This window comes from Pinus tabuliformis, chromosome 3_2 (genome assembly GCF_031772625.1).
Source record: "Pinus tabuliformis cultivar Carrire ecotype Pingquan chromosome 3_2, CPIR1, whole genome shotgun sequence".
NCBI classification, from domain to species: Eukaryota; Viridiplantae; Streptophyta; class Pinopsida; order Pinales; family Pinaceae; genus Pinus; species Pinus tabuliformis.
The window spans coordinates 180,315,566-180,387,654 of NC_142302.1; positions in this window are offsets into that span (position 1 = coordinate 180,315,566).

Below are 72,089 nucleotides of genomic sequence, written 5' to 3' on the forward strand. Positions count from 1 at the left end.
AGAGGTTTGCACGTAAGATGGTTGGCCTTGATTAGGTGGTCCTTAAAGATTCACAGGCGATGCTTGGCCTCCATGATAAGTGGTGGTGCCCCAAGCAACTGATAATGGAACCGAGACCTCAATGGTAGGCTGAGATGACAAGGATCCGGCAAGATAAAGGTGATGTCCTACGAGATCGTAGTAATAGAATGGACCTTGTGAGCCTGGATGCTGGACAGCTTGTAAATACTGATCGTATGCCCCCCCTGCTAGAATGGAACCAGAAGAAGGTGGGGCATTTAACATAGGAATAACAACTCCGGGTGCAGATGCTGATGGGCCACTATAAGCTAACCCTGAAGAAGGTCTAGTTGCAGCGGTCACAACTGAGGATGCAGTAATGGCACCGACAACGGGGGTTGAAGAAGCCACACAAACAGTTGGAATAGTCGGGACGGAAGTGATAGGCACATTGTGAATTTGAGGAATAAAGGACTCTGAGGTCGGAGTGATGGTGTGTGACCACATAGAACTCGTGGAGGGAGTCCTAGAAGACATAACATCCCTTAACGCCTTATAGTGTAAAGGCAACGTAACACCAAGAGGGGTGATACGAAAAGGTGGAGTTTCCGTTGAGGTGGGAATTTCACCGCTCGTCACAACGGACTCTTCACTTGTGACAGGGGATGTGTCTTCCATATCAGAAGAAGACATTGGGACCGAAACACCAGGAGGAGTAGGAGGGATATCTTCTTCATAAGGCTCCCAAACGGGGTTCCAGTGAATTTCGTAAGTCTCGTCGTCTGGAGCGCGAGAGTTAATCAATTGGATACTCAGAATAACAGGGAGAGTATCACTCACAACCGGTACCTCAGGAGCAATAGAGGAAGGAGACCCTTGGTCACTTGGAATGGGAGACGGGATCGGTGATTCCACCAGGATGACACCTTCAAAAGTTCCTAGGCAAACTAACGAGAAAGAACCCTACTCAAGCTAACGCAAACAATATCTAACCAGGTAAATGTGAATCGTGGCCGAATAAATTTTAAGACACAGGAACAAAACTTGACCTTTTCATCTTTAAAGAGTCGAGAAAAGGACAAAAGATGACTCTAGTCGCCTTCGAATGTTTAATGAGCCTGAAGTGACAAGTGCTTAGATGGACCTTTTCTTTTAGGGAGTCCGAAAAGGAACGAAAGTGACTACTCTGGAGAACTAGGCAAAAGGTTTACCAGACAAATCCGTAAAACTGCATATACACCTTAGCAGTCATATGAAAACCAAGGACTTTCCGTATGGTAGTCAATCTTCCCGAATGCTGTGTTCGGTGCGTTACGACTTGTAAGGCGGCAGACACGGTTTCCTATGGATAAAGGATGATAACCTAGTGGGGTCTTCCCATATACTCGACGGTACGTGGGAGCACAAATCCATACTAGACCACTATTGAGTCACAGAAGGAGGAATCACCCAACCTTGAGTGGAAACAAAAGTGACTAGGTTTAACGACGCTGGAGCATGTCTCTAGCCTAGACCTCTAAATGTGTGCGTTATGTTCCAATGCGTTGTTAGATTTATTCAGTTCATTTTAAATTTGATCTTGGATTATGTTTCAGTTTTCATGCCTTACCGTATGTATATATCAAAGCCTAGGATGTAGCTAAAATGAATGAAATATCTTTTTTCTTCGATGAATACCTACCTATGGGAGGGTAGAGAGATTTTTCCCAAACCAAGAAAACCAAGGCAACAAACAATCACTCAATGCAAGTAGACATCAATTCTTAAAATGCACCGATACTACTAACGAGAGATCTAATCATTCGATTTTCAATATGCAACTTGAAATGCAAATTTACTTTCACTTTCGCATGCCAAATGAAATGCAATCTTTTTTATTTTGATGCCTTTAATCTAAAGAAACCAATAAGCAACAAACAAATGTGGAAAAACAGTTGATCCAAACAATTGTAATCTATGTCCGGGTAGTGAAGAGAAATCAAAACAATGCCAGGATTGGTTCAACAACGATCACTAAATAATCAACCAAAATTAAGTAAAGGGGAAGGCTCAATCAAACCAACAGCAAGCAGCAAACGAAACCTTGCAGACAAGAAACCAAGAAAAAATGATCCAAACGACTTAAAACAATAAAACTAGGTCACAAAGCAAAAAGGCAAGATTCGCCCAACAAAGCTCACAAGAGAGTGCCTCAACCTTTAAACAGTGGAAAACAAATCATCAACCAAGTGAGAACAGCAAGGACTAGCAAGACTGACAGATTCAGGAGGCAGAATTGAAAAAATTCAATTCTACAGCAATCAGCACGGGCAATACACAGCAACAAAGTGCTGATAAAGAACAACACGCAGCAACAAAGCAATGTCAGTGCGGAAGTACACGCCTTTTCCGCGATGGTCCAATTTACAGAACCGTCGCGACTGTTAGGTGTAATAACGCGATGGACAGGAAATTACAAAAAGGGTGACGCGATGACAGTGCGACTGTTAAGTTAAAAAACGTGATGATGTTCAAAAACAGCAACAGGCGAACCAAAAACTCCCAAATCAAAACAATCAATCTTTAGGAAAATAAAGCATTTCCCAGACCAGGCCAGGAAACTCAAAAAAAAGACAACTAATCCCCAAAAACTTGAAAAGAGACCAAAACAAAAACTCAAGGCAAGAGTGAACAAGAAAAGAACAAAGGCCAGCTCCCCAGCGGAGTCGCCAATTTGTGATGTAGGAAAGTGTTCCCTCTACGGACAGAGGCAACCCCTCTAGCCCTAGAGTGGGTCTAGTCACAGACAAGGACAAATCAACAACAATTTTCCTTAAATAGTTCAAGTTGGAGGCCTACCTCAACCGGTGGTCGATGGAGTTCCGTTGCGCTGCTCCAGCTTCCTTCTCCCAATGAGTGATTAACCTGAAACAAAGCAAAGGAAATACAACAAAGCACGTAACCGGATACAACAATGATCTATTTACCCATAAAGTCAAGAAATCATGAGCTATCTAGTACATTGCATACAAGACATAGGAAAACATCATTGATTGCATTAAATATGAAATAGAGTAAGCTTACAACCCAGGTCTTGACGTCACAAGCCTTCTCAGGAGGGTCCAGCCAACATGTTCCTCAAGCATTCACTCTTAGAGATGGATCTCCCAAATTACAAGTCTCTCTCACACACAAGTTTCACACAAGATCAAAGGCACTTCACAACCTTCCTCAAGCTCTTAAACAATCCCACACTTGTCACACTCACACCAGCTATCTAACAAGCTCACAATACTATCAGCAACACTCCAAAGACTAAGAATTCCAAAACTAGCAGCTCATAGCAATGGTGAGAGCTTAAATAGGAGAAGGAGTCTCCATGAATGGTGGGAGGAGGAGCTTATCTCCAAGGAGGGTAGCACAAATGATGGAACAACCACACCAGAGAAAGGAGGGCAACATAAACAAGGCCAACAACCAGGTCTGGAGTCATCTGGAAGGCCGACTGTTGGAACAAACTCACCCAAACTGGATCATCGCGGGCACATAACTGGTCTGCTGCGCTGACATCGTTGTTGCATAACGGAGCTAGTCATGTCATTGCGGGAAAATACAAGCAACAGTCGCGCTGGCACATGAAATTCGACTATCGCGGGAATCACGTGTACTTCCGCGATGGCAACGCATCTGGACTGTTTTGGAGCGCCCTTCAGCATGTTTATTTGGCCAACAGACGCAATGAGGCAGAAACTTTGGCAAAGTGGGTCATTTGGCAACATCAGAGAGCATGAGCATGAATGATTTTGGACTCATGACATAGTAGGAAGACTGGGAGGAAGGGAGTGAAAAACTACTGTGTAACAACAGTCCTTGGTGTATTTGGGATATGTGATCAGTGGAGGATAATTAAAGATAGATCCTTCCAAGATACAGGCCATCATGAAATGGTCGGCGCCTACTAATGTTACTGAGGTTAGGAGTTTCAATTGAGTAGCACAGTACCTGAGGAAATTAATAGCCTCGTTTTCAGTGGTAGCAACATCACTCCATCCCATAACAGCAAGTGGAAAGAGTTTCCAGTGGGGAAAATGGCAACACACGACTTTCGATGAGTTAAAGAAGAAGATCAATGAAGCACTAGTTATGGATTACCAAACTTGAAACGACCCTTTGAAGTGGAGACAGATGCGAGTGGGTATGTTATGGGAGTTGTCTTGATGCAAGGAGGAAGGCCCATTTGCTCCTATTCTTGAAGTATTTCATGGGGCAATTCTTAACTACCCTACCTATGATAAGAAATTCTATGCCATGGTGCAAGTTGTGAAGAAATTTAAGCACTATCTGATGGGAAAGGAGACAATAATCCACACAGATGACCAACCGTTATAATACCTACAGGCCCAGAAAATCAAGGTTCTAAGGTATGCTCCCTTTGAGATACTAGAAAAGGTGGGTTATAATGCCTATTGACTCAATTTACCACTATATATGCACATTTACTCAGTTGTAAATGTAGAAATTTGAAACTCTGTGAGCCTTCCATGCTAGACCAGGAAGAGGAACATGTCCTACCTTCTAAGGAGGATTTGGCACTAGATGCTCAGGAAGATTTCACAGAAGATACAGTTTTGCAGAAGAGGTCTAGAACTACAAGACAAGGGCAACAAGACCTTTGGCATATTGGGTTCAAGGGGCAACTTCTAGTCAAAGCTAAATGGTACACCAGAGAGAATGTGGAGGAAAAATTACCTCACCTCATTCAGTAAAATATTTTGGGTACCAAAAGCCTCCAAAAATGGTGAGGTGTGATCCAAATTGGATCGTTATATTGTTTTTCATCCATATCGATGCATTTAGAGTGGAAAAAGTCGAGGAATCAGCTCACGGGACCGTTTTTACTGGGGGGGCCCAGTTTGGAAAAACGAGGTATGAAACTTTTCGAGAGCGTTTTGAGGCATCAAATGACCATTTTTGGGGGTAAAAATTTGCCAGTTAGACACAACATTTTTTTTCTATTCTACACACAACAATCTTTCCATCGATGCATGAATCACATTAAATGGGGTCCACATGCAAAATTTATGCCACTGAGAAGTTGACCTTCCTATTTTCACAACTATAGTTGGAGAGGATGCCACGTCAACCCCCATTATTCATGGAAAAGGGGCTAACCACATGTTTGTGATGTCTAAGAATCTAGAAGAGTCTATTTTGTAACTCTAGTTAAGAGTTGATGTAGTCAAACTTAACCCCTAGTATGCTATCAAGTTGTGTTATAACTGGGCCACTAGGCGGAAGAGGCATTCCATTCTTTCGAAAGCATTTTGTTTTATAGTTGAGCAAAGATAACCAGGAGAGATAGGAGGTAGAGAAAAAAGAGAGGATTTGTGCATTGTAACAGCCCACAGGCCACAAACATTACTTCTTCGTATCTGCAGCCAGATTTCCAGACAGAGAAAGAGAGCGAAGCGGCCTCATCTTCCAATTTGGTTTTCTCCTAAAAGGGTTTCCCAAAGAACATATCTTGTGTATTATGTGTGTGTTTTTGTCATTCTCTACTTTTCTTCTTGATTTACTTTTACATGCATGCACTAATTACAGTTAATTCTACATATCTAGAAATTAAATAAAACTATAATAGTGTAGAATGTCACATTTTTAATATAATATTATCATATCTGTTGTGACGAACTATCCAGTGGAATATCCATGGCAGTTTACGGATCATTTGGTATCAGAGCATTTTTCTTTGGGTATTTTGTGGATATTGTAGGGATCTAGATCGGTGAGGCCTAAAATCGTAAAACTCTAATCATGGGCGATGAATTAAACGAAACTCGTGATCCTGCAGAGGTGAGGTTTTCATGGCTCGAAGAACAAGTCACAAACATAAACCGCAATATAAACCTCCTCATGGCAGCCCTAAGCAATAAGCTGGGGATATTTGGAGAAGAAGGGGGTTTAAATGTAGAGGAAAAGTCAGAATGGGGATCGACAGATCGGGAAGACACAAACCAGTCGAAGAAAGAACCTGGAAAATATAAACCCATTTCAAGTGTCGTGAACCAATCCGTATTTAAAGTGGAAGCAAAAGTTGATATCAATAAATAACATGGTGAGAACAACACTCTGAAGCTGAACCACTCATTGCAGCAACTGGAATTTTATTTTAGTGTCCATCAGATCGAGGAAGGGTGAAATATCTCATTCACGCGGTTGAAATTGGAGGGCCATGCACTGACTTGGTGGGAGAGACACACAAAAACCCTAAGGTTGGAGGGAGAACCTCCAGTGACTAAGTGGGAAGATTTCAAAACCCTCATTAAGTCAGGTTTATCCATTTGGATACTTGAAGACCAATGGATCTGGTGGCATTACTTCAGGCAAAAGTCGTGCCAAAGCAAGTAGGAGTATAGCACAAAATTCAGAAAGATGGCTATAACGTTGTGTAGAAACTTTGAATAATTTAACACATATTCAACAGAGATTATCCTGATAATGTACTATTGCGGAATACATACACAATACATAAGCTCCTCTACGTTGATCAACAATATAGCAGCATCAATAACAATAAAACATCAAGAGCATTCACACATTAACATAGTATGTATCCCGGGGAAAGCATCTCGCTAAAAACCCCAACTATCTGTATATTTTTTTCTTCTTTGCTAAGACTAACCTACGCACCCACGGGGATTTGAACCAGTGACCTATCGCAAGGAGTGCCTTAACAGCGCACCCATTCACCGTCAATCCAAAACCCCGTGGGCCCCAACTATCTGTATATTAATGATTGAGTCATGTAACATTACACAGCATAATACTTCTCACAAGTATCTCCACCTCTGTTACACACAATACAGCTCAGATCTGATCTCCAAATCTCTTCCACTACTTGCCTACCTCCACTGCTCAATACCTGCTCAAGAACTGATGAGAATGGCTCACCAAACTCGTTTTTCACCTGCAAAATAGTCACTCACACTTTGTTGGACGTGAGCACAAGCTATAATGTGGGCAAATACGTGAGCAAACTCATTGGCATACTCAATCCCTTGATTGTGCAAGATCTGGTGCACAACTATAGTCACAACTGATAGCAATCTGATTCTCTACCACCTGTCCCTGTTGAACTGAACATGCACTGACATGCAACTGAGTTAACTGATGTATTCATTAGTTGTATTATGAGTTAATAACTTGTGAATTAATTAATAACTAATTCACCCAACTCATCTCTAGTCTATTTTCCAGTTAGACTAAATACAACCAGTTTAACAAAGCTAAACTGAACACAACTCCATCAACTCCACAATCAACTCCACCAAACTCAACTGATTGAGTTCTAACTGAAGTCATGCATGCAACAACTCAACTGACTCATAAGAAAAGCGTATTTCCTTCTAACAGCTATATGTGCCACCTCTGTAGCTCAAACTGAAGTGCTCCAAGAGAATAAGATTAAGTTTATAGTCCAAATGTTATTGTGAGATAATAATATTTGACTTTTCTATTTTTGACAGCCAGTCTAAAAATAGACTTTGATCACTCACACTGTGATCACTCACACTGTGATCACTCACACTTTCATCAAAAATAGAAGTCCATCTATTTTTTCCAACTTGATCAATCATCCATAAACAACAACCTGCAATCCATAGACATGATCCATATGTCTAAAAATAGACTTGCGCCAAAAATAGCCTGCGGGCCCACTTAATGAAGGCGACTCTTTTCACTAAGCTCCATCATCTTGTTGCAATCTCAACACTCCCTCTCGACAAGATATGGATTATCAGCAACCCCTATCCTGCCTCGGTGGTACTCGAATTTGCTCCTGGTCAGAGCCTTCGTCAGAATATCAGCATCCTGATCCTCCGTTGGAATGTACGAAAGTAGCATGATCCTCCGCTGCACACAATCTCTGATATGATGGTACCTGATGTCAATATGTTTAGATCTATCATGAAATACAGGATTAGCCGAGAGTTTAATGCAACTCTGGTTATCACAGTAAATCACAGTAGGATCCAAATGAGAACCGAACAAACCAACCAGGATCTTCCTCATCCATATAGCCTCGCATGCAGCCAAACTTGCTGCCATATACTCGGCCTCCGCTGAACTGAGTGCCACGGATCTCTGTTTCCTGCTGTACCAAGAAACTGATGTCGATCCAATACTGAAGACCCCTCCTGATGTGCTCTTTCTGTCTGTTGGGCTCCCTGCCCAATCTGCATCCGTGAAGCCACATAGCTTCACCTCATCCTCCTGTCTGTACCACAAACCATATCCAGATGTGCCTCTCAAGTAGCGCAATACATGCTTGCCCGCCTTCCAGAAGAGCTTGGTAGGCTTAACCATAGCTTGTGAAAGCTGGTTAACTGCATAGCATATATCAGGTCATGTATTGACCAAATACATCAGCGACCCCACCAACTGTCGATAAACAGTGGCATCCACTTCTTCTCCCGAAGTGGCATCCTCCTTCCTCCAACCTCCAGGAAGAGGAGTATCAACAGGCTTGCAGCCATGCATGTTGAACTTCTCCAGTATCTCCCGAGCATACTTGCCCTGAGAAACAAACATTCCACCACTGCGCTGCCATATTTCCAATCCCAGGAAATAGTGAAGGAGGCCCAAATCCTTCATCTCAAACTCTGTAGCAAGATCCTTCTTGCATGACAGTATCAACAGCTCATCACCCGTTAGAATCAAATCATCAACATACAGTACAATGATAAGCAACTTACCCTCCACCACAATCTGGTATAGGTTCGGATCCGCCTCGCTCTTGGAGAATCCAAGTCCTGTGAAATAGTTGTCTATCTGTGTGTACCAAGCACGTGGTGCTTGCTTCAACCCATACAGCGCTCTCTTGAGCCTGCACACATGCGAATCGCTGCTGAAGACTTCAAAGCCTTCGGGTTGCTCAATGTACACCTCCTCCTCAATGACTCCGTTGAGGAACACAGTCTTCACATCCATCTGATGAATGTGCCATCCCATCTGCGCTGAGAGAGCAAGAATCGTCCGTATGGAAGAATACCTTGCGACAGGTGCAAAGGTCTCCTCATAATCGATCCCCTCAATCTGTGAAAAGCCTCGGGCAACAAATCTTGCCTTGTACTTCTCCACACTCCCGTCAGCTGCCTGCTTAAATTTGTAGATCCATCTCGAACCCACCACTGATTTCCCTTCCGGTCTAGGAACAATCTCCCATGCACTGTTTCTGACAATAAAATCATACTCTTCCACCATGGCGTCTACCCATGCGGGATCCTCCACAGCTTCCTCGAAAGAGGATGGCTCAGTCACAACACACTTGCTCATAAGAGCCATGTATCCAGTGTACCGATCAGGTGACTGTCTCTGCCTGCGTTGGGCTGTAGGTGGTCCTACAACTTTCTCTGCATCTTGAGTCAGTCGCTCAGCTTCTGTCAAGCGCTTTCGCCCTCTAATGGTTGGCGCTGCATGAGTGGTCTCTTCCACTCCATGAACCTCGTCCTGTGGCTGATCCACGTCCTGAAGCTCATCCTTAGGAACTAATAGCTCCTCATCTGCATGCAAGTGTAGCTCCCTCTCAAGCGAACACTTCATGGCTTTCTCCTCCTGAAATTTTATATCTCGTCGCACAACAGTTTTACCACTATCTGGCAAATACACACGATAGTTTTGGGGCGTATCAGTGTACCCCACAAATATCCCAACCTCTACGGTCGGCTCCAACTTCTTCTTGGCATCCTTCGTCACATGCATGTAAACGTTAGCACCAAAAATCCTCAAATGAGAAAGATCAGGCTTCTTACCATAACAAGTCTCCTCAGGTGTACTCATGCCAAGTATCCTATGAGGACAACGGTTCTGCACATAAACTGTTGTATTGCATGCTTCCGCCCACAAGTGAAGGGGTAGGCCCTGATCATGCAACATTGCCCGTGCAGCACCCACAATCGTTCTGTTCTTCTGCTCAGCTACCCCGTTCTGCTGTGGGTTATGGGGAGCTATGAGCTCTCTACGAATCCCTTCTGACTTGCAGAAATCCTTGAACTCGTCTGAGATGTATTCACCACCAATATCGCTCCTAAGAGCCTTCACCTTCTTCCCTGACTCCTTCTCGACCAGTGCTTTGAATTCAAAGAACTTTGAATATGTCTCGCTCTTCTTCTGCATGAAGAAGATCCAGCACTTACGAGAGAAATCATCAACAAAAATCACATAATACCTGTGTTTTGCTGTCGAAGCAACTGAGAAAGGTCCACACAGGTCTGTGTGAATTCTCTCAAGGATCGTCGTGGCGCGACTATCCTTCTCGTGAAAGGTGGCTTTCACAAACTTCCCCAAAGTACACCCCTTACACTGATCTGACTGCGCAAGTGTGCCTTTAGGAATCCCTGTAGTGATCTGCTGCAGTATCTTCAAGGCTCCATGGTGAAGGTGACCCAATCTCCTGTGCCACAACTCGCCATCATCCCGGCTCACCAATCCTTCTGCCTTGCTTTCCATTGCTGCGCATCCATCTACATGCAACTGATAAAGGTTCCTCACTCGAACCCCTATCTTCTGGGTCTCACCAGTTGTCTTGCTGCGCAAGGAGGCCTTTCCCTCACTGAAAACAACATCATACCCCTTGTCTTCTAACATCGCCACTGAGATGAGATTCTTCTTCAATCCTGGAACATGCATGACTTCCTTCAATACAAAGGGTTTACCAGACTCCCTCTCAAAGGAAATGGTACCGATACCGGTCACACTGTATCTACCATCATCGCCCATCTCGATGTGCACTCCAAGATCTTTGTCCTCCAGATCAGAGAACAAATCTCTATCTCCCGTCATGTGAAAAGACGCACCACTGTCCAAGAACCACACTGATCCCATCACACTTGAAACCAAGCATGCGATCAATGAAAAATCAAGCTCAAACTGAGAGGCTAAGGCCTCTCCCCCTGCAGATCCAGCAGCTTGCTTGTTCTTCTTCTTCTGCGGACAATTTGTGGCATAGTTTCCGTGCTGGTGACAGTGAAAACACTTCACCTTGGACATATCATGCTTCTTGCCTTTCGCACCAAACTGAGAAGCTTTCTTGTTCTTCCCCTTCTTTGCTTTGGCAGCCAAAGCACAATTCTCTTCATCAGATACCTTTGATGAAGATCCATTCTCACCTTTATTGTTACTGAGTTTATCCTTGAGCGCCAGGTCACTCTTGCTTTGGAATAACATTTGCAATCCGTTGAAATACATTTCAACAACACTGCTGCAAATTCGATTGTCCACCAGCTCTAAACTCAACCGCCTCCGATCTAGAATTCGTGAGAACACAATTTTTCTCGTACAGAGATTGACTGTATGGGCATTCACCGGATATCTCACCTTCTAAAGGAAGGATGAATCCAGAGGCTACCTGGCCCGATTACAGACTCTGCCTGAAGAAATAGAATGTAAACACTTCCTGAATAGCAGATCTGATGATCAACAGCTCCGATACCATGTAGAAACTTTTTCTACAATTATCTAGCTCGCTCTGATACCATGTAGAAATTTTGAATAATTTAACACATATTCAACAGAGATTATCCTGATCATGTACTATTGCGGAATACATACACAATACATAAGCTCCTCTACGTTGATCAACAATATAGCAGCATCAATAACAATAAAACATCAAGAGCATTCACACATTAACACAATATGTATCCCGGGGAAAGCATCTCGCTAAAAACCCCAACTATCTGTATATTAATGATTGAGTCATGTAACATTACACAACATAATACTTCTCACAAGTATCTCCACCTCTGTTACACACAATACAGCTCAGATCTGATCTCCAAATCTCTTCCACTGCTTGCCTGCCTCCACTGCCTAATACCTGCTCAAGAACTGATGAGAATGGCTCACCAAACTCGTTTTTCACCTGCAAAATAGTCACTCACACTTTGTTGGACGTGAGCACAAGCTATAATGTGGGAAAATACGTGAGAAAACTCATTGGCATACTCAATCCCATGATTGTGCAAGATCTGGTGCACAACTATAGTCACAAATGATAGCAATCTGATTCTCTACCACCTGTCCCTGTTGAACTGAACATGCAATGACATGCAACTGAGTTAACTGATGTATTCATTAGTTGTATTATGAGTTAATAACTTGTGAATTAATTAATAACTAGTTCCCCCAACTCATCTCTAGGCTATTTGCCAGTTAGACTAAATACAACCAGTTTAACAAAGCTAAACTGAACACAACTCCATCAACTCCACAATCAACTCCACCAAACTCAACTGATTGAGTTCTAACTGAAGTCATGCATGCAACAACTCAACTGACTCATAAGAAAAGCGTATTTCCTTCTGACAGCTACATGTGCCACCTCTGTAGCTCAAACTGAAGTGCTCCAAGAGAATAAGATTAAGTTTATAGTCCAAATATTATTGTGAGATAATAATATTTGACTTTTCTATTTTTGACAGCCAGTCTAAAAATAGACTTTGATCACTCACACTGTGATCACTCACACTTTCATCAAAAATAGAAGTCCATCTATTTTTTCCAACTTGATCAATCATCCATAAACAGCAACTTGCAATCCATAGACATGATCCATATGTCTAAAAATAGACTTGCGCCAAAAATAGCCTGCGGGCCCACTTAGTGAAGGCGACTCTTTTCACTAAGCTCCATCATCTTGTTGCAATCTCAACACGTTGGGTATCTCTCTAAAGAACCCAGATGTACTCCTCAAGTATTTGGGGGGTCTTCACCACCATTTTCATGAGCAAGTGACGTTGTTCAAACCCAAAATGGTGGACGAGGCTAGTGTACAGACAAAGTACCTGGAGAACACAGTCCTAAAAAGAGGGCAATCAAGTGGATCGAAGCAAAAGGAACAACAAGACACTTATAAGGAGGGGAAGTAGAAGAAAAAAGGGGGGAAAGATAAAAAGATTGCAGCCATAACACACCAGTGCAAAGATCCTAGCAACCACTGAAACTACTACAACATTGATGGCCATACAGAGGAGAAGTGTTGGAAATTGCATCCAAAACTAAATCTGAAGAACAAGAAGAATGATAATAAAAGAACAATCTCATGGCCACTAATTGGAGCAACCAATTTGAAAGAAGCACGGACGTGGATGAGAAGATCATTCGTACATCAGTACAGAAGGAGGTGAATCCGAGCAGCCTTCAACAACAGGAAGAGAAAGAAATGACCAAACTCTTCCATGTAAAGATACAGGTCAAGAAGATGAAGATTGATGCTCTATTTGACTCAGGATCGCAGGAAAATCTTGTTGTAGTAGATATGGTCAAGAAGTTGGGGTTGGAAGTTCATGATCATCCAAACGCATATCCACTGGGATGGGTACATAAGGATGCAGAGATGAAGGTAACAAAACAATGTAAAATTAGATTTGCTATCAATGTTGATTTTATTGATGAAGTAGATATGGATGTGGTTCCCCTTGATGTATGTGGAGTTATGTTTGGGAGTCCATACATGTACATGTGTGATGCAATATTCATGAGGAGATCTAACTAGTACCGACTCATCAAGGATGGAAAAATGTTCATCATCAATGCGCACAAAGGCAAGTCGAAAATTTCATTGGTAAGTGCCAACCAAGCCAAGAAATTGATCAGTTCCAACAAGAAGTATGTTTTATTATTTTTAAGAGAAAATCAGTTTGTAGAGGAGTCAATAAGAGGTAAGGGATCCCCGGATGGGTGTACTAATAAACAAAAACATCAATTGGAGGAGTTGTTATAGGCATACAAGGATGTGTTCCGAGAGCCTAAAGGGTTACCCCCTAAGAGAGAAGTGGAGCACAAGATCCAGCTATTTCCAGACTCCCCATTGCCAAATATTGGGATGTACAAGCAGTCTATTATAGAAGCAAGTGAGGTGAAGAAATAGTTGCAGCAGCTGCTGGAACAGGGTGTCATTCAACCGAGTACATCACCATGTGGGTCACCCATCATCATTGTGCCAAAGAAGGATGGGACTTGGAAGATGTGTATAGATTACAAGGTGTTGAATAAAATCACGCTCAAGAACAGATACCCCTTGCCCAGGATAAACGATCTGCTAGATCAGTTGCAGCAAGAAAAATATTTCACCAAGCTGGACTTGAAGTCTGGATATCACCAGGTTTGAGTCAAAGAATAAGATACATGGAAGACTGCCTTCAAAACCAGGCAAGGTTTGTATGAGTGGTTAGTTATGCCATTTGGCCTATGTAATGCACCAACTACATTTATGAGATTAATGAATGATGTATTGCGCCCTTTTATAGATTCATTTGTTATTGTCTATTTGGATGATATACTGGTATATAGTGCTACCTGGGAGGAGCATATTTCACATTTGATGCAGGTGCTAGAAACATTGAAGAAGCACTAGCTGCTAGAAAATCTCAAGAAGTGCGAGTTTGCGCAACAGTCCTTGGTGTATTTGGGATATGTGATCAGTGGAGGAGAATTAAAGATAGATCCTTCCAAGATGTAGGCCATCATGAAATGGTCGGTGCCTACTAATGTTACTGAGGTTAGGAGTTTCATTGGAGTAGCACAGTACCTGAGGAAATTCATAGCCTCGTTTTCAGTGGTAGCAGCACCGCTCCACGCCATAACAGCAAGTGGAAAGAGTTTCTACTGGGGAAAATGGCAACAAAAGGCTTTTAATGAGTTAAAGAAGAAGATAAGTGAAGCACTAGTTCTGGCATCACCAAACTTGCAACGATCCTTTGAAGTAGATACAAATGCGAGTGGGTATTCTATGGGAGTTGTCTTGATGCAAGGAGTAACGCCTATTTGCTACTATTCTAAAGTATTTCATGGGACAATTTTTAACTACCCTACCTACTATAAGGAGTTCTATGCCATGGTGCAAGTTGTGAAGAAATGGAAGAACTATCTTATTGGAAAGGAGACAATAATCCACATGGATCACCAATTGTTACAGTACCTATAGGCCCAGAAATAGCTACAACAGACTAGGAATTACAAGTGGATGGGGTTTTTATAGCAGTTTCATTTGGTGATAAAGTATAAGAAGGGAAACACAAACAAGTTGGTCGATATGATTTCAAGGCCACCCACATCAAAGATTACAGCTTTGGGGACTCTTGTGCACATGGAGCCATTCACCCATGATGCATACAGAGAGGCATATTCAGAAGATGAGGACTTCAAGGAGGTGTATCTGCAGTTGTAGAGTCAGATTCATGTACACGATGGTGACAAAACCATTGACTACCATCTCCAACACGGGTTACTCTACAGGTTGGATAAGCTATGTGTTCCTAAAGGTGATCATTTGCAGCTAATTAGAGAGGCTCACACCTCCAAGGTTGCAGGACACTTTAGTGTAGGGAAGACCGTGGCTAACTTACAAAGGTATGTGTATTTGCCCAAGATGAAAGAACAAGTAGTTAGTTTCATAAGAGGATGCATGCTTTGTTGTACCAGCAAGCCTAGCAATAGGAAACAGGGTCTGTATCATCCCTTACATGTACCTACTCATCTTTGGGAAAGCATTTCCATGGACTTTGTAGGAGGTTTAGCTGCAACCAGGAAGGGACATGACTATCTATTCATGGTAGTTGACAGGTTCAACAAGATGTGTGTTCTGATGCCCTATAAAAAGACCATCAGAGGAAAAGAGGCAGCAAATTTGTTCTTTGGACAGGTCTGGGTACACTTTGGGATACCAAGGAGCATCATTTCAGACAAGGATACAAGATTTCTCAGTGCATTCTGGACTACATTGTGGGAGAATATGGACACGGATTTGAAGAGATATACATCAATCCATCCACATACAGATGGGTAGACAAAAGTAGTCAACAGGACTTTAGTGCAACTTTTGAGGGGTTATAACCAGAAGCATCTGAACACCTGGGATGAAAATCTGCTATATATTCAACATTCTTATAATAGAGTATTCCACATTTCTACAGGAAAGTCCCCATTTGAAACTTGTTTTCAATATTTTCCACCATCACCTTTGGATATTGCATATGGGAAACAAGGAGAAGTGAAGGAAGACCTTACAGGAGATGCTTTGAGGGATGAAAAATTTATAGAGAAGATCAAACAGATACATCTACAAGTACATGAAACACTGCAGAAGTCACAGGTGAGGTATAAGGCCAAGCATGATCAGCACGGAACAAAGAAATCATTCAAGGTGGGAGACAGAGTATGGCTACAGTTGAATAAGGAGAGGCTGCAGGGGTCTTTTAAGAAAATCAAGGCTCTAAGGTATGGTCCCTTTGAGATACTAGAAAAGGTGGGTGATAATGCCTATTGACTCAGTTTACTACCATATATGCACATTTACTCAGTTATAAATGTAGAGAATTTGAAACTATATGAACCTTCCATGCTAGATCAGGAAGAGGAACATGTCCTACCTTCTGTGGAGGATTTGGCGCCAGATGCTCAGGAAGATTTCACAGAAGATACATTTTTGTAGAAGAGGTCCAGAACTACAAGACAAGGGCAACAAGACCTTTGGAACATTGGGTTGAAGGTACAACTTCCAGGCAAAGCTAAATGGTACACCAGAGAAAAGGTGGAGGAAAAATTTCCTCACCTCATTCAGTAAAATCTTTTGAGGACCAAAAGCCTCCCAAAATGGGGAGGTGTGATTCGATTTGGATCATTATATTTTTTTTCATCCTTGTTAATGCATTTAGAGTGGAAAAAGTGGAGGAATCAACTCACGGGACTATTTTTATTGGCAGGACCCAATTTGGCAAAACGAGGTATGAAACCTTCCAGGTGAATTTTTAGGCATCAAACGACTATTTTTGGGGGTAAAAATTTGCCACCTAAAAACAACATTTTTTCCTATTCTACACACAAAAATCTTTCCAACGACGCAAGAATCATGTTAATCAGGGTCCGTATGCAAAAGTTATGCCACTCAGAAGTTGACCTTCCTATTTTCACAACTATAGTTCGAGAGGATGCCGCTTCAGCCCCCATTATTCATGGAAAAGGGGATAGCCACGTGTTTGTGATGTAAAGGACTCTATAAGAGTCTATTTTGTAACTCTGGTTAAGAGTTGATGTAGTCAAACTTAACCACTAGTATGATATCGGTTTGTGTTATAGCTGGGCCATTAGGAGGAAGAGGCACTCCATTCTTTCGAGAGTATTTTGTTCCATAGTTGAGAAAAGATAACCAGGAGAGATATGAGGTAGAGAACATAGAGAGGATTTGTGTACTGTAGTAGCCCATGAGCCACAAACATTACTTCTTTTTATCTGCAGCCAGATTTCCAGACAGAGAAAGAGAGCGAAGCAGCCTCATCTTCCAGCTGGGTTTTCTCCCAAAAGGGTTTCCCAGAGAGCATATCTTGTGTATTATGTGTGTGTGAGCTTATTTTTTCGTTCTCTACTTTTCTGCTTGATTTACTTTTACATGAATGCACTATTACAGTTAATTTTACAGATCTAGAAATTAAATGAAACTGTAAGAGTGTAGAATCTCATGTTTTTAATATAATATTATCATATCTATTGTGACGAACTATACAATGGAATATAAACTGCAGTTTACGGATCACTTTTATAAGGTTGCATGCAGGTACCCCGCCTTCCCATGTGTAGACATCATTCACTGGATTATCTCACATACCAATCCCGATATGATGACATTAAGCATTGCCAGTGGAACACATCTTGATACCTTCATGACTAAAAACTATCATCAGATGTATCACTTACCACACCCAGTCAACCACATGGATGCACTTTTCTATACCCCCAACAACAATGTGAACACTAGAGACATCATGATGCGTTGGGTGAAAGAGTCGTCAAAGTTCAGGTTGACACCCAATCATGTCTACGAGACTAAGTCACTTAGAAAGGCCTACCAAATCTTGATCATCTTTTCATGCTGCTTGTATGGTCAAGAGAGCATGAAGACCTTTCCACAGAATTGGGTCGTTGTGTTAGACGAGTTGGCGAGTGAAGGAAGGCCATTCAATTGGTCGAATATGTTATCTCTTCAGTTGAAAGTGCATGTGAATAATTCCCAAAATGCTTCTAAGGATGAGCAAACGAGATTCTATATGTCTATGTACCTACTTGATGTGATCTGCACCCAACATCAGTTTCTTGGCCTGGGTTGGACATGGACACCATCAGAGAATGTTGTGAACATTTATTGCAAGTTTTTTTATGAGTGCAGCTACCGAGGAGTCATGGCGAGGCTATGTGACCATTTCATCATCTCGTTTTACAAGTTGATCTTTGAGTAGGAACCACCTTGCATGTCCCAAGAAGCAATGCAGGAATTACTTGACATTGCAGACCGTTACACCTCACCCGGTGGCACCTTCATTAGGATGTTTGGCGGAGAGAAGCCTCCGCATGTGCTACCAAGGTTTGCCACGGATAAGTTTTTCATGCAAGAGGTTGCATATCACATCTCCACAGGGTTATCAACAGGCCTACATAGGAGAAAGAAGGCACCATGGCCTACTCTTCCTTTGTAGATTGGATTGTACAAGATTAAGAGCTTGAAGGATGCATATGTCAAGGCTAAGGACTTAGAAAAGTTTGAGTTCAGCACCAAGGACTACAATAGGTATGATCCCCACTACATATGCAAGAACCATTGTGTGAAGTTGTATTATCCATGGATCCACGAGACAGTTCATTGGGAAGAGGAAGATCCTTGAAGGTAATGTTACAACTCTTCTAGGCTCAATGAATCGGTCAGCATGACTATAGAATGGAAAGTTGCTCTGCAGGCAGCAGCACCGCAAGAAGCAACAACAACAATAGTAGTGAGCAGCAAACTAGTGCATGAAAAAGGCAAGAGGAAGATTGCCAAGAACCTAAAGGTTGAGCAAAGCTACAAGTTCAGAGAAGATTCTCTCATTGAAAAAGCAACTTTGGCAATGGAGGCAAAGAGGAAACAACGCATAAAGAGAGTAGAACGAAGGAAGAGAGAGAAGCAAAGGTTGGAGGATGCAAAAAGGAAGTTGCAAGAAACAAAGAAGAAGTTGAAAGAAGAGTAGGAGCTAAGAAGGAGAGAGATGGAAGAGAAGCAGAAACAAGAACATGAAGAATGGCAAGGCATGATGACAAACAAACTGGGCCTATACAGGTTGAGGAGTCAGAACAACCAGTAGATGAAGAAGAGGGTGAGCAGGTGTAGGTTTGGGAACTTGCTCAGCAGATTGAGAAAATGGTTGAAGAAACGTACATGGAGTTGGAATAGGAGCCACATGACCAAGATAACGACCTCATGCTGAGAACATCCGAGATCTCCCCTCAATCTCCACCACCTCTAGAATCAGAACTAGTACTGAGTGAGAAATGAGAGGTTGTTCTCCTTGATGACGATCCGGTAACAGATGTATACAATATGTCATTTGATGAGTCACAACAGAGGATTTTACAGGCAAGGAAAAAGCATCTCCCGGATGATCACGCATCACCTACACATATGGAGGATAGGGTGTGATCCAGGTGGCCACCTGCCAAGTCCACCTGGACCCCCACCATTGTTTCTCTCAGCATTTTCAGTTTCCTTAATTGTAGCACAACTTACTATTTTTAGCAGTTTTTCGGGTCCTGAACTTCCGGAGCCGTTTTGAGGCCCTAAACGACGTTTTTTGGGAAATCTACCGCCAGTGATTTTTCTGATAAAAATCGTCTTTTCCGTCGTAGTCCTCGGAGAGATCTTTCCAACGGGCTATCATGCGCATCAAACGGAGATAGTACGACCAATTCGCGACCCCGGGAAGTTGATGTACCAACTTACCCAAAAACGGGGCCCACAATTTGGCGTTTCATCTTCTAGGGTTAGGTTTTGGAATGTGAAGGGTTTTCCATTGTTTCTCAACAATAAATAGGCCCTCGAGCCTCATTGTAAGGAGTTTGAAACAGTTCAGAGGCATGTAGCCGACACATCTCTTCTCAGAGATAAGCTAACATCGCCCTAGCTGGGTTATTTCTATTTGTAAGCATATTTCAGTATTCTCCATTAATGAAATGAAGTATTATTTCCGCTGCATCTCTGTTTTTTATGGTTATCGCATCTCTATATTTATGGTTATCTCTGTAATCTATTGCGTTCCTGCTTAAATCCGGATCAGGGTGATTGTGTCAAATGTTAGAAAACATCCAGCTACCATGGTCAATTCCCCTAAGGCTTATGCAGAAGTGACGAGATCGAGTGTTGAGTTCTTGATTTCAGAGAATGATCAGATGGCAAAGGACTTGCAAGAGACTAGGCAGAGGGAAAAACAATCTGCAAGATTTGCTATGGTAGAGATGAGAAAAACGATACTTGTTGAAGTATCGACTCTAGAGACCACCATACAGAAAATTTATGGCAGATTTGTCACCATGCATAAGGCAGTTGTCCATCTATATGGTTTTTAGCAGTGGTGCATGAAGATTTCCCAAACTCTCAAAGACATACATGTTGCTATTGCACACATACAAGAATGGACAATGAAATACAAAGGAACCCTACTTTACTTGTACAAGATAAAGAAGTCATGGGCATAGCTAGACAAAGCACATATCCGGATGTTGATCTGAAACTATGAGCAACTCCCTCTGCTCATCAGTAGCATTGAGGCTTCTTATGCATGGTTGTTCAAGAGTCTGGATGTCACGGTGAGGACACATAGGATCCCTTCAATCAATTCCCTCATCGAAGCCATTGAGAATAACCAAGTCTAGCTAGAGGTCGACAGGTACATGGAGGATTTGATGCGAGAGGCCACTAGCGATGACTTGCAGCTAAGCGTAAAAGACATGCAAAGGTACATTGGTGGTCCAGCCTCACTAAAGCCAATGTTGCACATACTTCAAGATGAGTTGGACAAAGGTTCCAGAACCATATACCCAGAAGCCATGGAGGCAAGATTTAGTTTCCATAAAGACATCACCAAACAATACGGGGACACCATAGCGCAGTACCAAGCTTGGTATCAGTTCGTCACCGAAGACCATCAAGAGGATGTTGCCGAGTTGGTCTTTCCCCAAGCTTCCAAGTGATGGTGTTTGTCTTGTTAGGCTAACTCAAGCCTATTTTGTCCCACATGGGTATATGTGGAAATTGTATATTATTTGTAAATATATTGTAAGTGAAATTCCAAGTTTCATTAGTGGAATGTGAACAATCACTATGTAATGTAAAGAGTTATTTGTAAAGGAGTTGAAGAGTCATGAGGGTAGTCAAAGAGTCAAAGGGGAATGTCAAGGGTCACCCCACCCTTTGTTATATATAGAACCTCATAACTCATAGTACAAGCTTTTGGCTAGGGTTAGGCTTAAAGAAGGCTTGGGAGTATTGTGACGAGCATTGGCTTCTCCACAACATAGAGAGAGTACACTTCTTTGGAGGAGCAGGCGGTGTTGACTGTAATGTTCCATTATTGGGGCTAGTAGTTGTCAATGGTGTATGTATGGATGGAACTTTCACTTAATAATATAACTGGGCCAGCGCGTTTTCATGCATATGTTGTTATTGTAGTTTCATTATTCTGGTTACTTTAGCAATGTATGTTGTTTAACTTACACGTTTACTTATGAACTATTTTTTATGCAATTGTATGAATCTCATTGAAGACGTGTTGTTGGATTAACCCATCCCTTTGGTTTGTGGACTATTATGCTTCGAGCTTGTGATTTCATTTAGTTCATGTGTTCCTTTCAGGTTGCATACTATTACATGCTTCTAAGGGACACACTTGATTTTCCCCTCTATGTGTTAGAACCCCCAAGCATCTCACTTGACTTGCCGCAAGGTCACATCCTTAAACTACTGCAAAATAGGATACCTCTTCAGGACTTCCTCATCCTTAACATCCTTCCCTTTGTCACTGGAAATATGCACTCCAAATAATAAGCATCCTTTCCTATGGCTATGCTTTTCTTGCATAGCTATAACCATCCTCACTGATATAGGATTCTTATTTCCCTGCAAAATTCTTCTTTCTCCATCACCATTGTTGTTTCCCCGAAGATAGTTCTTGGCTGCAATGATTCAGTGTCTGGACATCTAAAGATTGATTAAAAGTTTTAAAATTTGTGGCTGGAGGGATAGGCCATGATGATTTGCAACAAAAAATCTATTTCTGAAATCTATCTTTAAAACTAAATTGACCAAGATAGATGAGGATTTTAGGGTTTATATTAGAAAACGAGACAAAACTTTATGGCTCAGGCAATTAATAATTTGGGCTTAGGCTATGTAGAATGAACAATGAGAAGGGAAATAATCATGGGTGAATTTCTAGCATGGTGGAGTGCCCTTTAAGGCTTATTTAAGTAAAATTTGAAGGTACTCTCTGTTGAGGACATAACATTAGTTATGAACCTACCCTTCTCGATAAATGCCTGAAGAGTAGTTGAGGTTGTTGCAAATCCAATTTCATAAACCATAACAACAAGCTTTTCCAACAAACCATTCAATCTTTTTATTTTACCATTTTTGTAATGAGCTTTGGAAAATATGAAAGTGAGAGAATTGGGTTTTGAATTCTTGGTTGCTCCCACAAGATGGATAGTGTTATATTTTCATCGTCCATGTTAGCCTCAATTATTTGATATGCATTCTAGGAACAATGGCAAGACATTTCAATTCCTATTATCATGACTATTTTGAATTGGGGCACCAGTCAGCAAGATCCTCCAGCTAATATGATACTTTGTTACTAAAGTTTGTGCAAGAGTACACTCATTATAATATGATAAAGGGAGATGCTTTGAAAAAATAACCAACATTCCAATCCTCTGTTGAGGATGACAATGTCATGAGTGCAACCATTATTTTTCTCATATTGGGTCGCAACTGAGGGCTCTTTTGAGTACATGCTCTTGCAAGTTGCGCCATCTTCTAAATAGAATGAGCGTATTCTCTCTCTCTATATATATGGCTTTGGTAATCCGATATCCCACATTATTTGGGGAAAAAATTCTATTTGGGGCTTATATACACGTAGGTACTCACAACAACTCACCATATTATGCACGATATGATCTTTCTCCCACTTGGCAGTGAGATTCCCTTCATGGTTCATTGTGTTGTGCTAACCTTGGTGGAATGTAGTTGTTATATTTTTGAACACCATATTGGTCCTCAAGAAACCCAACATTTTTAAACAAAGGAAATCCTAATATTTTTAACAAAAAATCCTTTTGGAAAGACGCCTAGAGATATTTTTTTATAAAAAACCAAATTTTCTCCACTTTCATTTTTTTTAAGTGAACAAAGAATCATAAAATATTATCATGTAAAACCATGAGCACTAATAGAAATATTATTATTCGTGGGAAGATTTAGCTTTCTTTTGGAATAGATTTTAGAACATTCAATTTATCTGTAAACATTAAAGATATCCCATTGCTAGACAAAATAAACCTGCATAGGCAAACATGGGAATTATATACAATGATCTTTTTGCTGAAGAAATTATAATTTGCAATTTTATAAATTTAAATTTGCAATTTTAATTCATGCTTCCCTTGTATAACTTATAGTTCTATGTTTTAATATATCTTCCAATGCATTAAATAGAATTACAGGCTTATCTTCACAAACAAAGGTTGTATCTTGTTGAAATAATATACCTAGTCTTGACTAAGAATGCTACCACATTACTCTCTTCGATGGAACACATCAACATGAAACTTTGCTACCACCTGCATATACTCGACAAGTTGTGTCCAGAGACATCCAAATCGACCTGATCGTTTTGCTTAAAAAAGTATCTTGCATGGTCTTTCAACACTCTTCGTAAGGCCCAAAATTTGTGTGTAGTTTCCTTCATATTTTTGTCTCTTTTTTCTCTTCTTGCATTACCCAAAAAAATTCTAATGAATTCACAAATTTTTAAATGGATAATAATACTTACATAAATGTGTATTTAGAGATATGCGATTTCCAAAATTGTTTTGCATTGATCAAATGTCATGGCAACCAGTTTCAAATTTTCATAGTAAACTAAGCCCTTTTCCCAATCTAGGCTTTGGTCTCGAAAATTAATACAGAGACTCTAACATTGCTTCCAAGACCAGTGAAGATAGTAGTTTATGATATAGGTGAGCCTTCGACAGTAAAAGCCGCCGCAGAAACATATTCTTGATGTCCTTGTTGAAGGAATTCTAATTTGCAATTCTAGATATTTTGATTTTCAATTCTAATTCATGATTCCCTTGTATAACTTATAGTTCTAAGTTTTAATATCTCTTCCACTACATTAAATAGAACTACTGGCTCATCTTCACAAAAAAAAATTGTATCATGCTAAAATAATGGATCTGGCCTTGACTAAGAATGTTGTTTCTATGTTGTTGAATTTCTCTATGGATATTAAACCATTACTCCAAATAATTGGCATAGACTTTGTTACCTCATTAAGAAATACATCCTCACGCTTCCGCATTACTCTCTCTAATTGAATGCATCAACACCAAACTCTATTACCACCTGCATATAATGGACAAGCTGTGTCTGAAGACATCCAAGTTGGCTCGATTTTTATGCTTAAAAAAGTAGCTTACACGGTCTTTCAACATTTTTCATAAGGCCCAAAATTTGTCTAAAATTTCCATCGTATTTCTGTCTCTTTTTTCTCTTCCTGCATTACCCAAAAAAAAATAATGAATTCAACATTAACTTCTTCTTCTTCCATTTTCACAAGGTCCATAAGAGTTCTTGAACTTGAGGTTGTGAGATGTAAAACAACACTGACTAAAGACCCATCAACACTACTACATGCAAAGGCAAGTACATCCCAAGCTGGCTCTTCATCATCACAATAAATTTTGCTCTCTACAATAACTCCAATGAATACGTGCACACCTACAATTATCTTGTTCAAGGTGCTCAACGCCTACTAGAGATATTGGTCGATACAGAGTAGAGCAACAACAAAGACAACTTTGAGGACTTACAACGAAACATGCAGCTCGAGAAAAGTCTTTGGCTTTGACCTTATTGATCGGGATAGAGATGAGATCCACCTTTATGCATTCGCTGAATTGGTTGAATCCTTTTATAATCTAATCCAAGTTGGGCAACTATACATTGTTTTGAATGGCACAGTGAAAGAAACAAACCCAAACTACAACCACCTAAAGAACAAATGGGAGATTTTTTTGTTTACTGCGTATACTATCAAGCCATGTTCACAAGATGATCCTTATCAATGCTTCCATTTCAAAACCATCAATGAAATCAAGTCTGCAAACTCGAATACCAATGTTGATGTTATTGGTATTGTTAGTTCCACCTCACCTACCTCAACAATTCGATGAAGGGATGGAACTGAAACACTTAGGAAAACCCTCACATTAAAGGACATGTCGGGATTTAGCATTGATGTAACATTATGGGGAGATCATTATGACTCTGAAGGAAGAAACTTGCTGAATTGTGCTCTTTTGACAACCCACTGTCCTTGCAATCAAAGGAGGTCATGTATCTGAATTCAACGGAATCACCATAGGGACTGTCTCCACCAGCAATCTCATCATAAATCCAAACATTAAAGAAACTCAAGAACTTCAAACATGGTTCTGTGAAACAAGCTTCAATTTTTCCTCTCCATCTTTGAGCAGAAACTACATCATTGTTACTAAGCGAGCCCAAGAATGGAAGATGATTCACGAAATTTCTTGCATGGAAATCTCCAAGAAAGCAATATGGGTTTTTGTTCGTGCAACTGTAACTATTCTTCACATGGATGATTTCTACTTTCTTGCATGCCCATTGAGTTTTGATGGCAAGAAATCCATGAAAAAAGTGATGCACCATTCTAACAATATGTGGCACTAAACAAAATGTAAAGACAACTTCCCAGAATGTAACGACCATTACAAACTCAGAATTGAATTACATGACCACACCGGGACTTAGACAATGTCGCAGCATTCAATGATGCCAGAAATGAGCTCATGGGTGTTACAAAAAAGGATTTGTTTCTTATTTCTATCAAACCATCTGATGTCCAATAAATTTGTGGAAGAATGTCTAGTCATCTTTTCCTCCTAACACTTTCCATCAAAACATACTTTTTCAATGGTATTTAGCATTTACAAACAATTCTTGTTAACTCAAAAGAACTTCATTACGACTCTACATCCAAAGAGATCCTCAAAGACATACAAGCAATGTCTAATGCACAATGATCTACTATTTCTCACCTTTGAGATATCTTCATGCCTCCAAGGACCACTGTCGTTTTGTACATGGAGTATCATATCTGTAGAAATCATTATTCCATAGTTCTGTAAAATATCTCCATTATGTTGTAATACATTGTTTTTATCCAATACTCTTGTTCAAAAAATCAAAAATATATATGTTTACACCTTTCAAATTTATAAAAAATACATAGAAGCATGTGTAACAACTCCAATTCATTTTATTTTGTACAATGTCTACATGTCTATACATTGAATATTTGTCTTTTTAACTATTCATGTTATCTCTGAAACATGTTCGAAAAAAAATGAAAAATGAAAAATAAAAATAAAAAATGAGTATCTCACTACATTAATTATGACATTCAAGGCTACAATAATGAATTTTATCACAAACCTATCATGTATATTTGTAGACTTTCAAGCATGTCATAAACACACTCTTTTCTTGGCAATGCTAAATTTTCTTCTTTATTATATAAACTATTTTTAAAATGTAAAGATTCATAATTCATTTTCTATGCATATAGAATTCATTTATACTTCTCTATAATTTGGTTATACCTCCATTCTAAGAACAAATTATTTGTACTTGCTTAGATATCCATCCAACAATGAAAATGCAGATAAAAATACATGAAGGCATCTCCTTTATGCACAGAACAAAGTCACATTAAATGCACAACGACGACTACTTTATAAAAAAACGCAAAAACTTTGCTGCCTCACCTACTTCCCCTCCCACATCACATGTTCCCTCAAACATGTAAACCAACTCATCTCACCATTTTCAAAACCAACACAATCTCCACCTCAATGATGATTATCGTCACTTCCAACAAAGGATAAATAAACTTTCTCCCATGCATGTTTGTACAATATGAAAAGAATCATACCCAGGCATGAAAACAAAGCTTCTACATGGTAATCTTTCTTGTTTTTGTTGTGCCTCATCTAGACGTCTGTATCGTTTCTCTCATTTGAACAACATGGACCCCAACACACAAACACTTTCTAATTTAACACAATTTGAAGAAATTTTCATCGCACGTGTCAACCCCATTCTACAATTTACTCATGCTCGTGGTGGTCAATACAATTACAATGGCCATACAATCATCTCCCTCCAAAACATCACTAATATTTCCAAGTATTTAAATCATATGGTTTCCGAATTAGACATCCTCATTGTCAAAAGACACAATACTTTTGAAAAGATTTATGAATTCTTTGTTTGTAAATCACAAGTAATGGCGGCACTTGAATACAAACTAATAAATGATCCCTACTACAAGGATGTCCAACTCAACCCGTCTACAATTAATGCTTTGGTAGATCAACCTACAAATATGTCTTTTCTTCTTTGTAGTATAACCACCTCTTCAACCGAACTTGATGAAACTGTAATTGATTCTAATTATGACCTTGATGTCATCTTCATTGCATTAGATATCAAACCTTCCTCTTTTGTTCAAACTCTCCCAAATTAATGTACTGATCTTGAACACATATGTGCTTATTTACACTCAACTCGTTCAAATTCACCAAACTCACTTGATTGGCTTGCAATATACCTATCCCTTGTAAATGAATACACCACCAAAGGCCTTTTCGCAATGTCATTCCCCACACTTTATCCTATAGGAATTTCCTTGATCACACAACCAAGAATTACAAAAGTTGAGATGTACGAACATGATTTTAATTTAATGCACAACCATGATAACCGATTTGGACAACATCCAAGATTCTGCTACTACTTATACAACATTTTGATGCGCCATTGTAGTCAAGCTACTGCTACCATATTTGTGAAAAATGACATTGAAAACAACATACAAACAACTATTTCATATCTTTGACAATGTCTTCGTGACTTTCCAGATTCCAAATTCCCAGAACAAGTTATGCACTTTGGTTCAAGCCTTCAAGGAACATGCTCTCATTGGAACAAGTGACGATGTGAACTAACTTATCTAATCCCACAAATAGGAAGCTTGACATTCTTCTTCACCCTCAGTGCAGTTGATACCCAGTGGCATGACTTGTACATGGTCATGTCTAACGATATTCCCTCAAATTTAAGCAATCTCTACCGATGGAGAATTCAAAACATAATAAAAAGCACACATATTGCAACCTAATATATGCATTACAGATTTATAGTTTTCCTCGAAGAAGTTCTACAAAAGGGCTTCCACACACTTGATTATTGGTGCAGGTTTTCATCTAACCATTCTTTTCTAGATTATTTTTACACTGTGAATATGCTTATTCTACAACTTGTCTTTTTTATATTTTCCAGATATGAATGGAAACATAGAGGATTTGCACACATACATGGCTTCATTTGGCTACAAGATGCACAAAATATGGACACTCTTGATTGGAACAATGAAACAGAAGTCGTTGATGCTAAGAATTATTTCGATCAGTACATAACCGCTTATAATCTACGTCATCTCCAACATAAAAATCCTATGCTTCATCAATCAACAATTCATGACCCATGTCTTCTTGACACAACATCGATCTTCGCATCAACTCTTTCTAAAGACTATGAAGAACTTGTTAATTGTGTTCAACAACACACAAAGTGTCATGAATCTTTCTGCATTTGTAAAAAGTACAACGTGCTTAGCTATCGATATTTAGTACCATGGGAATTACACTCCACATCTTCAATGTTCATCGATGATAAAGGTGTAACAACCCTATTTAAATTTCCATGTAAAAAAGTATAATACCAAGGTCATGGGATACGTATTCCAAGCTGAATGGTGGGAAAAGCATCTTAGTGGGTGTTCGTTCGGTTTATTATGGATAAAGGAAATTGGCAAAGGCAAAAATGCAAAAAAAAATTAACAGTAACGAGTACATTCCACTAGGCACAATTGGTAACTTCGAACAAACAACTGCCACTATTCCACCACTAGTAGAATTATTTCATAAATGCCACACGGGTCAACATGTCTTCGGAGACTTGAACCCATGCCACTTGGGACACAAATTGTGAACCATACCACTTGAGCTTAGTTCCTTTGACAAGGAAAAGAGGCATTAATTGACATTTTATTTATGAAATAAAGGAAAATGGGAGAAAAGAAAGGTGAAAGGTCACAAATTTGCATGAGAGAGAAATTGAATGAAAATGAAGAAAATAGAGGCCTCAATGATAAAAATGCTTTTGAGGATCAATTCACAAGATTTTGTCAGTTCAGTTTTGGAGCCCTCTTTTAATCTCTCTCTCTCATACTATTGCACACTTAGAGAAATCTTGGAGTACTCTAGTTTTCATTGGATTTGGAAAAGAAGGCAAAGGAAAGTGCGAAAGCACAAGGGAACAACGAGGTCAACAACTACATTGGGATTTCTTTGCAGGTATCGAGTTGCCTATATGGTTTCCTTGCTATTTTTGGCATGCATAGTACATGCATGTGGTTTCTTGGTTATGAGTTGTCATTGGCATGGAAGATTGCCTGGATTGACAGTGGTTTTTCCTAGCCTTGCCATTTCCTGGATAGCTATGGTGTTATGGGTTTTCACTTTTGTTTTCTGATTGGTACTCATGTTCCTTATGGTTGTGGGTTGAGTTACTAGTTCCTGGAGCCTTGGTTGGAAAAACGGTTTGGAAGCCCTGGAACAACTTGGCTTGAGTTACTAGTCTTGGAGCCTTGGTTGGGAAAATGCTCTAAAGCCCTTGGTGGGTTGAGTTACTAACCTTGGAGCCTTGGTTGGACAAATGCTTTGGAGTGTTTCAATAGCTGTGGGTTAAGTTACTAGTCCTAAAGCTCGGTTGGAACAAATGCTCTGGAGCCCTGGACAACTTGGTTAGAGACCGATCTGCTGATGGTTACTAATATCTAGCCGTGAGGTGGAATCATTGTTTGAGGGTTGAGGTGGTTTGGCCTCTAGAGACCCTAGTTTGGTTTTGGTTGGTTTATTCCATGATATCCCACATTCACTCTTAGAATATGGCACAAGGGTGATTGGATGAAAGAGAGATTTGGTTCATCCCAATCTATGGTCACGTGGTACGTGGAAGTCCTTGACTTGGTTGGCATTTCATATTTTAATAAGAGGTATTTTCTATTGTGATCTATAAGCATATGTATTGATTATGTTAGTTATATTATGACTGAGTTTCCATGGTTTATATGTTGGTTATTGGTTGGTTTCTCTTTTGGTTATATGTTGGTTATGTGATGTATAACGTCTATGGATCTTGACATGTTTGATGAATATATGAATGGTTGATGAATGCATGGACTAACAAGTGTTATTGCAACTATTATGAAAGGGTATTAGACATTATTGATGATTCTAAGATAAGTATCAGACCCCCATGTTCAGATATGCATTCATGACCTGTAGATTACATTTATGTCATATGTCTGATGAAATGTCTGTCATGGTTAGGCTTGGTTAGATCAATTCCTTGATCAATTTTTGTGTTAGAAGCTTTGTCTTTGTCTCATTTATTGTTTTTGAAAGTCTCATCAAGTTTTGGGCAGTGACATGGAGTCTAGCCTTGAAAAGGTGGCATAGATTTCACGGTTGCAGGCTTAGAACTAAGAAATTGGGACTGCAGTCGCATGGATGTAGTGTTATTCCTACGATCGGAGGCCTACAGTTGCATGGATGTAATGTTATTCCTGCAACTAGTAGTCTAGGTCAATGAAAAAACAACCTAGCTCAGGGTTGGGCACTGAGAGTGCTTTTTTAGCTCCTAGGGGTCCTGTAGCTCCTGAGGAAGGTCAGTGAGCTTCAAATTATTGGCCCCACTTTCTTAATTGTATCTAAAAGGTTAGGTCATATCATAGTAACTCTTCATCGCATGTTTACCCCAGTAGACCGGTGAAATTGGGTAAATGTGGGAGGAGGTGGTTACAAATGGCCATAAAATTCATGTCTCCACTTACAATGATGATATATTAAACATCCACAATGCCGATATGTTTTCCATTTGGAGAGAAAATTTTGATTTCCAACCTATTCTATCGTGTCCTTTTGTGTTAAACTACATTTCAAAGTATGCAGCAAAAGAAAAAACAATATCAGAAATATATCGTCAAATGTTATCATGCCTCTCACAAATTGTGCCTCCAAAAGCACCTATTGTTAATGTCATATGAAAACTCCTAACATAAACTATTGCAAACAAAGATATTTGGACATAAGAAATATGCCACATCTTATAGAAGCTACCACTTTCACTTTGCATTCGCACATTAGTTTCTTTGAATGTTAACCAAAATGTTTTTAGACGTGTTTCCCATGATTCTGAAAACCCCCTTTCAACACCAAATTTGATTCTCACATACATGAATAGACTTGTTTCATTGGAATCATTGACTCTCCTTGAAGTTGCATGTTCTTGGTCATTTTCTACTTGTCAAAAACAAAACCAATGGAAACACATATTCCCTCCATTTATTTTTCATGTCTTACCACGATACACTACCATTCCTTCCCCTAGTGATCCTTGTTATGTCTCTTTCTATTGGAGGGAACTACTACTATATTTTCCTTTCCACACACTCCCTATTGACTTTGGTTCTATTAATGAGGAAATAATTACACACTCGGAACAAAAAAGGGGACATATACACCATGGCATGTTCATCGAAAACCTGAAACCCCACAATCCCTGCATCTCGAAGATCCATTCACTCATGTGGTGCGACCTTTCACTTCCAACATATGTACCTATTTCCCCCATTACAAGAGGTTCATGTCAGCAACTGCCCCTTTGGATGGCATTAGATTTACCAATACATAAATCACAAGGCATGACATTAGACAAAGAGACTATAGACATTGGCACCAAAGAACAACATGGATTAACATTTACTGCCATATCAAGAGTAGGATCATTGTTGGACCTCCAAATCAAGCCATCATTTCTATTCTGATGCTTCTCATGTATGCAAGACAATCCATATCTCAAGCGTAGGCAAAAGGAAAAATCACTTCTCGCGTCAAAATCCCCACAAGAAAATATACTCTAATTGACCATATATGTTATCCTTTAAATTTACCCATGGTAAAAATTGCTTTCTACTTAACCAACTTTTACATACAATTATGTATCATTACATTTAACCGCATATTGTTCTATTACTTTTTAGGAAGAAAAAAAGATTTCATATTTGTTTATTTTGTTTTAAAAAAATCAATTCTCTTAACATACATTTCCACTAACAATTATTATTCTCTCTTTGTTTATGACCAACAGATATGGATACAATCTACCTATGTGCGCTATATGAATATCACTGAGAAATTCAACAACATGAGCTTACTTTACAAGATATAAAAGCCATGATCATGCCACCATAATCTCTGCCTCTTTATCGTCTACGACCAATTATTATTGCATGGTTAGTTCTACCATTGGTTTAGGGTTTGAATATTGTATTCTGTTTTGTTTTGAAACACTTGTGGTGATTTTGGAGTCATCATTCTTGTTCATGTGCTCAAAATTGTTAATGTGTTTTGTTGTTATACAAAATCAAATAAAGAAAATGGTTTTCAAAACAAAGATAATACCCATCACACAATTCAGTAATAGTATGCTTGTATATTATTATTCATGGCAGCCATTTCTATTCAAAGTTTTTTACTTCATCTATAATGTGTAGTGAGTTCTTTCAAAAAAATGGAAAAGCTTATAACGCCATGTAGTCCAAGAATAAGAGGTACATGTTTTGGAGAATACGAGTAACACTACTTTTGATGGTTATTGGTTGGGTTTTTGATCTATAAATTTACTTTTACAATTACGGTTGAAACATAGTTCCCATATGAATATTACATGGCCCAAATATATATAGTCTCTTGGACTGCAATCGTCACAAGTTATCATTTACATGGCCATTGTAAAGATGCCCTTGCCCTGTTTTCCAAAATCCAACAAACATGCATAGAGCCAAATCATATTACATTCACTTGTGTCCTATCTGCTTGTAGTCATGGAGTGCTCGTGAATGAAGTTCATTTTAGGGGAGGAGATTAACATTTGTGTAAGGTCCCACCTTACCAACCATCAATATTATACTAAGGCTGACTCAAAATGCGATTTAAGTTTAAGTTTTTAAGACGTAAAAGTTAATGCAAGGTTATATATCTATAATTTTATTTTTATTTTTATTGGTATTCTTTACACTACATACTCATTTCTACTAACTAACTAACCCATGGTAATATTAAACTTCTCATTAAGGCTATAGGGTCATGATTATGTTGGGTCCCTATAATACTAGTGATTACCCCATTACTATTGTAGTTATAACCCTTATTAATATTGTTGTGCCCCTATTACCCCCATATTGTTATTACTGTGCCCCATAGAATCCCTCTATTATTATTTTGTGGCTTTATATTATTGTTGTTAGGTCGGCTGGATTATATTGTGACTCCTTAGACTCCTATATATAGAAAGGAGGTTTTGTCATTTTAATCATCCAAGAATTGTTCATTTATGTAATGTAAAGGAGGTTGCCCCCTCGAAGAGGCTGAATTCTAAGGCGTTGATCTATCTTTTCTATCTTTTCTTGAGCTGGTTTCATAACATTTGGTATCAAAGCTTTGGATTCTAGGGTTTCGCTGCTCCAAACAGGTCATCGTCGCATTTTCGCTATAACTTTTTTTTCTGTGACGTTTCAGAAGTCGTAAAAAAAAGCCATTTGAGAAGAAATCGCGCTAAACCTTGGGTTCAAATTTCAGATTATTTCGCGCTATATTTGCGGAGATATGATCTGAGGAAGTTGGTCTTTTTGCAGACTCCTGAATTACATTCCAAACAGGTGACCTTGGGAAAATCATCATAACTTTCTCTCTGGGGGTCGGATTGAAATTTCGTAAGAAGGTACAGAAAGAGGACGGACTGTAGTTTCTTGTATGCGTTTTTCAAATCCAAAGGTCGAAACAGTGACTCGTGGCACGTCGTACAAGTTCGCTCTACTGAACTAGTCTATAATCAAGTCACTGTGGGAGATTTCGCATAAATCTTCCTTGGAGAATCCAATTTGGGTCAGACTTGTGGCATTGGAAAGAGGACACAGAGGGCTACTACAGATCACAAATTCAGAACTAGATGATTGGAAGGTAAAAAGATACATCAGAGGCAATATCGAGCTCCTACAAAGTGAAAAAAGGTGTGTAGATTTTCTTAAATTTTTGCTTAAGCTTGGTTTGAAAATTTATTTTGAAGGAATTCAAAGGGCATAGTAGAGCATTATTATCGGTAACTGATGCCCCGAGGAAAGAAAATGCAAACACCTAGTAAGGAACCTGAAAGCTCTAGCATAACTCATGAAGAAGAGGAAGAAATGCAACATGATATATCAAAATTACAAGACCAAGTGCAACAACTGTCCCTTACACAAAAAGGAACAGAATCTAAGATGGATGGTTTAAAGAAAGGTGTAGAAGCTAAGATGGATTGTTTAAAGAAAGGCGTAGAAGCTAAGATGATTGACGTGGAAGCTAAGATGGATGATTTGAAGATAGATTTGAAGACAGACATGGATGAATTGAAGGTAAATGTGAATAAGTTGCTACAAGAAATGGGCACTAAGGGTGAAAGGGTACTAAAGGAAACTCATGATGAGAATAAAAAAAATGTTAATCATGATTCCTTAGATGCTAATGTTGGATCAAAGAATCACCATATTTCAAAAATCGATATGAGGAAGTTTGATGGCAAGGATCCTGCCACATGGATATTACAGATGGAGCAATTCTTCGATCTCAATAATGTGCAAAACACACAAAAGGTACGTATGGCAACTTTATATTTGGAACCAAATCAGTTTGTATGGTATCAATGGCTTTGCTCTCGTAAACAATTTATCACTTGGGCAATTTTTACGAAAGAATTGGTAGCACATTATGAGAATACAAAAAGCAACACTTTTTTTAGCCAATTGATAAGTCTCAAACAAAAGGGTTCAATAATGGAGCACATTGAGGAGTTCCAAAATTGAACATAAGGGTAAAAGATATTCCAGAGGAGCATAGGATTGATGTGTTCATATGGTCTTTAAAGGATAATATCCAACATGATGTTCACCTTTGGGAACCTGATTCATTAGAGAAGGCATTCAGGTTAGCAAGAAAAATGGAAAGCAAAATTATGGCAACCAGGAAGCATACCACTCACAACTATAAAGACGGAAGTTTTGTTGCCCCTAGTCTTCCACAACCTATAAGGTTGACACCACAACAATTGGAAGAAAAAAGAGCAAAAGGGCTTTGTTACAGTTGTGATAGCAAATACACTAAAGGTCATAAGTGTGCTGAGAAGAAATTATTCTACATAGATTGTGAAGAGGAAGAAGAAAAGGAGCAAGAAAGGTCAAAAGAAGAGGATATACTCCAGGAACAAAGCCTAGATGAAGAACAAATAAATCCGACCATATCTTGTAATGCATTGGCGGGAATTACCACTCCTCAAACCATCAAGATAGAAGGACAAATCAAGAAGAAAAAGGTAATAGTTTTGATTGATTCAGGAAGCACCCACAATTTTATTCATTGTAAGGTAGCAAAAGAATTGAATTGCTTCCTATATCCAGCACCAGAGTGTCAAGTGATGATTGCAAATGGAGGAACAATAAATTGCTCTGGAAAGTGCCATAATATCAAGCTATCCATGGGAGAATATGTATTGACTAGCCCAATGCTTTCCATTCCAATGGGAGGTGTTGATGTTGTACTAGGAGTCCAATGGCTACAATCCTGGGTACAATAGCTTTTAATTTTCAAGAACTTTTCATGAAATTTTCTACGGAAGGAAAGGAAGTTGAATTAAGGGGTATTGCAGGGAAACCAGGAAAGATAATCAGCTCTAATGGTATGACAAAGCTTCTAAAAAAGGAGCAAAGAGGTGTAATTGCACAATTATGCTCGCTAGATGTTTCCACATCGGAATCATCTATTTCTCCAGATCTCCAAAAAGTCCTGGACAATCATTCCAAGGTATTTGAGACTCCCAAAGGTCTCCCACCTATGCGTGATCATGATCATGCTATTCATCTGATTCCAGGAAGTGTTCCTCCAAACATCAGGCCGTACAGATATCCCTATGTCCAAAAGAGTGAAATTGAACGTATGGTTGCAGAAATGCTAGAGGCTGGTATAATTCAACTGAGTCAAAGTTCTTTCTCTGCTCCAGTAGTATTGGTGCACAAGAAGGATGGATCATGGCGCATGTGTCCGAATTATAGGGAGCTCAACAAGCTCACTATTAAAGATAAGTTCCCCATTCCTGTCATTGATGAATTACTGGATGAATTGCATGGATCAATTTACTTCACCAAGTTGGATCTTCGTTCAGGATATCATCAAATCAAAATGAAGATTGAAGACATTCCGAAAACAGCATTTAGAACTCATGAGGGTCATTATGAATTTTTGGTCATGCCTTTTGGCCTTACCAATGCACCTTCAACATTTCAAGGTTTGATGAATTCAATTTTCAAACCATTCCTTAGAAAATTTGTGTTAGTATTTTTTGATGATATACTAATCTACAGCAAGTCTTGGAAGGATCATGTTGAACATGTTGACAGGGTGCTACAACTATTGAAGGAGAAACAATTATATGCAAAAAGATCCAAATGTTTCTTTGGAGTCCAGGAGGTGGAATATTTGGGTCATATTGTATCTCATGAAGGAGTTAAGGTAGACCCTAGCAAAATTAAAGCCATTAAGGAATGGAAAATCCCCACATCCATAAAGCATCTGCGAGGATTTCTCGGGTTGACAGGGTATTATCGCAAGTTTGTTAAGAATTATGGGAGAATAGCAGCACCTCTAACAACATTATTGAAGAAAGATGCATTTTCATGGACTCCGGAAGCAACAAAGGCCTTTGAACATCTTAAAGAGGCAATGTGCCAAGCACCGGTCTTAGCTACACCGGACTTCACAAAAACCTTTATTGTGGAATGTGATGCTTCAGGAAATGGAATTGGTGTTGTTCTAATGCAAGATGAAAGACCCATTGCTTTTGAAAGTCGTCCAATCAAGGGAAAGTTTTTAAGCAAAGCTATTTATGAGAAGGAAATGTTGGCAATACTCCATGCACTTAAGAAATGGCGACCCTACCTAATGGGAAGACACTTCAAGGTAAAAACGGATCATGATAGCCTTAAATACTTTTTAGAACAAATATTATCCTCTGAAGAGCAACAAAAGTGGGTCACAAAGATGTTGGGTTATGACTTTGAAATCATCTACAAAAAAGGGAAGCAAAATGTGGTGGCAGATGCACTCTCAAGAAAGGATGAGGATGTGGAAGCATTGTTGTGCGCCATTTCTATTATCCAACCAGATTGGATAAACGAAGCAAGGGAGGAATGGAAGAATGACGAAGAAGTGTGGGCACTTATTCGAAAGTTACAACAAGATTCCAGTACGTCTGATACATTTAGCTGGCAAAATGATTCGTTATGGTACAAAGATCGCTTATACCTTTGTAAGAATTCCCAGCTAAAACAAAAGATTCTTATGGAATTGCACACTTCTCCCTTAGGAGGGCACTCAGGATTTTTAAAAACTTACCACAGGGTTAAGAAGGAATTTTTTTGGGATGGCCTTAAATCAGATATTCAAAAGTTTGTGGCGGAATGTTTGGTTTGCCAACAAAATAAAGTTGAAACAATTAAGACACTAGGTCTATTACAACCTTTATACATTCCAAGCCAACGTTGGGAGGAGGTTTCAATGGATTTTATCACAGGTTTACCCAAGTCTGAGGGAAAGAGTGTCATCATGGTGGTAGTTGACAGACTTACCAAGTATGCACACTTTTGTGCATTATCACATCCATTTAAAGCCAGTACAGTTTCTACTGCATTTATGGAAACAATTCAAAAGCTACATGGAAACCCAAAGATTATTGTAAGTGACAGAGATCCCATTTTCACTGGAAATTTTTGGACAGAATTATTTTCTTGTCTTGGTACTCAGTTAGCTCATAGCTCATCTTATCATCCTCAATCTGATGGGCAAACTGAGATAGTAAACAAATGTTTGGAAGGATATCTTCGTTGCTTTGTATCTGATAAACAGACACAATGGGTCAAATGGTTGCCTCTGGCTGAATGGTGGTATAACACTTCCTTCCATACAGCAACAAAAATGACCCCATTTATGGCACTTTATGGGTATCAACCACCATCCATCACATCATATTTAAGAGAAAATTCTAAGGTTCAGGCAGTGGAACATCACATCGAACATCAACAACAAGTCCTCCAACTCTTAAAGGATAACCTCGTGTTGGCACAGAATAGAATGAAACAACAGGCAGATCAACATCGCAGTGAAAGAAGTTTTGATGTAGGTGATTGGGTATTCCTACGGCTACAACCATATAAGCAAATGTCCCTCAAGCAAGCTAAGAAGGATAATAAATTATCACCAAAGTATTATGGTCCGTACAAGGTGTTGCAAAAGATTGGTACTATGGCATACAAATTGGAGCTTCCTGCAGCTTCTCGATTGCACCCAGTTTTCCATGTTTCATGTTTAAAGAAGGTTATAGGCAACAAGCTCCCAGTTCAAACAATATTGCCAGAACTTGATGAGGAAGGAAAAAATATATTGGAACCGGAAGCAGTCACAGAAACAAGAACTCGACAACTACGAAATCGTTCAATTTCAGAGTATCTTATCAAGTGGAAGAACTTACCCTCTGAAGATTCCACATGGGAGGATGAGAATTTTATGCAGAAGTATCCAGAACTACTCAAGCGTTGAGGTCAACACTTTTTTGAAGGAGAGGGGCATGTTGGGTCCCTATAATACTAGTGATTACCCCATTACTATTGTAGTTATACCCCTTATTAATATTGTTGTGCCCCTATTACCCCCATATTGTTGTTACTGTGCCCCATAGAATCCCTCTATTATTATTTTTGTGGCTTTATATTATTATTGTTAGGTCGGCTGGATTATATTGTGACTCCTTAGACTCCTATATATAGAAAGGAGGTTTTGTCATTTTAATCATCCAAGAATTGTTCATTTATGTAATGTAAAGGAGGTTGCCCCCTCGAAGAGGCTGAATTCTAAGGCGTTGATCTATCTTTTCTATCTTTTCTTGAGCTGGTTTCATAACAGATTCCTCAAGATCCAAAACTTACAACCATAAGTCTTAAAATCACATTTAAATGATAGAGTCTTTAGTGGGATAAATAATATCAATATTTACAAACCACAATTTCCAATAAGCTAATTGTTCATTCTATTGCAATTAAGAGTGTTTAAGAGTGACTAATTTGATTTTGTTCTAGATAATATGCCTATGAATTCTTTGGTAAAACAAAGGGAAGAAAAACAAGATAATTCAACTTCTAAAGGAGTGGTTTCCAATTATTATGAATTCATATGTGAGCTAACAATTACAACATTTCACCTAACCAATTTGCCTTCCATGGATTTTTAATTCAATGGAATCATCATGTTCTTTAAGATATTTCCAGAAACACCTTGGTTGCAAATCCTAAATTTACTTTGTCATTTTTATAGACAATTCATAGATCTAATTAGCTACAGCCTGTTAGCGCTTGAAATTTCACCTCAGGCTGAGAAAGGTAAACTCCAAGGCAACATCAAACCACTTAGCCTCGTAGCTAGCCCTACGGGGCAGGAGAGGGCTCTCTCCGGTCTATCTCGGTAAAGATCTTCAACGGGCGAGATAACCAATAAGGAAACACTGATTTTAGGCTAGTAAACTGATAAAAAGGTTTGAATTGGGAAGTTTTAAGATTTTGGTGGAAAATCGGGGAAAGACAATTTTGGGTGCGGGGATTGGACACAGTTTTTGCAGGGGGTTCTTTGGGGCAAGGTAGGAGACTGTATTGATGCCTTTGAATTAAGTGAATGGATAGGAATGATCGGCGAGGAGCTAAAGAGAACAAGAAACCTTCAAGAGTTCTCTTTAGACAGATGAAAACATAAATATTAAGCAAACTTAAAAGCAGAGCATGACAATCATGAATTCTACTTTAACACTTCATTTGCCTAATTTGCAGAAGGAAAAGTAAGAAGATGATTCACATAACAAACTTACAAGTACAAAGAGAAACACACCATCAATACATGTAACCACAGGAATCCCAAAAAGGACTGCAAAACCCTGGTCTTTCTTCCTTTGCCAAAATTGCAGAGATACAATGAGTAATACAATAGAGCTTTCTCCCACAAGAGTCCAACCATGAAAATGACCAAGAAAGTACATAATATAGGAAATCTAACATCTTTCCTTGCCTCTAGGGGTCGAGCTCACTATCCTAGGAGCTGTTTCAACCAATTCTAAACTGAGCACTAAAAACTAGGCAGTCAAAACAACTTGCCTCTATAAGCTAGGAAACCAATTCATTCATTAAATTTTTGCCTATCTCATGAATGAATCTTCTAGAAGAGATAAATAAGTGTCAAAATATCATAAAATTACATCATTTACAACAACGAGGATCAAAATCTACTCCAAAAAGTCAAATCCAGTCAAAACTGCGTTTTGCTGAGCTGTAGGTGAATTTCTGTGAAAACTGCCCAACATGTCGCGCCCTGATCCTGAACACGTCGCGCGCCTTTGGATATGTTTTTGAGGCACTTCCAGGTGTCCAAATGAGGCAAAAGTGGGCTTGTTGGAAAGGTCTGGATGTCTACTTTCCAACCCAAGTGGAATTTCTGAATTTGGTGGCCATTTGCCCCTCCAAAATTGAAATCTCCCAAGACTGCTTCCTGTGTGTCAAAAAGGTGGCAGAAAGTCATTTTTTTCTTGTTTTTTGACCTTCTGGAAGCTCAAAATTTGATGAAATCTCTTGGTAATTGCTGAGCAGGTGTATCTTTGCATGACAAATCCAAAAATGCTGAGTTTTCCCGAAATGGAGTTGCCCATCGAAAAGGTCGCGCGCGGCGCGCGACGTGTTGGTGGAGAAAACCTATTTTTTGCCCAAAAATTCACAAGTGACCAAAAATGCTCAATTTTTTTTGAAATTTGTGCTGAAGTTAAGTCATTTAGTATCATGCTCCTTCAAGGAAGCCTCAGCCAAGATGTGGAGGGGATCGGGCCTTTTCCGTCATTTTAGTGCTTTGGCCAACCGTCTTTGGAGCACCTTCATTCTTGCTTTGCATACGTGCATTCGGGCCCAATAGTGGTTCTTCATGTTCCGGAGCAGGTCCTTATCTTTTTTGGCCTTGGCCAGTAACCTCTCCAAATGAGCATTGACCTGGAGAAGCATAGCCTCTCACTCAACGGGTACCAAATCACCGGGTCTCTTACGAGCCAAGTTGCGGTCTTCATGGATCCTCCACAACTCATCAAGAGTGTGCTCCTCCTCAAGTTGCTTGTTGCGCTGCTCTAAGTAGGTGATTGTCCAATTTTCCATTTCCAATCTTTGCTGCAATGAGTCATTTTCAGCCCTTAGGTGCTGAATGATCTCCTTTGACTCTAGGCTAGGAGAACTGATATCAAGGTCAACAACCTCTATGCCTGGAACACCTGATGGCCCCTCATCAATCTTGGGCTGCTTGCCTCTCTCTGGTACCTGTGTTGTTGTCGGAGACGAGGCCCCTTCCACCTGGTGTGGAGATAACACTCGTGGTGCTGATGAAGAAGGCGAGACCCCTTCCACCTGGTGTGGAGATAATACTCGCCTAGCTGATGCAAATAAGGCCCTGTGGCCTCTCTGATATGTGACCAATGGAGGGGAGCTAACATGTCTGGTCTCAGGAATATCATGTTGCTGTGAAGGCCTTCCCTCCTCATGAACAACCTCAGGGGGTGATGATGCTGATGCTGTGAAAAAATCTCGAGAGATAAAATCCTCCCATGTGATACCCTGCTGAGCCAACTGATGTATGACCACAAGCTGGATCAAACCATAATGATAGACACTCCTGTGTTGTTGTGCTGGGCTCTTTCTCTGCACCAAGGGCACCATCTTCTCAATATTCCGGCACATGAAAAATGGTATGTTCATCATCCGTACCCGTGTGAAATGCATCAACAAGCGAATATGGTACGAATACAAATATGAAAATCTGCCCTCACAGGTGAAATAGCGCATGATGAGCCTCATCAAGGGAGCATACTCATCCCTCAAAAATCTGAAGGGAAACATACCAGTCATGTACCTCATGTAGGCAGGTTTAATGAAGGGCTCATACTGAAATCTGTCCAATAGTTTGCGCTTGTTCCACTCTTCTCCCACATTGGGTATCCCTGTTGCTTGAGCAATAATTTCAGATGACAATATAAAATCCACCCCTGCAAGATTTACATGCCCATCATGCAGATGCAAAACAAACAAGCGGACCAATTCCCTATGGTGCTGAATTTGAGAAATCCTCTCGCAAAATTCATAACATGAGAGGTAGCGGAAACATGTGACTGCAAGTGGACAAGCCTGCAAATAGGTCAAAGAGGTGGGCTCCTCTCTCACATGGTGACCACTCTTACCACCCCTGTGAGGCCTCCTTTGTACCTCAACTTCTGGTGTTGACTCACGGTCATCACTTTGCTCATAGTCGGTTTCGGTTTCTGACATGGTTTCAAGAGCAAAGTGGCTGAAATGTACTGCTGCTTCTGCTCAAATGACCTGTTGTTTTTCCCTGTTTGAAATGCTGCTTCAAGGGGACAAATAACACAAGGGAGATGTTAGGGAAGGGAGACTTCTAAGGGGAATTAGGGAAAATACATGACAAAGGGAATTAAGGGAAGGAATCATGACATATACAACATCATACCATCATCATTTGCAAAGATTTTATGGGAAGTAGGGTTTAAGGTTATATTATTGGATTTTAGGAATATGGGTAGGGTGTTGGGCCTTTGATATTTTTTGGTAGGGAATTACGTAAAAATGATAAGGGAGATGGTTGGGATGTAGGGGAAAAAAAATGGGAGTGCAAGGGATGACCTTGAGAGCAGCAAAACAAAACCCTATCTCTACTTGCATTTTGACATTTTTAAAGCAAATATACATGAACTTCCCATTTCAACTTGATGGCATTAAAACACATTTCCCACGCTCATTTTTCTTTATCAAGCAAAATACTTTGATGATCAGAGGCCTACCTGCACTCTTGAAGAATTTTGGGGTCGTTTGGCAGTTTACAGGCGATTTTTTGTGGATGAATTCCCAACACGTCGCGAGCTGGTCTTGACAGGTCGTGCGCACCCAACACGTTGCGCCAGTGTATTTTCCTAACTGCTAAGACCCCCCTGACATGTCGTGCCTGCCCAACACGTCGCGCGCAGGTCTTGACAGGTCGCGCGCGGGCTCTGTTTACAATTTCACCCAATTTCTCTCCAAATCGCTTTTCACTATTGCTTTGAGGCAAATGATGATCAAATGGAGGGAGAGAGGGGCTTTATAGGCTTGATTCAAATTAATTTCCCCTCAAACCCTCTTTCTAAGGTTTTTAACTTGACACTTTTTCAAAATTTACATGTTGCTGACTTTATGGTTTCCTTTTGTCCTGAAATTGGTTTGAACTGATGCTTTTCCTTGAAAAATTTTTGCAGGGATAGCTTCTGAGGAATCTTGGCAAAGGGGACCAGGGTTGCATGCTGACTTTCGAAGAATTTTGAATTTTACAACTTTTACAAAAATGAAAAAATTACCTTGTCTTTAAAAACATGGTTTTTAAATCCAAGGTAAAAATTAGCTGTACAAGATGAAATCTTTTGAAGAAAAACTTTAATAGTCATCCCTCTGGCCTGCTGGGCATTTATTGACGTTTAAAGACATGACCTCAAAGACAAATTGGACCTAAACCCTAGACCTAGGACTTTGACCTCAAGACAAGACAAGTAACCTTGAAAGAGTTTATTGACTGAAACAACTTGATCCAGCAGTGCCAAGAGGGGAATAAAGACACCAGCTCCTCCATCAGGGTTATGGCATGCCTAATGGAATGCAATGAGATGACACTGAGGAGACACCTACTTTATGCAAATGCAAAGAGCTTTGATCGTTGGTGGAGGGCTACTAGACCGACTCTAACACAGTCGTTGAAGCATTATGTCAAACAATTTGCAAGCATGAAATGTACAGCCATTGAGGCATTTTGTCAAACACTTACAACCATAACCCTTAAGTCGATTTCACCAAAATTAACTAACATGAATCCTTACACAATTTATGTTTCTTTGTTAGTAATGCCAATAAGTGAGCCTAATACATAAGTAGAACTCTCATCCATCTTGATTACTGCATATACAAAAATTTAGGCACATAATAACTATAAATATTTAAGAATTTTTACAAATAGCTCGCAATGATGTAGCTACAGCCATTGGGAATTTTGAACAACGGTTAGCAGTGACAAAACAAGCTGCTAGCTATTAAACTATCAAATAAGCAGTCACAAGTTTATTAAACTATCAATGTATTAACCATTGATACTTTAAAATAATAATTCCAAGTTTATATAACAGACTGGTTTCATAAAAGGAGATTACCAAGTAAATCACAGCTACAAAAAAAAAAGGCAGCAAGACAAACCACGGGGTAGCAACAAAAAATCTATAAAATATAGAAGATTACAAAACCAGATTCTGAAACTCTATTTTTTGAAGTCAAAGTTGGGGCGACATGGTCATAAGGTACAGATACCCCTTGAAGTTAAAATAAATCAAAATAGAAACGCCTAGAAATGCAATTATTTAAAACCACAACCAAAAACAAATTCATACTATCTCATTTATCCCTTTTGTCAAACATATACTATGCAAACTTATCTACAGTTGTAAAAAGAAAAGGAAAAACCAAATTTTTGCTATTAACATGTTTTCATAAAACTCATGGCAGCCTAAATGCTTCAGCCATTAAGACATGATGTAAATCAACTTGCAATGAAACTGTACAAAAAAAAAAAACTTACATAAAATAAACTACAGTTATTGCAAAATTCCTTCAACATTTAGTGTGCAGCATTTGATATACATCTAAGTTTCAGTCAACAACCAAATAAGCAAAACCATGTAATGAACTATAAAAAGAAACACAATATAATGTTGTCAACATACCTGGCAGTGAATTTATACAACTCAAAAAATGGGAGTATGCTCCAGCTCCAATATCCTTACCAACTCATTGTGAACCACCCGGTTTTCCTCCCAACCATATCCAGGAAGAAATTCTCCCCCTGGAACCCCCGAGCTGCAAAAGCTCACAAGCAGTACCAAAAGACAACAATAGAGAGATTTGCAAGGCAAACTAAGGAAGCAAATTTTCACTTCCTCTCAATACCACTCATGGCCAACCTCAATAGCTAGAGATCTTAGGATTTTAACAATAATTTCAGATTTATTATGGAAGCAATTGGCTACTCTCCATATCTCTCCCTCTCACTATTTTCCTCAAGTCTCTTCCACTCTTGGCCTCATAATCCCCAAGTGAGAATACATGAGACTCATATATAGGAGGAGCAACCAATTCTTGTCATAAAGGAGGAGTAATGTGCATGCATTAGATTCCATTTAGAGGAGTGTAACTTATGCCATTAAGGAGAGGTATGCATGCCTTAGTTAAGGAGAGTGTAACATATGCATTAAAGATAGGGTAAGAGGAATATTTTATGACATATTTTTAATGAGTGAAAAGGAATATGCCATTCTTTGATGAGTGCATAAAATAGAGTATAATGAATTATTTAAAAGAGAGAGCGAGAGAGAGAGCCATGAGAGTCATGAAGGAGATGTGTGAATTGATTGAGGAGATAAAATTGACTTGTAATTCCTTTTTAATAATAATATCATAGTCTCGTAAAATATAATAATAATATTAATAATATTGAGGATTCAATCAAGATTGAACTATTAGGATTGATTAATAATAAATTAATTCGTTTTTCTTCAACTCCGCTTGATTACCAATTTATGTAAAGTGATTTACTATTTTTGGAAATTCGTGCTTGAGATGCTGGACATGACTTTCTATTTTTAGAAATTCATTCCAGAATTGTGAGAATGAAATTTTATTTAAGGAAATTCATCCATGAGTGGTATTTTTATTCTGGAGAATAAGGATTCTGCACCCCTATTTCATGCATATCCATGCCTTAGTAGATTAAGGACTCCACGCCCTGATCTACTCCAAAGATCCAAGATTCCACAACTTGATCTTTTTAAATATTCAGGACTCCACGCCCTAGATATACAAGACTCCATGTCTTTATATTTCTTGGATTTGGGCCTCCACGCCCTAATTTCCATGCCCTCCCATCTACTGTGCTTTGAAACTTTGTGTTTCTCCTTATGGTACTGATTGTGAGCTTTTACCCATCTAATGGTTCGCTGGTAAGGCCTTGTTCAAAGACCTGCACACATTACAAACTCATAGATCAAAGGAACCAAATGAATTTCATAATGAAATTAACTTAACCACATTTTACCTAGAATGGTGCATGGCTTCCACAGTCATTTTGGTTTTGAAGAAATGACTTCCACAGTCATTCATAATTGAACATCCTTGTTGGAAAATGATCAGGTACCCTACCACATCCTGCTTAGTACAATATTAGACATATATAATCACACAAATCATGTATCATCCATAAATCATAATTAACCATCTATTCCGCATAACCATGAGAATCCATGGGTATATGTGTCTCAATCTTGGATCACCATCCATGTCATACACATGCTTCATAAATCAGATACAAACAAAAAAACATATGTATAACATTTTACTTAAACAAAACCATGTAACACAGATAATCAATGATGCCACATATAAGAGGAAATATAAATATACAAAACATTGTTCCCCAATCCAGTGATCAATCTGTCATACATAAACATAAAGGAAATATAACTATGTATGTAAAACATTATTCCTCAATCAAGTGATCAACCTATCATATATATATAACCCTTGATAAGAGTGACAAAACTATACTAGAAAAATAGGACACTAGAATTTGCCTGGGGCGAATTATTACATGGTTTTAAACAAGAGAAATTTGTTGTGTCATGGAATGTTGCCAAACTCTGGCATGTCCATATTTGGGAATCTTCAAAGTACAGTTAAAATGTACTAAACAACTAATACAAAGCTAACAGAAATGGCCCTTATGTTATTAGGTTTTGTGAAACATGGCCACCAACTAAAAAAAAACAATGTGCAGACAAAGTTGTTGAGGAAAGCAGAACAACCGTAAGTGTTGTGAGGACAAAGTTGCAAATATTAACCATTGGTATTACTATAAGTCCGGAAGGGTTTACTAAAGTTGCCAGTAGAAAGAAGCATACCAAGAAACCTCCCACAGCACCAAAAAATCTTACCCCATCCTCCAATGTGCCATCCTCAAGCAATAGCTTTGACACTTTGTCAAACCTAGATATGCCCGAATCAGATACCCCCTCGATAGCAAAGACAACCTCTGCACCATCCACCAAAATTTTTACTGCACCTATCCATATTGAAGCTAGTTAACCATCAATAGTTAACTCCTCTGATACGCAAACAAATACCACACAACCAATCCCCAACCATGATCACCACAAAGCCCTCTGGTCTGGTAAAGTAATGGACATTTATAGTCTGTTGATAGACCCTCTTCAGTCAATACCCCACATGGAGGACAACAGTCAACAAAGTTTAATGGAAGAAGACCCTGGAAGCTTTGATCTAGGTGATATAGACATTTTCAGTCTAGAACAAGCTTGCAAGAGGAAATAATTCGACACAATACTGGATAGGAAACTTGAAAATCCGGAAGTAGTGCTATTAAGAGTGCATTAGCACAACACACTAGGCATACAACAAGGAGGCAAATGGGATGGGAAACATATAAGCAAAGATGGGAAGAAGACAGGGAGAAAGACAGATCTATAGCGCACCATCCTCATTGGGTAAATGCAAGTGGAGTCCGGAAGGTGCTCCAAGTTGACTAAATACTACCATTCCTTACCTACCAATCAACCATGAAGCTCATCTCATGGAATGTCAGAGGACTTAATGGTCCCGGGAAGTACAGGATGATAAAGAACATGATTCAAAAAGAACAACCACACATTGTATTTATGCAGGAAACAAAATGTAATAATAGTACTTTAGCTTCCATATTATCCAAAGCCTAGGCGGGTTGTCAGACTATTATAGTAGATGCCACAAGCGCTTTGAGAGGGCTTTCCATAGCTTGGAATATGCAACACGTCTCCCTAACAGATTTCCATGCTTCGCACCATTTTATACAAGCAACTTTCCACCTCATTGGGACCAACATACATGGCCACTTGACCAGCGTATACTTACCTCAAGATACAATGCAAAAGAATACGTTGCTAAAGACATTGGAAATCCTCAATTCTACAAGAATTTATCCAATTTGGATCATGGGCGGTGATTTCAACATGATCACTCAACTGGAGGAAAAACTTGGAAGCAGAAGGATGCTGGAAAATGAAAGCAATAGCTTCAAGGAATACATTCAAAAAACCTGGCTAATTGACTTACCATTTGATAATGGTACTTACACATGGAACAATAAACGGATAGGCTTGCAACAAATCTCCTCCAGATTGGACAGATATCTAATCTCAGACAACTCTATTCATTTAGGTGGTGATATATGCGCCTCCATACTCCCCATTACCGGCTCGGATCATTGGCCTATTTCCTTGCAATGGAAGAATCTTGGAAATTCAAACAGGAAACCATTTAAATTTGAAGCTTTTTGGCTCACTCAGCCTGAGTTCCAAAATATGGTCAAATCAGCGTGGGAAAGCTTCATTCCCAATGGCGGCTCAAATATGTATAAATTCCAACAGAAACTGAAGCACATCAAAAGGCAAATCAAGACCTAGAATCACACTACATTTGGCAATATATTTCAAGAGAAAAAATTCCTCGAGAAAAGTATGAAAGAGCTACAGCAGAAGATAATTACAGGTAGCAGAACAGAAGAACTAGCAAGTCAAGAACAAGTTTTACTAACACAATTGGAAGAAAGAGGAAACAAGAGGAACTGCTTTGGAAACAAAAGTCAAGAATCATATGGCTAAAAGAAGGTGAAAGAAATACAAAATTCTTTCATCGTACAACTATTCAAAGAAGAATGAATAATACCATCTCGCATATTCAAAATCTGCAGGGAGACAGAATGGAGAAACAGGAAGACATCGAGAAAGAGCTCACAAATCACTTCAAAATAGTACATCAAGAGCCGCCTACAGATAGACAACCTACAATAAACGAAATACTTCAGCATATTCCTAGAATTATAATAGAGGAGCATAATCAGATTTTGCTAAGACCGGTCACTCTGATGGAAGTAGAATAGGCTTCAAATCAATTGAAAGTTGGGAAAGCTCCAAGACCTGATGGTTTCACCTCTAACTTTTACCATCACTTATGGGACTTAATCAAAGTAGAAGTCTGAAAAGTAGTAGAAGAATCCCAAGCTATGCATTGGCTACTTCCATCTCTCAATGCGGCATTCATCGCACTCATTCCCAAAGAAGCTCAGCCAAGCACTCCGGAGGAGTTCAGGCCTATTGCACTATGCAACGTCATGTACAAAATCATCTCGAAAGTCATAGCTAATTGCCTCAAACCGCTTCTCCCTCTACTCATTTCACCAGAACAATTTTGATATGTTGAAGGACGTCAAATCTTGGATGGCATTATTCTGACTCATGAAGTCATCCATTCCTTAAAGAGACACAAACAGGTAGGTATGCTTCTGAAAATCGATCTCTCTAAAGCATTTGACAAACTTAGCTGGTCCTATATAAAACATATGCTAACTACCTTTGGATTTAGTCCGACCTAAGTAAGATGGCTTATGAATCTCATAACCTCCCCCCTCTGCTCCATTCTAGTCAATGGAATTCCCTCTAAACCCTACTCCCCTTCTAGAGGAATTCGCCAAGGTGATCCATTATCCCCATTCCTCTTTATTATTATGGTAGAAGGTCTGGGTCGTCTTATAAAGCAGGTTGTTCAATCTCATGACCTTAGAGGCATCTCTGTTTATGGAACCTCTGTGATCACACATCAATAATTTGTTGATGACAATATGCGTTTTGGACACCCCTCTGTTAGTGAAGCCCGCACCTACAAAGCTCTTCTAGAAACTTTTTCAAAAGCCTCTGGAGCCACTATAAATACTGCCAAATCTCAAATATTCTTTTTCCACACTCCTGTATCCACTCAAAGAATTATAGCCAGAATCATTGGATTCTCTCAAGCCAAACTCCCATCTCATTATTTGGGCGCTCCACTGATAGACTCAGCATTAAAGCATTCATTCTGGCAACAACTCATTGAGAAAATTGAAAGCTGCCTATTGTTATGGACATATAGAACTCTTAACATGGAAAGTAGGCTCATCCTAATAAAGGCAATCCTACAATCCATGCCCCTCTATCTCTTCTCGGTTCTTGCTGTGGCGAAATGGGTGCTAAAAAAAATCAAAACCCTGTAACGCAACTTCTTATGGGGATCCACAGGGAAAAATAGAAAATGGGCGTTAGTAAAATGGGACACGGTTTGCACACCAAAAAAGCAAGGAGGTCTAGGACTACGTGACCTGCAACATAGCAACACCTTAATGGGAGCACGAATATGGTGGCAATGGGTTTCAAGTCCACTAAAGCCATGGGCACAACTCTAGACTGCAAAATATGCAAACAATCGGCCGCAGCAAGAGCTGATAAGAATCACTACCACGATTATAGGATCTCTAATCTGGAATGTGGCAAAACAGCACAGAGAGATCCTCCAAAAGCATAACTTTTCGGAGATACGTGAAGGGAGAACTGTGCGTTTCTGGATGGATTCTTGGCAACAAAGACCAAAAATTGCAGAAATTCTACCTTGTACAAATCACAATGGAAACAACATCAACCAAACCAACCATGTAGCACAATTCTGGACTCACATTACCAATCAGGGCTTCAGGCAATGGAAACTTGTTGCACAGATAACATAGAAAGAAACTGAAGACTAAAACATGGAGCTACACAAACAACTCATCAGCAGAAGAATTAGATGTAATACTGGAAAAGATGTTCTAAGATGGGGATATACACTGAGAGGAGTATACACAATAAAAGAAGCCTACCAGCTGACGCTCCAAACACAGGAACCAGTTGATCCTGCTTGGAATCGCATATGGACTACAGGGATATGGCCAAAAATATCTACTTTCACATGGCTGTTATATCATCAATGAATTCTCACTTGGAACAACTTAATCAAGAGAGGATTCCAGGGACCCTCCTACTGTCCTAATTGTCAAAATCATGAAGAAACTATTCAACATCTCATGGATTCATGCCATCTGGGTAACCAATTATGGGAAAAACTTACTTTCCGATGTCAACGACCCTGCAGAATGTTAGGGGATATAAAAGGCACCATTCGCAACTGGACTCTAGAGCCATACAACAGTAAAATTCTCAATAAGCTATGGACAATTTTTCCAGGGTTCATTTTCTGGACAATCTGGAAGGAAAGAAACAAAAGAATTTTCAAAAACCAAAGAACTACTTTGGAGATCATATGGACGAACTTATGTCAGAATATTCAGGAAAATCTAGCTCTCCAATAGTGGAGTGCTGAGGACTTTCCCACCCAGGCACAGGAACAGAGCATATGGGAAAATTGGAACTTCAAGCTCCAGCAGGTACAACTTTATCCCAATAGACCAAGCAATATCACCAAGCAGTCCTCACACTGGAATCCCCCCCACCAAAAAAGGTGATAAAGCTAAATTTTGATGGGGCCTCCAAGGGAAACCCAGGCAAAGCAGGACATGGTGGCATATTAAGAGATCATGAAGGCTGACCTTTGCTAATATACTTTGGCTCCATTGGTTGGGATACGAACAATTCTGCAGAAATGGAAGGACTATGAGAAGGTATGAAATTAGCACACCAACTTAATTTTCATCCCATCATAATAGAGGGGGAATCCCAAATTCTAATAAATATGGTCACTCAAATACAACTAGGAAGCACTACATTGGGAGTTGCTAAAAGCTGGAGACTAGTGGCCAAGCTCGAACTAATAGAGCAATGGATGAAATAAAGGAGAGCAACCACATTTATTCATGTTAAAAGGGACAACAACAAGGTATCCGATCTATTGGCAAATATAGGCATTGAATAGGATCAAATCCTATATTCTGGGACAATCAACATTCTAAATGACCATTCTCAACTACAAGCTTGCACTGAATTGGTGCACAGGGACTCCCATCTCCCGGATGCGGGTGATAATTAAAGACAGCAAGGTGGCTGCCAACTAGGTTGGTGTCTGGCGAGACCACATGGCCTCCTGCAGGTTGGCACAGAGGTCCAAGAATGGCATTTACAATCGCCATAAATGCACCTTGTGCGAGAACTGCCTTCAACCTGTTAACCGTCACCAACCTTGGCTCTGTGCAAACATGAATTCTCAGGAGAATTTCACCTCTGCTTCTGCCCATCCTCCTCTACAACCTCTGCCACTACAATGCCTCTGCCCTCACGTCGTGACTGCACCCATCTCTCGTACAACCACCGGGAGACGCTACCACCTCCTTTGCTGCATTGAATTCAGCCCAAGCATCCACTTCACCCATAGCCTGGATTGTCATTTTACCTTCTCTTCAGCCCTGGATGCTCATCCCTCTGCTGAGTAGTCTGCAAACTCAATTGTGTCATTGCACCCGTTTGTGCTCAATTCTAGAAGAAATTCACACTCACCTGCAGACAGTATGGTGTGACACTGTATGCGCAGCCGCAGGGGTGGGAGCCGAGGGAGCCTAAGTCGCCCCCAACACTCTCCTGCTTCGGATACCACTTCCTCTCTAGTTGAGCAAATCCCCGGACGCTATCCAAATACGCGCAGTGGAAGAGGTTGCCTCTGCTCGATGGCCTCTACCTCGCCTCCCAGCAGCTTCCCCTCCATTTCTGCCTCCCCTCCTAGAGGCTCTCCACCCCTTCCTCATTTGCATTCCCAGAATGCCCAATTCACCTTCCGCTCCACCCTGAACAAGCCCCTCATCACAGCCACAATAACCATTGTCTTCCATGAGGTGGAGCAGAACACTAAGGATCAGGCCACTGATGCTAGTGGACGCACCAATGTAACCGAGGAGCAAGGAACGATGGGGGGTAGTAGCACCAGGGCGACTGGGGTATTGGACATTGCTGGTGGTGGGCGCATCACAGCTGGGTGCAGCCACACCAAAGCCATACCAAAACTAGCTTAGACGAGCATCCAAGGAGCAGGGGAGCGGAACCAGGACCAAAAGACAAGACGTGCAGGGAAGGAGGTGGAGGAAGCTCAGCATACAGATGAGGTAAAGGACCCTTACTGCTGTCTCATCGAGGAAGAACACCCGGCATTGTAGGCTAGCAACACGGAGACCTTGCTTCTGGTAGGTGGCGACATGGAGGAGTATATGTGCTTCATCTTGGAGGAATGCCCTCTGTCTCTGCCACGTCCCTAGTCAGCCACCTTGATGCCGCATGTCCACTTCGTTGTCTGCCACCTTTCTACCACTCAGCACGCCACGTGTCCGCCACACAGTCTGCCACTCAGCATGCTACATGTCTCAAGTTTTTTGGGACTATGTGTTTCAGTTTATGTTTCAATGGGGTTTCAGTTAAAAAACTATGAGTTTTCGGCTCTTTAGTTGGGTTTTTTGGATGCATTGCTGGTTTCCCCTGCATGGGCAGCATGCTAATTCTCTGAACTCTTTTATGTCATGGACTGGTTTCCCTTCGGGGTAGTTCAGATCTAGATTTTGCTGCTTGTTGCCATTTCTCTGGCATGGTTAAGTACAGGCTAAGGCCTCAGTGTATGATATCTTTTTTCCATTAATAGAATTAGTATAACTTAGAAAAAAAAATGGAGAATGGGTTCACATATATGCCTAACATCTCCCTAAACATTTGAAAAATAACTTTTCCAAGAGGCTTAGTGAAAATTTCCGCAACATTATCACATGTATTACAATATTCCAGATGAATTTCTTTGGATTGCACTTTCTCCTTGACAAAGTGGAATTGAGTATCAATATGTTTAGTGTTTTTGTGAAACACTGGATTATTGGCCAGCTTGATTGAACTCTGATTATTGCATATGATTATTTTTGCGACAGTATGTTCTTACCCAGCATCCTGGAGAAGTCTACACAACCAAACTGCCTCACACATTGTTGCACACATTGCTTGATACTCTGCTTCCGCTGGGGACAAGGAGATTGTGTTTTGCTTCTTCTTGCTCCATGTGATCACCTCGGATCCAATACTGATTGCATAACCTATTATAGATCTGCAATCATCTACATTTCCTACCCAAACTGAATTTGCATATCCTGCCAATCTAACATCAGAAGAGTCGGTGTAAATAATTCCATAATCTACAGTACCTTATAGATACCTCAAAACATTCTTCGCTGCATTCCAATGGCTTTCGAGTGGCTTAGACACAAATTGGCTTAACACACTGACTGCATAAGCCAAATCAGGTCTAGTGGTGGTTAGGTAGATCAGACTCCCAACCAACTATATGTAAAGTGTCGCATTTGCCGCTTTTGATCCATCCTCACACTGCAATTTGATGTTCTGCTGCAATGGTACCAATGTCGGCTTACATTGATCCATTCTAAACTTTTCTAACAGGCCTTTGACATACTTTGCTTGAGATAGAAATGTTTGACTTGAATCTCTCCAGTTCTCGATACCTAAACAGTAGCTGAGTTCACCGAGATGCTTCAAGTCAAACATCTGTGACATATGTTGCTTGATTTCATCAATTAGATATGTAGCATCACCTGTAATTATCAAATCATCTACATATAATGAAATCAGCACTATGCACCCTTGTTCATCTTTCATGGTGTAAAGATTAGGGTCATTCTTACTTCTATTGTAGCCAGCTTGTATAAAAAATGAATCATTTTTCTCATATGACGACCTGGGATCTTGTTTTAGTCCATAGAGTGCTTTCTTCAACCTAAAGACTAAATGTTCTTTTCCTTTTTGGACAAACCCTTCTGGTTGCTCTAGATAAACCTCTTGTTTCAGTTCTCCATTAAAAAATGCAGACTTTACATCTATTTCATGCATCATCCAATGTTTCTTAGTATCTAAAGCGATTAACATTCTGATAGTGTTCAATTTAGCTACAGGGGCGAAGGTTTCTTCATAGTCTATCCCTTCTTTTTGTGTGTACCCCTTTGCAACCAACCTAGCTTTCAGTTTTTCTATAGTTCCATCTGCATTAATTTTCGGTTTATATAACCATTTACATCCTATGGTCTGTTTTCCTCTAGGAAGTTCAACCAATTCCCAAGTGTTATTTTTTATTATTGAATCATATTCATGTTCCATCGTTGTTTTCCATTCATTACTTTCATTTGCTTCTTTATAACTAGACAGTTCAACCACATTCATCATACTAGTTGTTAGTGTCGGTCTTGAGCCCTCCATCGGTGATCAACAGCTCTTTGCATATGCATATGTAGGTGTCTCATCAGCATCAATTTTGCATCCCACTAGGCATGCCATAACACTGAATGGAGGAGCCGGTCTTTGTTCCCTTCTTGGCTTTGCTGGATCAGGTCATACAACAATGTAATTGAGTCATGCTTGTTCTTATTTTTTGTCTTGAGATCCCATGGTCTTAGGTCTAGGGTTTTGAGTCAAAATCATTTCAAGGTAATGAGTCATGGTCAGTAAGTGCCCAGCAAGCCGGAAGGAGTTTTGTACATATGTTTCATTATCCTTTTCTTCAGCTACAGCTCATTTTATGCCTTGGATTTAAAAACCCTGTTTTTAAGTCCAAGGCCATGTGGAATTTGAAAAAATAAAGAAATTTTCAAAAATTTGTAAAAGTGCCGGCAACAACCCTAGTTCCTTCACTACAGTCCATCGGGCGGTCAACCTGCAAAAAGAACGGAGTCAAACGCATCCAAAGAGCTTATTTCAGGACAAAAAGACTCTAAACAGTGTTAAAGAGAAAATCAAGTTCAAAACATTAGAAAGTGGGTTCTAAAGTTAAATTTTTTTTAAAATGAACCTATAAAAGCTATTTTCCCTCTCTAGTCACTCTTATTGTGCAAATGGAAGTCAAAAATTCGTGTTAGAGGCAAGAGGAGGCAATTCGGGCAAGTTTCTGCAAATTACAAGGGTTAAACTGGTGCGCGACCAAACCACAGGTGTGCGCGACCACCTGGGTGGGCGCGACCAAACGGAGGCCAACGCACAGTGTTAAATAACACGGGCGCGACCAAATGGAGGAGCGCGACCATTCTCAGAGCGTGCGCGACCAAAAACTCTGTCTGCCGTAAAACTCACTCAAACGCCAAAATCACCCTCAAATTCTCTCAAATTGTTAAGGTATGCCTATTTCGCATGTTTGGTGATGGTGTTAGGGTTGCAAAAGAAGATTATGGCCATGGTTATATGCAAGAAATCCATAAAAAGATAGGTTAAATGATAGTTGTTTTTTGCAAGCAATATGTGTGACAGTTTGTTATTTTTCAAGGCAATTTTTCCTTTATCCCTCCATTTATTTTCCCATACAAATTACATGTGTTAACATGTCAAACTTATTGATCTCATTTGCAAGTCAATTATATAAACACTATCCCCAAAACTTCTCAAACCCTAGTCCCTTCTAACCCTACAAACCCTACCTTTTCCCCATGTATAATGATCAAACCCTAAACACTAGTATACACAACAAATTATATATGAAATGCACAGCAAAAGAATGAAAAGAAAACAATGTAAAAAAAAACAAAAAGAAAAGTGATGACAAGGCATGCACACAAGAATTGTAAAAATAGTAAAAATTGTTACTTGCATAGCCTTAGAAAAAATAAAGAAAATGTCATCTTGCTGTATGATGTCAAGGACTTGAAAGCTGAATAAAGTCATGACAAAATTCATTTAATTGTACAGTTGCATGGTTATCAAAAGAAGCAGTCTTGCTGTGTTAGGGTTTGTATTAGCATGGTTTTCATCCCCTTTCTCAAAACTATGTTTTTCCCTACCTATTTCCCTATGTAAACCCCAATTCAATTGCTTGTCCCTTCAGTTAAACTCCCTAGGCAATTGAATGTCCCTCCCTATGATCAAAGCACACAGTCAAACCCTAATTCCCCATGGTAAAAGCATGATGAAGCTGCCACTGTCCTAAATGAATTGCTGTTATGAAAATTAGTTGGCAGTGATTATTAAAAGGGTTTCACTGTCCCCCCAAACCTAATTCCTAATATCCTCTCTTTTCCCTAATTCCCAAGTTACCAATTCCCTCTCCCTTCCATTGTAACATAATCACAGCAATCCCTTTCCCTTCTTCTTACAATCTAATACCCAAAATCCCTGTTTCATATTAGCATCAAATGGTCATTTCAAAATGTGGAAAAAACAGAGTATGCTCATGAAAGATATTTGAAGACAAAATATAAAAGCAGCAGCCTGTTAAATGTTTATGATTGATGCTACCCTATTCCCTTATACTTATGCCCTCATTCCCTCCATGATGAAAATCTATATTGTCATTTCCCTTGGTGATCATAAAACATATTTCCCTAATACAGTATTCATTTGCAAATGATGAAAGATGGAATGACATGTTTAGCATTATGTGATGTTTTCCTTCAGAATTCCCTGCTTATATATATATTTTTTCCCTTTCCTATATGTAAATTCCCTCCCCTAACATATCCCTCATGATGTTTCCCCTTGAAAACAGCATACTTCACAGCATTTTGCAGGCAGGGCAGCGGTCATTTTGACTTGTTTATTCCACCTTGCTCAATAAAACCATGTCAACCACCGAGACTAATGAGCAAGGTGATGACCGGTCATCATCTACTGAGATTGAGATACAGCAGAGGCCTCGTAGGGGAGGCAAGAGTGGTCACCACAGGAGGGAAGAGCCCACATCATTGACAGAGTTGCAGGCTTGCCCATTGGCAGTGTCTTGTTTTCAGCATATGGCTTGTTATCAGTTTTGTGAGAGGCTGTCACACATTCAGCATCACAGAGAGTTGGCCCGGTTGTTTGTCCTACATCTCCATGACAGGCAGGTCACCCTTGCAGGGGTGAATTTTGTGTTTTCTCCAGAGGCTATCACAGAGGCTACCGGGATACCCAATGTGGGTGAGGTGTGGCCGAAGCGTAAGTGGCTGGACCTAGTATACTATGAGCCATATGTCAGGCCTATCTATGTGCATAACTTGTCAAGGAACTTTCCTATCAAGTTCCTCCGAGCAGAGTATATAGATATCATGAGACTCATTATGCACTACCTCACATGCGAGGGGAGATTCTCACGGGTATTTTCTTGTCATATCCGCATGCTGATGCACTTCACCAGAGTGAGGATGATGAACATCTCGGCATACTTATTTCATGACACTCAGAGGATGGTCTCTATCTTTCGGAGACAGACCCCAGCACAGCAACTTCGGAGCCTATGCCATCATGGTCTTATCCAGCTGGTTGTTTCTCATCAGCTGAGCCAGCAAGGCATTTCTTGGGCAGATTTTATCTCCCGTGAGTTCTTCACACAGCCACAGCCAGAGCCAGAGGCAGTTCATGAGGAGGGAGGGCCATCACATCAGCCCGAGGTTAGTATTCCGAGACATGTGGTTTCTTCTCCTCGGGTCACTTATCAGAGAGGTCATAGGACCTTATTTGCAGCAGTTCGACGAGTACTTTCTCCACAGCAGGTGGAAGGGGTCTCGTCATCATCTTCAGAGCAGCGAGTGTTATCTCCACACCAGGTGGAAGGGGCCTCGCTTTCTTCATCGGCACAGGCAGTACGAGAGGGCAAACAGCCCATGGTTGAGGATGAGGCAGTTGGCGAGGCACATGATGATTTCACTGGTCGTGATGCTCATTCTCCTTCCTCTTCAGATTTCTATGAGCTCATTAGGCAGAGAGAGGAAGAGAACCTTGTGTTGCAGCGGAAGCTTGAGATGGCTCAGTGGACTATCACTTATTTAGAGCAGCGAAACAAACAGCTGGAGACCGAGAAGGAGTTGGATGAGTTATGGAGGATTCGATTCGACCGAGTCATCAACCGCAGGAGGCCTGGGGACCCACTGCCCAAGGATAGAGAGTTATTTCTCATCCGAGAAAATTGGCGCTTGGAGGGACTGTTAGACAAGGCAAACCGTGACAAAGAGCTGCTCCGGAACATGAAGACACACTACTGGGCAAGATTACATGTTTGCAAGGCGAGAATGAAAATTCTCCAAAGAAAGCTATCGGAGGCCCGGAAGAGGAAGAAAAGGACAAATCCACTCCGCATCTTGGCTGAGGCCTCCCTCACTCATCATGGTACTGATCAGCCTTGATCTAGCATCAAAATGTGAAAATTTTGAGAATTTTGGAGCATTTTGGAAATTTTTGGTAAAATTACAGGTTTTGCCCACGGTTTGGTCTCACCCCGGGTGAGACCATTTTGGAGGACTGCTCGGAATTTTGAAAACTTGGCATTTTTGGAAAGGGCATGCAAAAATAAAAATTACCAATGCTTGGGAGAAGCCTGGTTTTGAGTTTTGAGCCTCCAAAAGCTCAAAATACATCAAAAAAATGACTTTCTGCCCACTTTTTGAGTTGCAGAAAGTGACCTTGGGAGAATCAACTTTTGAGGGGTCAAATCAACTCCAAATCCAGAAATTCCACTTGGGATGGAAAGTAGACAGACCAAGATTTCCAATGAGCCACCTTGCACCTGATTTGGATTAGTGGAACCCACTCAAAAACAGCTGCAAAGGGGCGCGACCAGAACTTCCAGATTTGCCAGAATTCACATTTTTGGTCAAAAAACACTGTTTTGACTATGGTTGACTATTATTACTTGTAGATGATGGATAAATGTAATATTTTCATGGCACTTTGGTAGATTTTATCTTTCTTTACCCTTCTAGAAGCTTCCATGATGTAAAAAGTGAAAAATTAATGCATGGATGAGTTAGCTAAGTAATAGAGGCAAGTTGTTTGGCTGCCTATTTTCTAGTTCTTAGTTTAGAATTTGTTCAAACTGCTCCTAGAAAGCTGAGCTCGACCCCTAGAGGTGGGGAAAGGAGTTAGATGGTCTAGATGGTCTATATTATGCTCTCTCCTTCTCATTTTGATGGTTGGACTCTTGTGTAAGGAAGCTTTATTGTATATTGTGCATCTATTTCTGCAATTGAAGGCAAGGAAAGCCAGGGTTTTACAGACATCTTTGAGGATTCTTGTGGATCTGATTGTTGATGGTGTGTTCTCTACATGTTCTTGTAAGTTTGTTTATGTGTTTCACATCTCTCTTATGCTTCTAAATTGGACAGATGAAGTGGTAAAGTTTGAACTCATGTTTTGACATGCTCAGCTTTTTAGTTTGTTCAATTTTAATGTTTTCTACTGTCTAGAGAGGATTCGAATTGTGTGTTTGCCCTCTTTAGCTTCTCCTCTATCATCTCTGATCATCCATCTCAGATTAAGGCATCAGCACTCATTCCTACCTTGCCCCTTAGATCCCCCTGTGAAAACTGTGCTCAATCCCCGCACCTTGAATTGCACTTCCACCAATTGCCACCAAAAACCCCAAAAATCATTAAATCAACCCCCCTATCAATTTACTAGCCTAAAATCTTTATTCTTAATTGGTCAGCCTAATCATATTGAAAGATCTATCAAATCTGACCCGAGAGAGCCTTCTCATACCTCGTAGGGCTAGCTACGAGGTGAAATGGTTTGATGTAGCCTTGAGAGTTTGTCTATCTCAGCCTAGGTGAATTCCAAGCGCTAACATATTGGCGACCATACTGGAGATAACCAAATTTGTAATTGGTTCATTGTAGTGTGATTTCTTAAGTCTTAGACGGAGCCTGAAGTTACGCCAGAAGCCTTCGAAAACGCTCTTGTTTTACATCAGCGTTAGTAGATAAACGCTGCTTCAGTCAATCTCCGTGAGCTTTTGAAACCCGCACTTCATTGACATCTTTATCCTAGTATCATTATGGAACTCTAAGCTTTGGATGATAGACTAAGAGTTTTCATACGGCTGAGCGGTTTTTTCTTTCCTAGTTTATTCGTAAAAGCAAGTTGGCTTCTGTTTCAAGATCAATTGTTAGATCTAATTCATCACCTGCTGTTATTGAATATTTTGAAGATCTTGAATTCGACGAAAGTTTTGAGTTATCTTTGTTTAAAGCTAAATCTGAAAGTGCTCTCGATTCTTTAGTCCTTGACCCTGATTTTGCAGCTTCTCTTGCTTACGAAAGACACAACAAGCTGATTGACAATTTCATTTTGAGACATCTCCAAAATGACTTGCATACCACTACTCTTGCTGATCTACTTGAGAATATCTCTGAGAATATTGCAGCTACTATCACGGCTCACGAAGCATCGTCCCCTCCCTTTGTTTCCATTTCACCGATAATCACTTACCCCGAATCTTCGGCTGGTTCTCCTTCCACACCTCGCACTCCTTCTACCCCTCCATCTCCACAAATTTCTCTTCCCCTTGTTACAGCTCCTGTTATCATACTTCCACCTCCCCCTCCTCAAACTCATCCTACTCCCCCGCCTCCTCCACCTAGAGCCATGGCTGCCCGTTTTTCCCCACTTGTATTGCCCGCTAATCTTCATGATATGCCTGCTGATTACCAAAGTAAAATTCCTATGTTTGATGGCACTCCACAAAGTGTTACAGCGCAGCAGCATGTCGATAAAATGTCCACTTTCTTTGATCTATATGAGTTAGACGCAGAAGATGTTACCATGCGGTTGTTCGTGCAGACATTTGCCGGAGAAGTAAGAAAATGGTTTAGAGGGTTGGCAGCTAACAGCATCACCACCTTGCAAACACTGGAAGATCAATTCTTGGACCGATGGGAAATAAGGAAAGACCCGCTGCAAATCAATGCCGAGTACAACAACCTCAAACGAAATCCGGGTGAGTCGGTTCAAGATTACATCATTAGATTTAATTCAGTGTATAACGCTATACCCGATGATTTGAGACCATCAAGAAAGTCCGCCTTGCTTAAGTTCCCGGATGGTTTCGATCCGGAGATGGCCTATTCATTGCGGGACCGAGATCCACCTACCTTGGAGGAAATGCAGAAAATTGCAGTTAGTGTGGAGGCTAATTTGAATGACAAAAGGGCAAGGATTAAAGCGGAAAAGAAGGTCACAATCAAAGAAGAGGCAGCATCCACTTCTCAAGTTCTTCGGACAATGGAAGAGATGAAAAAGGCACTCCAAAATCTTAATCTTGGCAAACCGGAACCTCAAGTTCGAAACCCAAATTTCAGAGGTCAACAACAGCAGCCCCAATATAGGATAAAACAGCGGGAGCCACGGGGACAAGAGGCGGCAGTACAGCAACCGATCCAACCCCCATTTCAGCAAAACTATGTTACTCAAGAATCTGAAGATGAGGGTGAAGGTCCCGGTGAAGAAAATCATTTTTTCACTCCCGATGACATGCCCACTTACATCACGGAAGAAGATGAGCTGGTAAGTAATGCTTATGCACCTCAAGATGAGCATTACATCCTATCTAATGATGTGGCAATTCAAGATGAGTCTGAGGAATATCAAAGAGGTTATCTACATGCTTTATCAGCTCAACAAGGCAAAGAGAGACAGCTGAGAAACCGAACAGTACCTATACATCCACTTCAAAAGAGGGCAGAAAATGTGGCAAAGAATGGTGCTGCTATTCCACAAAGAAAGGGTAAAGAAGTCATGGATTCTTCATCAGCCCCAACATCTCCAGCAAATAAGATGGATCAGCCATCAAATGTACCTAAATATAGAGCAGAAAAAAGAGATAATCCGGCCAAAGAAAGTGAGAGAAGTCAAGCATTCAGCATTGAGAACGAAGTCTCGAAATTGAAATTGTCCATTCCACTAACAGAAGTCATGAAGAACACTGCTTACAGAGCACAAATTTCTAAGATGTTCAATATTGATCCAATGTTAGATGCGGTAAATGTGGAGGATGATCAGCCGGAATTAATCTTTGGGCCAGCTCTAAACGGTGAGTCTTCGGAAAGTGATGTCCCGCCATTTTATATCAGCTTAAGAATTCATGATTATGTGCTTCATAATGCTATGTTCGATTCGGGAGCATCACACAATTTAATGCCCAAGGCAATAATGGAGAAGTTGGGACTTGATATAACTCGTAACTACCATGATCTATATTCATTTGATTCCAGCCGAGTTAGATGCATCGGTTTGATTAAAGATTTGGTAGTTAGCTTGGATCAAATTCCCGCAAAAAATCTCTTGATGGATGTGGTAGTAGCAGACATTCCTCCAAGGTTTGGCATGCTCCTTTCAAGGTCATGGGGATCAAAACTTAAAGGTACTTTACAGCTGGACTTTTCATATGCCACTATTCCGGTGTTTGGACAAATGAGGAAAGTCTATCGAGAGAAAAAGATGAAGTATATGATTACAAGCAAGGAAAAACCAGTGAATCATCCTGTAACTATGTACAGACAGATCTAGAATCCTATGTTTTATTTGCTGATAGTTTTAATGAAGTAGATAGTCAATTAGTTCAGATAGAAAATATCCCAGGCATTGCTGAAGATTTCAGAGAAACATTGAGGAAAGATAGTGAAGAAAAGACTGCTGCCATAAGGTCAATTGCTGAGACAAATGGGCAGCAAGTCATGACTGCAACAACATCACAAGTACAGCCCTTGGATGATGATGAAGAGGGTCTTTGGACCATGGATTTCGATGGGGCAGTAGGCAGCGATGGAGCAGGCATTGGTGTATGGATCCGCAGTCCATTTTCAGTCTCTAAACAAGTTCCAAACAAGGTACAAGTTTGCTCTTACAAATTGGCTTTTGATTGTTCGAATAATGAAGCAGAATATGAGGCCCTTATAGCTGGTTTGAAAATTCTCCGGAAATTAAAAGCAAAGAAGATAGCAGTTTATGGCGACTCCGAATTAGTTATCAAACAAGTGAAGGGGGAATTTCAAGCCAAACACCCTCGTATGCGGGCTTATCGCAATGCTGTCCTAGATATCTTGAAGCGGTTTTCAGAGCATACTTTGACTTGTGTGCCCCGAATTCAAAACGGTGTGGCGGATGCATTGGCCAAGGCAGCAAGTAATTTGAAGATACCAATGAATTCAAGCAACAAGTTCGAAATCTATGTAAAGCACCGTCCTACAGTCCCAGATAATCAAAGATGTTGGCAAGTGTTTCAAGATGACGAGGAGATCAAAGATTTCTTGCATGGAGAAGGTAAGTTTGAAGAAATCTCAATTGACATAGAACCTGAAGGAGTTAATCAAATGGATGTTTTGCAGCTGAAAGATAATCATATTCCTAAAGGGTTGATTCCTTTAGAAGAACTTTTTGATCAAGATGATGTGGCTCGCAAGCCAACTTTGATGCCAACAGAAGAAGGTGTGGAAGATGTGAACCTTGGGACAGCAGAACATCCAAAGATGGTGAAATTATCAAAGGCTCTGCCACTCAAGGCAAAGAATCAATACATTAGATTGTTGTCATCATTTTCTAATGTATTCGCTTGGGATTATTCAGATTTAAAGACATATGATACAAGCATCATCCAGCACACTATTCCTATAAAGCCAAATCAAAAGCCTTTTCGGCAAAAGTTGCAGAGGATCAATCCCAAGCTGCTGCCTTTGATTGAGAAAGAGGTCAATAGGCTCTACAAGTCTGGAATCATAGTTCCCATTCGCTTTTCAGATTGGATCTCCAACCTAGTGCCTGTGAGAAAGAAGACCGGTGAGATTCGCTTGTGCATAGACTTCAGAAATTTAAACAAAGTGTCACTAAAGGACAACTATCCGCTGCCTAAAATGGATCACATATTGCAGAGGGTAGTGGGTGCCTCAAAAATTTCATTGTTAGATGGATACTCCGGCTACAATCAGATCTTAGTCCATGAGGATGACCGTGATAAGACAGCCTTCACTACACCTTGGGGAACATTTCACTATGCTAAAATGCCTTTTGGTTTGAAGAATGCAGGTGCTACATTTCAGCGAGCTATGGATATGGCTTTTGCCAATGAAAAGGACATATTCTTAGTTGTATATCTTGATGACTTAACAGTATTTTCCAAATCCGATGAGGAGCATCTTTTTCATTTGACGAAAGTTTTCCAAAAATGTAGAAAATATGGCATTTCTTTAAATCCAAAAAAGAGTCTTTTTGCCATGAGTGAAGGTAAATTGTTGGGACATATCATTTCCAAAGACGGTATACGAATTGACCCCGCACGGGTGGAGGCAATTCAGCAGCTAGAGCAGCCCCGAAATAAGAAGGAGATACAATCTTTTAATGGTAAATTAAATTTTCTGCGTCGCTTCATCCCTAATCTTGCAGAGCACCTTAGAGAGATGACCAACATGCTTCGGAAGGACAGCGAGATCAAATGGACCGAAGAGGCAGTCAAATCCTTCAATTTAATCAAGGTAATCTTATCTTCAGCCCCGACCTTAATCAGCCCTGATTATACTCAGGATTTCATTGTGTTTTCTTTTGCTTCCGAGCATACATTAGCAGCCGTATTAATGCAAAAAAGAGAGGGTGTTGAAAGGCCAATTGCATTTTTCAGCCGGATCATTAGAGATGGGGCATTAAACTATAATATCATTGAGAAACAAGCGCTGGCCCTGATTAAGGCATTGAAAGATTTCCGGGTTTATATTCTTCACTCTCATGTTTTAGCTTATGTTCCTAGTGCAGCGGTAAAGGATGTCTTGGTACAAACAGAGCCGGAAGGTAGGAGAGGTAAATGGATTGCTGCTCTCTTGGAATATGATGTTGAAATCAAGCCCACCAAGCTGATTAAAGGACAGGGACTTGCTAAACTAATGGCTGAAACAAACCTTCATGCCCTTGATATCAACTTGATCGCTGCCTTATCCGATGGTGAAGGAGAAAATTCAGCGGTTCAGGTATCAGATATTTTTATTAATTCTCCTTGGTATGCTGATATAGTGTATGTACTTCAGAATGTGTCCGCGCCTCCTGGAATGTCGAAAAACAAAGCTAGGACTTTGAAATTAAAGGCTGCTAAATTTTGCATTATGAAATCAGCATTGTATTGGAAAGATCCCGGGGGCATCTTGCTAAATTGTTTGGTTGAAGAGGAAGCAAAAGCGACGGTAGAAGACTTCCATAAAGGTGACTGTGGAGGTCATTTATTTTGGAAAACTACAGCCAACAATATTTTGCGAGCTGGTTTTTATTGGCCTTCTCTTTTTTCTGATGTGTACAAAGCAGTGAAGAGCTGTCATGAATGCCAAATATTCCAAGGAAAGCAAAAGTTGCAGCCATTGCCTCTCAAACCGGTGGAGATTAGTGCGCCATTTCAGCAGTGGGGCTTAGACTTTATTGGCGAAATCCACCCAGCATCATCCGGGCAGCACCGTTGGATCTTAACCGCTACCGATTACTTCACAAAGTGGATAGAGGCAATTCCCACTCGCCAGGCTACAGATTCGGTAATCATCTCTTTTCTTGAAAATAATATCTTGTCCCGTTTTGGTTGTCCATTCAAAATAATCACAGATAATGCAGTTGCCTTTAAGTCCAATAAGATGGTGGATTTTTGTTATAAGTACAACATCAGCTTGGGTCACTCCACCGCTTATCATCCGCAAGGTAATGGGCTGGCCGAATCGTCAAATAAGTCACTAGTGAACATTATCAAGAAGATGCTGGAAATTAACAAGAAAAGTTGGCACAAGAAATTGGTAAATGCATTATGGGCTGATCGGGTGAGCCAAAAGAAGTCCATTGGAATGTCGCCATTTGAGATTGTTTACGGAGTTGATGCGGTTTTTCCTACATCACTTAGTGTACCGGTCGCAAAATTAATCCAAGAAACGGGAGAAGATATGGATCCAATGCAACGGAGAATCAGTCAAATGGTCCACCTACAGCAGACGAGGGAAGAAGTCCTCCAAAACTCTTTGAAGCTACAAGAACGCATCAAGAAGATCTATGATAAGAAGGCAAAATCAGAAAATTTTCAGCTGGAGGATGTTGTTTTGAGGTGGGATGCCCGAAATGAGGACAAAGGTAAGCACGGTAAATTCGATAATTTGTGGAAAGGTCCTTATAAGATTGCTGCATTTCGTGGTCCTAATGCTTTCATTCTCAAGGAGTTGAATGGCGATGAATGTCCCGGTGGGTCGGTGAATGGCCGGCTTCTTAAGAGATATCATGCCTGAGCAATGCTGCTCTAAATCATCTTCATTGTATATATCATTTTACTTTACTACAGCAAGTGTGAACTGATCTTTCATTCTTGGTTTGGGGCCCGAAGTGAAGGCTATAATTCCAAGCATGAAGATTGGTTGGTGTGGGATTTTCAGTCTGTTTACTTTCTGCAAAAAGTCAGTTTGTTTGAGTCATAGTCCTTTGAGAGTTTTCAGTTTATAGTCAAAGTCAAATAAAGTCTTTTTGAGTATGGTCATTTGTTCTACTAGTTGACTCCATTGCCCAATGAACAAAGCACTGGTCTGCTCTCCCAAGAGGTCTGAGGTTCTTGGTACCTCCAAGGAGCTACCATCCCCATTGGAGCCAATGTTAGTGTCGGTCTTGAGCCCTCCATCGGTGATCAACAGCTCTTTGCATATGCATATGTAGGTGTCTCATCAGCATCAATTTTGCATCCCACTAGGCATGCCATAAAACTGAATGGAGGAGCTGGTCTTTGTTCCCTTCTTGGCTTTGCTGGATCAGGTCATACAACAATGTAATTGAGTCATGCTTGTTCTTATTTTTTGTCTTGAGATCCCATGGTCTTAGGTCTAGGGTTTTGAGTCAAAATCATTTCAAGGTAATGAGTCATGGTCAGTAAGTGCCCAGCAAGCCGGAAGGAGTTTTGTACATATGTTTCATTATCCTTTTCTTCAGCTACAGCTCATTTTATGCCTTGGATTTAAAAACCCTGTTTTTAAGTCCAAGGCCATGTGGAATTTGAAAAAATAAAGAAATTTTCAAAAATTTGTAAAAGTGCCGGCAACAACCCTAGTTCCTTCACTACAGTCCATCGGGCGGTCAACCTGCAAAAAGAACGGAGTCAAACGCATCCAAAGAGCTTATTTCAGGACAAAAAGACTCTAAATAGTGTTAAAGAGAAAAGCAAGTTCAAAACATTAGAAAGTGGGTTCTAAAGTTAAATTTTTTTTTAAAATGAACCTATAAAAGCTATTTTCCCTCTCTAGTCACTCTTATTGTGCAAATGGAAGTCAAAAATTCGTGTTAGAGGCAAGAGGAGGCAATTCGGGCAAGTTTCTGCAAATTACAAGGGTTAAACTGGTGCGCGACCAAACCATAGGTGTGCGCGACCACCTGGGTGGGCGCGACCAAACGGAGGCCAACGCACAGTGTTAAATAACACGGGCGCGACCAAACGGAGGAGCGCGACCATTCTCAGAGCGTGCGCGACCAAAAACTCTGTCTGCCGTAAAACTCACTCAAACGCCAAAATCACCCTCAAATTCTCTCAAATTGTTAAGGTATGCCTATTTCGCATGTTTGGTGATGGTGTTAGGGTTGCAAAAGAAGATTATGGCCATGGTTATATGCAAGAAATCCATAAAAAGATAGGTTAAATGATAGTTGTTTTTTGCAAGCAATATGTGTGACAGTTTATTATTTTTCAAGGCAATTTTTCCTTTATCCCTCCATTTATTTTCCCATACAAATTACATGTGTTAACATGTCAAACTTATTGATCTCATTTGCAAGTCAATTATATAAACACTATCCCCAAAACTTCTCAAACCCTAGTCCCTTCTAACCCTACAAACCCTACCTTTTCCCCATGTATAATGATCAAACCCTAAACACTAGTATACACAGCAAATTATATATGAAATGCACAGCAAAAGAATGAAAAGAAAACAATGTAAAAAAAACAAAAAGAAAAGTGATGACAAGGCATGCACACAAGAATTGTAAAAACAGTAAAAATTGTTACTTGCATAGCCTTAGAAAAAATAAAGAAAATGTCATCTTGCTGTATGATGTCAAGGACTTGAAAGCTGAATAAAGTCATGACAAAATTCATTTAATTGTACAGTTGCATAGTTATCAAAAGAAGCAGTCTTGCTGTGTTAGGGTTTTGTATTAGCATGGTTTTCATCCCCTTTCTCAAAACTCTGTTTTTCCCTACCTATTTCCCTATGTAAACCCCAATTCAATTGCTTGTCCCTTCAGTTAAACTCCCTAGGCAATTGAATGTCCCTCCCTATGATCAAAGCACACAGTCAAACCCTAATTCCCCATGGTAAAAGCATGATGAAGCTGCCACTGTCCTAAATGAATTGTTGTTACGAAAATTAGTTGGCAGTGATTATTAAAAGGGTTTCACTGTCCCCCCAAACCTAATTCCTAATATCCTCTCTTTTCCCTAATTCCCAAGTTACCAATTCCCTCTCCCTTCCATTGTAACATAATCACAGCAATCCCTTTCCCTTCTTCTTACAATCTAATACCCAAAATCCCTGTTTCATATTAGCATCAAATGGTCATTTCAAAATGTGGAAAAAACAGAGTATGCTCATGAAAGATATTTGAAGACAAAATATAAAAGCAGCAGCCTGTTAAATGTTTATGATTGATGCTACCCTATTCCCTTATACTTATGCCCTCATTCCCTCCATGATGAAAATCTATATTGTCCTTTCCCTTGGTGATCATAAAACATATTTCCCTAATACAGTATTCATTTGCAAATGATGAAAGATGGAATGACATGTTTAGCATTATGTGATGTTTTCCTTCAGAATTCCCTGCTTATATATATATATTTTCCCTTTCCTATATGTAAATTCCCTCCCCTAACATATCCCTCATGATGTTTCCCCTTGAAAACAGCATACTTCACAGCATTTTGCAGGCAGGGCAGCGGTCATTTTGACTTGTTTATTCCACCTTGCTCAATAACACCATGTCAACCACCGAGACTAATGAGCAAGGTGATGACCGGTCATCATCTACTGAGATTGAGATACAGCAGAGGCCTCGTAGGGGAGGCAAGGGTGGTCACCACAGGAGGGAAGAGCCCACATCATTGACAGAGTTGCAGGCTTGCCCATTGGCAGTGTCTTGTTTTCAGCATATGGCTTGTTATCAGTTTTGTGAGAGGCTGTCACACATTCAGCATCACAGAGAGTTGGCCCGGTTGTTTGTCCTACATCTCCATGACAGGCAGGTCACCCTTGCAGGGGTGAATTTTGTGTTTTCTCCAGAGGCTATCACAAAGGCTACCGGGATACCCAATGTGGGTGAGGTGTGGCCGAAGCGTAAGTGGCTGGACCTAGTATACTATGAGCCATATGTCAGGCCTATCTATGTGCATAACTTGTCAAGGAACTTTCCTATCAAGTTCCTCCGAGCAGAGTATATAGATATCATGAGACTCATTATGCACTACCTCACATGCGAGGGGAGATTCTCACGGGTATTTTCTTGTCATATCCGCATGCTGATGCACTTCACCAGAGTGAGGATGATGAACATCTCGGCATACTTATTTCATGACACTCAGAGGATGGTCTCTATCTTTCGGAGACAGACCCCAGCACAGCAACTTCGGAGCCTATGCCATCATGGTCTTATCCAGCTGGTTGTTTCTCATCAGCTGAGCCAGCAAGGCATTTCTTGGGCAGATTTTATCTCCTGTGAGTTCTTCACACAGCCACAGCCAGAGCCAGAGGCAGTTCATGAGGAGGGAGGGCCATCACATCAGCCTGAGGTTAGTATTCCGAGACATGTGGTTTCTTCTCCTCGGGTCACTTATCAGAGAGGTCATAGGACCTTATTTGCAGCAGTTCGACGAGTACTTTCTCCACAGCAGGTGGAAGGGGTCTCGTCATCATCTTCAGAGCAGCAAGTGTTATCTCCACACCAGGTGGAAGGGGCCTCGCTTTCTTCATCGGCACAGGCAGTACGAGAGGGCAAACAGCCCATGGTTGAGGATGAGGCAGTTGGCGAGGCACATGATGATTTCACTGGTCGTGATGCTCATTCTCCTTCCTCTTCAGATTTCTATGAGCTCATTAGGCAGAGAGAGGAAGAGAACCTTGTGTTGCAGCGGAAGCTTGAGATGGCTCAGTGGACTATCACTTATTTAGAGCAGCGAAAAAAACAGCTGGAGACCGAGAAGGAGTTGGATGAGTTATGGAGGATTCGATTCGACCGAGTCATCAACCGCAGGAGGCCTGGGGACCCACTGCCCAAGGATAGAGAGTTATTGCTCATCCGAGCAAATTGGCGCTTGGAGGGACTGTTAGACAAGGCAAACTGTGACAAAGAGCTGCTCCGGAACATGAAGACACACTACTGGGCAAGATTACATGTTTGCAAGGCGAGAATGAAAATTCTCCAAAGAAAGCTATCGGAGGCCCGGAAGAGGAAGAAAAGGACAAATCCACTCCGCATCTTGGCTGAGGCCTCCCTCACTCATCATGGTACTGATCAGCCTTGATCTAGCATCAAAATGTGAAAATTTTGAGAATTTTGGAGCATTTTGGAAATTTTTGGTAAAATTACAGGTTTTGCCCACGGTTTGGTCTCACCCCGGGTGGGACCATTTTGGAGGACTGCTCGGAATTTTGAAAACTTGGCATTTTTGGAAAGGGCATGCAAAAAGAAAAATTACCAATGCTTGGGAGAAGCCTGGTTTTGAGTTTTGAGCCTCCAAAAGCTCAAAATACATCAAAAAAATGACTTTCTGCCCACTTTTTGAGTTGCAGAAAGTGACCTTGGGAGAATCAACTTTTGAGGGGTCAAATCAACTCCAAATCCAGAAATTCCACTTGGGATGGAAAGTAGACAGACCAAGCTTTCCAATGAGCCATCTTGCACCTGATTTGGATCAGTGGAACCCACT